Source organism: Haliotis rubra, unplaced genomic scaffold (assembly GCF_003918875.1).
Source record: "Haliotis rubra isolate DU_JTF1 unplaced genomic scaffold, ASM391887v1 Scf571, whole genome shotgun sequence".
NCBI lineage: Eukaryota > Metazoa > Mollusca > Gastropoda > Lepetellida > Haliotidae > Haliotis > Haliotis rubra.
Window position 1 is genome coordinate 245,322 of NW_025767270.1, and position 72,089 is coordinate 317,410.

The 72,089-nt window shown below is 38.9% G+C and overlaps 1 protein-coding gene and 2 long non-coding RNA genes across 4 annotated transcripts; 2 read left to right on the forward strand and 1 right to left on the reverse strand.

Moving 5' to 3' along the window:
- Positions 1–24,676: 24,676 nt before the first annotated feature.
- LOC124254358 lies at positions 24,677–53,209 on the forward strand. The gene is made up of 5 exons (XR_006892468.1): positions 24,677–24,688; positions 26,748–26,749; positions 33,833–33,840; positions 44,335–44,339; positions 53,121–53,209. It is a non-coding gene; the product is annotated as an uncharacterized LOC124254358 (long non-coding RNA).
- Positions 50,567–51,519, forward strand: LOC124254356. Of its 2 annotated transcripts, none has more exons than XR_006892467.1 (3): positions 50,567–50,622; positions 51,188–51,257; positions 51,453–51,519. It is a non-coding gene; the product is annotated as an uncharacterized LOC124254356 (long non-coding RNA). The 2 variants fall into 2 exon arrangements; XR_006892466.1 differs by lacking the exon at positions 50,567–50,622 and adding an exon at positions 50,977–50,997.
- Positions 53,210–55,649: 2,440 nt separating the features above from the next.
- LOC124254351 (putative nuclease HARBI1) lies at positions 55,650–58,319 on the reverse strand. The gene is made up of 3 exons (XM_046688273.1): positions 57,782–58,319; positions 56,110–56,268; positions 55,650–55,983 (listed from the first exon to the last, which is right to left on the reverse strand). Exons 1-3 carry the CDS (start codon positions 58,168–58,170, stop codon positions 55,818–55,820), a joined length of 714 nt encoding a protein of 237 aa, XP_046544229.1. The 5' UTR covers positions 58,171–58,319; the 3' UTR covers positions 55,650–55,817.
- Positions 58,320–72,089: the final 13,770 nt, after the last annotated feature.

Sequence of the window (72,089 nt, forward strand, 5' to 3'; positions counted from 1 at the left end):
CAATGGAACATGTCGGGAATAGAACATGGAAAATGTGTACCTACCATCGGATTGGAACAGTCTGTGAAACACACAAATCAATAAAGCATTTATTGGTGATTATTCAGGCTGCGCTGAAACTGCTTGATAATATTCAGTATGTCAAGGTGATTGAAATACTGGGGAGAAGGGCCGTCCCTAAGCATTATCATCAGAAAACCATTCCTGATCTGCAGCCATTAGTCCCTACGATCACTCAGCATGCAGCGGTGTTTCTCAATGGATAAATGATTAAGACGAAAACCTTCTATTATGACTACTAAATGTTGTCTTCATGAATAAATGAGAGAGTGTCATGCTTCATATCAATCAACGATTACTCCAAATTCTTTATGGCTTAAGGATATGATAGCACTATGGTTAGGCTGTCTGTCTTCATCAAACCTTCAACTATTCTTTTAATTTCAATGTAAACCATTAGCTGCAGGTTAGTTTTTACAGTTCTTTAATATTTGTAATATTTGTATTACATCACACGTTGCAAAGGAATTGGGAAAAATATTCTAGTAGCAAAGAATGATGCCATATCGCAAATGTTATCACAGTTTTCCAGATCGTGTTCAATTAATCGAAATGAGTGGTTTTATTCAGAACTGCCTGGGGTAATTTAATTTTCACGACGCGTAGTTTCGGTAGTTGGCATATAATTCATTCTTTTATACACAGACTTATGTTCGCGTTCTTATTCGAAAGGACGCGAGAAAGAGAGAGAGAGAGTACTTAATGTTGACGGTCTTACGACGCTTTTATAGTAATTTATTAATTTTCAGACAATATATCGTATTTATAGTGGCAATATATCGTATAGGGACACCTTCTCATCCTTAAGTCCATACTGTTTAATTAGAGGACAAAGACATTACTTACACCAAACTTATTTACGTATGATTGTATGAACATTTTTGTTCTGATGGAATTGGTAAGTTCCCACCAGCGAACTTTAGACAATGAAACCCTAGTTATATGAACACGAACATGGGAAGTCAGTGCTATCACTTCATACACGTTTCAACAAAATTATCTTAACGTCAGCCAAGGTTGACACTCAAGGGTTGAAATAAATCAGATTACAGATTGATTTTCTGAGGCAAAATGATTGAATTAGACCCGCTAATGAGAAATCATGTTATCGTACAATACCACGGGCACTTAATACTAAATCAACATGCATGTGAAGAGAGCTAAACGCGGTTATAATTTGCAGATGTTTCTCCAATGCGATGACGTTCTGGTAGGAGGGACGGGGATGGTGATGTCTAAGATTTATGATTTATTCGATGAACTACCCTCTGATGGTGGTTTGTTGCTATCTAATATGGCAGGAACTAACTGCAGTTGTTAACATTTACATTCTAACACTCTACATACGTTAAGGATTTCTTAATACAAATAACATTTGTGCATGAAGTATTATGAAGGTATACATGCAAGTAATATTAACTTGATTTCTCTTGTTAATGGAATGCAATATACATGGAAATTCCTGAATTTCATTATCAACGTGTTGAGAATGCAGTGGACGATTCACAAATTTGAGTGGTGTTTAAAAGGCAAGGGGAAATATATCTTTGGAAACAATTTATAATGTTCACTTAATTTGGCACCCAGTAAGTGTGCATTAAACGAGTAACAATCCCACATACATCCATGTCAAGGTAATATCACGATGCTGCCGTGAAAAGTGCCGCATGAGATAACAGGGCATTTTGACTGACAAATTAATATTTAATGTAATAATCATTATATGTGCAAAATATAGTTGAATATTTGCAGTGCTCGGGTTAAAAAGAAAACCGACGTACATATCCAATGAACCGGGAAAGGGGCTGTTAGTGTTGGGATGTAGTGTTAGTGTAATATCACTTTTACTTTTCATGAATTACTAAACACGATCTCACGTTACTGATTCAAAAGAATTATGTCCAGCGTATTTGTTCAATAAGACTCAAAAGACGTATGAATAAATTGTACCAGTCAGCAACCAACTCATTTAATTTAAAAAGCTATTTATGTGACACTTTCAATATAAGCCTAAAACATAAAAAGAACAATACAAGTATTTTATGTGCTCAGCGTTAACATTCGACCTTCTATGAACGCCATACTTCCAATGAATTTGAATTATGTTAATTTCACTCCTCTTGATAACATTTAAATGATAAAATCAGTGACATTTGCCAGTGACATTGTGTTTGCATATGTTATTATAACATTCGAAACCGTGCATGTCCCCATCGGGGCGGTGGGGTAACCTAGTGGTTAAAGCGGTCGCTCGTCACGCCGAAGGCCCGGGTTTCATTCCCCACATGGGTACAATTTGTGAAGCCCATTTCTGGTGTCCCCCGCCGTGATATTGCTGGAATATTGCTAAAACGGCGTAAAACCATACTCAGTCAGTCAGTCAGCATGTCCCAACCGCCAGAAGTACCGACACTACATGTGCAGGTTTGCTTTGCCCCGTCAGGATGCGATGATATTCGGTTCGAATCCCAGATTCGCTCTGATTATGATTACGTGTTCCATCATTACGCTGCCAGGCTTTTAAAATATTGCTCAAGTTAAACTCACTCACTAATGAAAGATTTAATGTAATTATTTTCACGTGTATCTTGAGCACTCCACCCAGCGCAATGCAGAGAACAATGGACTATGTCTAAGTGTCTTTATCAATTGTTCGGAATGTCAAAGGTATGCACATTTAAAAGCATTCAATCTAGTAGCAGTACCGGTGAAATATACCTAACGACGGTGCTGGTTGCCTCTTTAGTCAAATATATATGGCTACAAATCAATACTACTTGGCGATGACCAAGCTCAATGCTCTAATGATCGTTGGAATAACATTATACACCGGTTGTCTGTGTTAGTTTCAAATGTGTATGTGGTTGGAGGTGTCCAGGAAAAGATTGCTCCAGCGAGTGTATGACGCACCTGGTGATCGATGCATGGAAAAATGATCAACTATGTCTTTCAGATGACCAAGCAGTACCAAAAATAGTTTGACATGTATGATACTTCAAACATCGCTGGCTGTTTATAATATTAGTTTCCAACTACTTTCTTCTTACAAGGGATTCACTGTTGTAGAAGAGACATTTGAGTAGATTCGATCACTCTTCAGACAAAGAAGCAAGGGGAAGGGGGAAATAGTTTTATTGTTTTGCCCAATCATTTCTCATTGTAACTAAATTAAATACTACTTAGCTTGTGATTAAACCTGGCGACTTCAGCCCGCCAGCAGAAACATCGAACAAGTCCATATAAACCGTCAACGATAGAGCATACTTCATATTTCCAATCATAATCGTTGAAATATAGTTTAGCACCTAATTTGTGATAAATTTCATTTCGAACCATTATCAGATGTTGGATCATTGTGACAGCTTAAAGAAATATAAGCCCTATATCTTGGGATAGAGGATGGTCGAAATGACATGTAAGCAATGCCTTTGTTAGCAAACACATGTTCAATTTGCTTCAGGGGAGTCTATGCTTGGGTTAATTGTCCATCCCAGCAAATCTGATTGATGTCCCACACGCCTCTTTGCTTTGCTTGTGTATCCGTTCATATTTTGTTATACTGTAACAGCTGAATTTGTTTCATTTACTGGCTTAAAATTAAAACCTTTTTTGTACAACACCTATTAAATGTTAAGGGATTGTTGTCTACAATGTGCTGATGGGAGGAAAATTAACAATAAAAATATCTGCACCAGAAAGAGAATTTTCAATCACATATTAATAAATTCCTCTGAATGAGATTCACATCTTGTATGTTGTGAATTGAAATGGTTTCAGTATTAGTGTCATTATGTTTGTACATGTTTTCAAATTATTCTTCTGGGGAAGAACAGGAAACACTGGAGGTGGAATCATCCAAAAATTACACTAATCGATATCGCATTTTCATCCAAAACTCATTCCCGATCTTCAATCATTAGTCTCTACGAGTATTCAGCATTCAGTGGCGATTCCCAATGGCAAATGATCAGTATGATATCCTTCTATTACGAGAAGTAAATGTTGTCGTCATAATAAATGAGAATGTATCATGCTTCAAACCAATCAACGATTTTTCCAAAATTCATTATGGCTCAAGGACATGTTACAACATCCAATTTGGTTTAGCTATTTGTATACAATTCTGTTCTATTCATCGTTAACCATCCGATGAAGACTGGGTTTAGCACCAAATGATGTTTAATATTTGCATTACCAACCACGTTGCTACGGAATTGGAATTGTTAGCGGATGAAGCTTAGCTATTTAAGTGTGATGCCAAATCACAAATATTATCACAGAAATCAAGCTTTTCCAGAGCGTATTAAATTTTATGGACATGTGTCTTGTTACTCGGAAACCGCATGGGGTAAATTTATTGCTATGGCATATTATCTATAGGTTGATTTTCATGTATGTTTTCACTTTAATCCTCTACCCATCATGGTGCATCGAGATTTCATTTGCCGGGTATAAACAACAACTGTTTGAAATACCTTTCACTAAAATCCGTGGTGGGTCTCTTCTCATTGGTTGCATTGGTTGCATTATGTTGCCTGTTGTCCGTTCAGTTTTGATCAGTTTATTTTGTTTTATGAAACTCTTGTCACTCTTTCTTTTCCTTTTTGTCGTAATCTTTACCTTTGTCTACAAAATATCAATAATCTGAAATTTGGATTTTTATCTTTCAATGTTGTTTTCATTTGTTTCCAAATTGATAGTTGATGTTTTGTCATTTATACAGGTCATCTCCTGCCTTGTTACAGTTACTTAAGTTTGGAACCTGTTTTCTTTTTGTCTTTGGAGTTCCCTGAGTGTTCATGTAGAAGCTTACACGTACCAGTTACTGTTATACAAAGACCAGTCGACTGAGAGTAATTGTGGAAATGATCTGTTAAATTGTTTTGTGGGCCTTCGTTTCTGTATAGGTAAATTTGATTTTTTTATTTCAAATTTACATAACATGAAATAAAAAATATACAGTGAGTCATAAGAAAGGCCATTGATAGAAGTGGTGCCGGGGGATAACTCAAAATTTTCGAAGCCAGCATTATTTTGTGAACTCATGTATGCGTCATCATTGGCAGCATCACTGGGTGTGCATTTGCAATGTCGGGTCTGCTACTGTTGGAACTGAAATTTGGTACATGGAGCTGGTCACGAATATTCTACTCTCAGAACTGTACCCACTGCCATGGCTCAGTCCCACTGCTGCTTCAATAATTTGTCATTTATTCGTGGGAATTGTAGGCCATCCTATTGACTTTGCAAGATGATGTTATTCATGGCTATCAGGAACCAAGTTGCAAACCTGCTTTAGGGGATTTTAGGGGACCTTACATCACGAAGGTCCATTCGAACAACACATACCTCTTTCACTCTACGTGAACTGCGCACACTGTATGGACGTATTTAATAACATGTACTTGAATATACATTTTGTTGTACTGAAATATAGGTATTTAAGGTGTAAGCCATTTTATGGCAACCGCGCATGATATAAGCAAGTGTAAGCAACACGAAAGAATACAAACTGTACGAAAATATAATGTAATCATACGTAAACGAACATGAAAAGCAAGTGTTATCACCCCATCCCATTTCCAATAGGACTATGTCAGTGAGGATTGACACTAAACGGTTGTTGTAAATCAGATTATAGATTGATTTTCCTTTGGCAAATGATCCAGAAAGACTCGCTAATGAGAGCTCATGTTATCGTACTATACCATGGGTACTTAATGGTAAACCAACATGAATTTGATAGAAACTAAACGTGGTTGAAATTTCCAGATGTTTCTGTAATGGGATGTAATGGGTTGAAAGGATGAGGATGATGATTTTCAAGCTTCCACGCACATCATGAAGCATTCGATAAACTGTGTGCACTGAACGCTTGACGCGTACGATAGGAGGGTCTGCTGTAAGTATGATATTTCAGTTATTTACAGAACATTACATTATTAATAGTGCTGGGGTACTGAGGTGAAATGGGATTTAAAGTGGGAAGGGAGTTCGTATGCGTGCGTGCGTGCATGTGTTTTAGTACTAGGGCAGACATATCAGATGCAGGAACGTCTTCATCTCGTGATCTTTTAATGTTAACCTATCTGTGATGTCATCATTTTATGAAGCATTTATTCAGAGTATATTAACATTTTCCTTCCATTGTTGGTACGGGTTTCTCTCAGTTCATCTCAAATCTAAAATGGACAAAATTGTTAACACTGCAAGTAAAATCGCTGGAGTCAAATTTATTCATTAATATACGAGCAGCAAATCGTGAATCAAGCTGTCAAAATTATACTTGACCCAACTCGCTACTCAATACAACTTCCTCCCTACAGGCCGTCGCTACAAAGTTCTAATTGTGAAAACTAAGAGAGCCCGTACATCCTTTATTATAAGTACTATATCACTTTTAAACAAATGTGAAGATACATAAATTCGTGAAATTATGTAAATATGTTATGGATTTGTATCTCTCTGACGTGCCAGTAGCTCTGTTGATGTAACACAAATTCCTGAAAAGGCAATATAGTATTATTATGTTATGTTATACGAGTATTATACTTCTGAGTTTAACATGGATACTCCAGTAGCATACATTATACTGACTCTGATTTGGCCACTCGGACAGACTTCCTGTTATCCCCTTATCTATACTAGGCACATAAAGAAACTGTGCATACAAAAATTTAAAATTTAAATGTATCAAACCTGTGTAGACACATAAGGATTTAAACTCAGAGATTAGTGACATGTATCCAACATGCATGCACGTGCCAGGTTCCGTGACGTTAGTGGGTTCGTCCTTGAGACGTGCAATACGTTGTTGTACGTGCATTCCGGGAAAGAGAAACAGAGCAAATGAGTGCCAGACAATACTGTCACTTTGGAAAGCTCAACCCCTGTCCATGCGATCGTTCAAAAACGTAAAACGCATAGCATGCCAAGGCTCACGTCTGCACAATATTCATGAGGCCATTTGGATGGTCCGTGGGGGAATGTCTCAACGACAAGTGGCTGAACATTTCCACTGCGACCGGAACACCATTTCTGCACTGGTGAGACGCTACCAGAACACAAATGACGTCATCGATCGGCCACGTTCTGGATGTCCACGTGTAACAACGCCAAGACAGGACAGATGGATAAGGGTGACCCATCTTCGCCACAGGTTTCAGACTGCAGTGATGACTGCCCGAACCATCCCAGGACTTCGCCGTATCCACCCCAACACAGTTCGACAACGTTTACGTCATCACGGGATCAGACCACGACGTCCCGCCATATGGCCTATCCTGACACAACGTCATCGACATGCTCGCCGAATGTGGTGCCGAAATCATGTCCGCAGACCCTTGTTTTGGTGGAGAAATGTTGTTTTTACAGACGAGTCCAGGTTTAACATTTCCCATAGTGATGGACATCAACGTGCCTATAGACGCGTTGGAGAACTTTATGCACAGGCCTGTGTCTTGGAGAGGAATCGCTTTGGTGGTGGTTCCGTGATGATTTGGGGTGGAATAACAGCACGCCAAAGAACTCCTTTGGTGATTGTTCAGGGCAACTTAACTGGTGTGGGCTACAGAGATTAGATTCTTCGACCTGTGGCAATTCCTTTTCTGCAACGTCATGGCCCTGGGTTAACATTCCAACAGGACAATGCCCGCCCTCATACGGCAAGGGTTGCTATGGATTTCTTGCAACACCACAACGTTGACTTACTCCCTTGGCCTGCACATGCACCGGATCTCTCCCCGATAGAGCATGTTTGGGACGAGATGGATCGACGTCTACGCCGTCTTCCTCATCCGCCAGATAACGTCCTTGACCTTGCAACAGACCTCGAGAGAATCTGGCGTGACATCCCACAAGCCTTCCTTGCACGTTTGATAGGCTCTATGCGTCGTCGATGCACTGCTGTTCTCAATGCCGATGGTGGACATACCTGTTATTGAGCTTGTGACATGGTCGTTTGACCCCTGTCCCGCTTGTGGACTCGTGACGTCATTGTGATTGACTTTTCAATTGCAATTCTCCCGACTTGTTATGGTCTCATGATGCCTCCATTAAAGTTTATATGTACCTTTGACATTGTTATCGTACTTATCAACTGGGATAATATTTTGACAATGCACAGTTTCTTTATGTGGCTAGTATATATAAGGCCTATTAAGAATAAGTACCATATTTTAACGTCTCTTCATATGGTATACATATATGTACATCATGGTGATGATAGATAGTCAGAAATACACTCCATGCAGTACTTAAAACCCTACTCCATTGGATCATGTGGTTCTTCAAGTTTGACGAGTGTGTTCTGAACACTTTTATGTTATGGAATTTACTGGGTTCTATATGTAACTATTGAAAGAACCGTGCATACATATTTGCTAATTTCACTACATATGACGTTTTCGGAAACAAGACGATCAAACCACGCTTTTCATTTTGGCGTTTCCTCGCCCACACATCACGCTAGATACACATTCAAGTAATTGATTGGTTCTTAATGTTTCAGATTACCACAACGCAAACTGCTGACGATGATTGAATTCTGTGCTGTGCTCATATGTTTTTTGCATTGTATGAAATTACGTAATGCAATTAACGGTTGAACTGGCATTAACTCACATAAGTAATTGTCATTATGAAAAATGACAACCTTTATTGCTCGATCGATTGGAATGGTTGTTTTTTGACGAACATATAAAAAGAACTAAAATGAAACATTCAAGACATCGTATTGACACTGGTTCATTTTCTGACATAAGTGTTACATAGTTTAGAAGTGCATAATTTTACTTCACCTAAAATGGATTTTGCAGCTATCACTTATAATATATTGCATTAAATCTATACATTTTTTATGTTTCTAAGATCTGATTTAATCAAACGCATGGCTCAAGAAATAGTGTATTAATACATTTGGATTATGAAACTGAAGAGAAGACCTGCACTATTTGATTGACGTCAATATAGACATTTAGGCTTCTTCTCAGTTAGTGATAATATCACATCCTGCGTCGCCGCTCGCAGTCGGTAACTATTTATGAAACACCTCGAGGTAAAAGTGACCAATATACTCTTCACCCACCACATTGTCACTTCATGAAGGACAAAAGGTTATCATAACCAGTGCCCAGATGTCGAGTGTGTACCGCCGTGTTGGAAATGCTTTCATATCCTTCTCTTTATCTAAACCTTTATGCAAAACAACCTTGGGGAAATACATAAAACAAATTGATTAATTCCTATGGCATGTTTAATTCTTTAATTCCTATGACAAACTGAGAATGTCATTCAAGGTTTCATGTGATACATCGACTTTCTGACTGGTAAGGATGGGTACCAAACATTTAAGTACTTGGCGCACACAATATTCATGTGACCGCATGCAGCGAGGGGCAAATTCTGACCAATTGCCTGGTATGTAATGATGCACTTCATCGCTTGATGCATGATCTACATGAAAACCCGTCATTTAGATTCTGTCACGAACGGGAATGGCTATAGTTTCTTTATTTTGTTTTCGTATTTATGGTCCCTTTTCTAAAACTTCTACAAATAGTTTTGAACAATTTCATGAGTACTACACTTAAAACGGATAAAATACCACAGCATACCACCAGTGGTTTTGATTTTGTTTGCAGTTAAACATTACATAAACTTTCCCCGCAGAGTTTTAACATCATTAGGTATACGCGTACGGATCATGGATAAGTGTAAAGGTAAGAATCGCCTCCTGGCAATATTAATATAACGATACTTATAAAGATACTTACCTCTTTATAGTAAGCTAAACTTCCTTTTTTGGCAGTTATAGAAAAATGGACTCATCCTTCTTTACGACTTGTTTATGATAGTGTACATACTTTGTAAATACATAAAACTTAACAAACAGCGAAATTCACAAAAATGTCATTTGTAAAACCTTTACAAAACTGAAAAGAAATATCAGAATATTTACCCATCAAAGTAGAGAACATCGATTGAAATGGAACCTGATACCAACCTTTCTGATTTCAAATCAAACACAATCATACATTGAATAAAGATTAGCTCAACACAGTAGGTTTATGGAAAACTGCTCATTTAATTCATACAAAAGCTTTGCATGCTTACGTTCTTCACTTTTGTGTGTGAGATCTCTTGACAACATGAGATGATTTTCCCAATATATACTAGTATATGGCATTTATTTACTAGTCGCAGCCAATCATGCGTCTGTTTGTGGTGAGTATGGCTCAAAATCCCATGTATATTTAATGAAAAGTCACCTCCAGACTCACCTGCCATGATTCTTCGATCTTTAACATAATAGAGAATGATTGCCCTGCTTCAGACTGGGAATTATTTAAATGTGATTTGAACGTTCAGTTGTTTTCAACAGTGTCAAACATCATAGCAATATTCCAACAAATGAAGCGATCGTTATGTTCTTTTGTATGTCAACATGGTTGAAAACAATGAAGTCAAAGAACTCTGCCCAATTAACCGACTTGTCACAGCGAAACAATATGCTCAAGGACGCCATGTAACGTTCACACAACAAAAGTTATCATTTTCTTCTTTTATGCGAGGCTTAGATATGATGAATCGACCCCCGTAAACGTATGTCCCAGTGGTATTATTCCAATCAGCAAACAACACAACGAATCTACAATAAACGTGATCGATTCTACAAGCTGTGTTACAGTTTTTTGTTTGTTTTGTTTTGTTTATTGTTTAACGCCGCACTCAACAATATTCATCCATATGATGGCTGTCTGTAAATAATCTAATCTGGACCAGGCAACCCAGTGATTGACATCATGAACATCGATGTACGCAGATGATATACGATGGCATGCATCAGGTACTCAGTAAACAGTTGCCATAGCCCATAGAAAACGCGATATTCAGTGGAACCCATGTTGACTTGTTACAAACGAAGCATAAAAAGGCTCACGTATTGTCCTCTGTTTACTGACAGGAGCACGTCAGTCAATTTGTTCATAAGAATGATTACAGCAGACGATCTGAATGCAATCAGTCAAAAACAAACTATATCGGCGTCGCAAAGAGGAAATGAAAATTTGATTTGTATCGATTTGGAATTCGTAGGGAATAAATTATTGATTTCATCCATGTTTTCATAATGAGGTAATGGTGTCTCATCATGTATTGTGGATGTAGTAAATGACAAAGCAGTCATTTACCACAATGACAACCGTCCTTTTTATAAGGCAATGCAATATATTTACAGTCTTTGACAATGAACATTGTGCATGTCCCTCCACACCATTAGTGTGTTTGATGAAGTTCTTCGAGAAGTAGTAACTTCGCTGATTACATATTCTGGTCCATTGTCAAGAGAAGACATATTCGTTGTGATCTGTTTACCCCAAAACTCAACTCATTCCCTCGGGAAAGACCAACTTGTTCATCACAGTCGTGTCATGTGAGAATATTGAGAAAAAAGTCTTTCGTTTGGAAAATTCTGATTGGAATACATAGATGACGTCTGGAAATATCGATAGTTAATATCATTATAATGCTTAGTTATCAAGAGATCAGATAAACACTGAAAAGAAAACATAAATACATTTACAGCCTATAGCTTTTATTTGAATTACTCATGTTCAGTCAGATTTGCTATAAAGCTCATCCACTGATTTATATTCAATATTTCCTGATTGCACAAAACCTTTTTATGTCTCCTTTGGAGTTGTACCGGAAATTGTTAAATGAATGGGATACTGTTCATACGCCTGATTAGTTGGTCAATATTTAAATAACAGTAAATTCCACAATATCTTCTGATTTCGAACTGCCAGTTGGCATAATTATTCTTTTAAGACAGAGCGTGCCAATCAGCTTTGAGCAATGTTTACAATATATATTATCTTAAAAGAATAATTTGCCAACTGGCAGTTCGAAATCAGAAGATATTGTGGAACAAGTGATTTCTACAGGTGTATAAGCAATAAATATACTCAGCAGCAAAGAATACGTCAGTACGAATTCAAAATTAGATAGGCACTGTAATAAAATCATTACAGAAATGGACATAATAAGCGGATGAAAAACATTCTTTGTGTACAATATCTTGACACATCAATGAATAACTCAGCACAAGACATTTCGTGAACGTTTGCAGTCCATTCAGACTCTTGACTTATCGAGTGTGACCACCACGCGCGGCAATAACTGCAGCACAGCGTCTATGCATGGAGTGCACCAATCGATTGATGAAGGCCATTGGCACCTGGAACAACACTCTGAGAAAGGTCTGGCGCAATAAATCGACTGTGTTCGGCCTTGGTATGACATTATTCAGTCTCCTCTGAATTTCATCTCAAAGATGTTCAATTGGGTTTAATCAAGACTAAGGGATGGTCACTGCATAATGTTGAAACCGTTCTCCTGTAGGAAGTCCTGTGTAGCTCTGGCAGTATGGGCCCGGGCGTTATCATGCTGGAAAACGTTGTTCCGGTGACGTGCGAATTGTGGTATGACGTGGGGTCTGAGAGCTTGGTCGATGTAGGGCACCGCTGTGATGCTGCCTCCTCTCACTGGACCAAGGTTCTGGAACACCACAGGACCCACTCTCTGGTTCAGGCCTATTCCACCCCATACCATGATGCTTGCACCTCCCCATGAGTCTCTTTCAGTAACACATTGGTCTGAGTAGCGCAGGCCACGTCGTCGCCATATTCTTATTCTGCCATCTGCAGTTGATACGCAGTACCGACTCTCATCTGTGAACAGAACAGTTCTCCATTGCCTGTATCGCCAGTTTTGGTGTTGTAGGGGAATCTGTAGCGTTCACGCCGATGACGAGGGGTGAGGATAGGTCCACGGTAAGGTCTACGGCAATGGAGGTTCCCGCTGTTAAGACGTCGGCGTACTGTATCAGTACTGATTGGTCTTCCGTGTGTTCCCACTGCCTGGCGTGCTGTTTCGGATGCCTGCATGAAGGGATTCTATACATGCTGTCGCACAACATGGCGGTCTTGTCGTCTTGTGGTCACCCTTGGTCTGCCAGTACGGGGGCAATCATTTGTGGTGTTGGTGGCCCGGAAACGTTGCTGCAACCTGTAGATGGTCCGAACGTTGACCTGGAAGTGATTGGCAACGGCTTGTGCAGTGTGGCTAGCTTCAAGTCTTCCTAGCGCCTGGTTCCTCTGAGCTGTCGTGAGTCGCGGCATCCTGCTGACGTTGTAATGTGAATGTTTCAACCATGTTTGGGGGTGCATTTTATAGGGCTGGTCCTTGAGAACAGCACATGCAGCATGAGTTGCATGAAAAAAATGGAGAACACCGTACCATCACCAAGATCAGGTTGCGTTTCGAGACCATTTCCTGAGTTCCATTCTGAGTTTGGGAAGGAATGTCTTTGCTCAGGTAAGGTTGGAGATGTTGTCAAAAATATACAATCAAAACATTAAATGAGTTTACAATTATCCGTTTCTGCGAAGGAAAATTCCAAGCTGACGTTTCTTTTGCGTCTTAGTATATATAAAATATGATTCTTGCTAAATCTCCTTAATATATATTATAAGTTGTTCACTGATCCCGAGGGGGACATGGCTGATGGACCCTCGATGTTTGTTTATGTTCCCTGAGCCCGAAGGGATATACATATATAATTTCAGATTCTGCTTAACGTACATGTAACAACTCAAATTTCAGATTCTGTCTAACGACCTTAGCACGCTTAAAATAGCTGTGGAATTCCTTGCTTTTCATCATGCATTGACATGCATCATCAAAGGATTGTTCAATATATACCAGCCACATAAAGAAACTATGCACACCGAAAATATAAATGTAGGCACACAGCGTCTTTACACACATATATACAGGTGTGAACACAGCACGTATTGGAGACAATCAAACGCTCATGCAGGTGTCAGGCGACGTGACGTCATTGATGGTGGCCTATGGACTTGCCGTGTGTTACTGCACGTGCAGCCCGTGCAGCTGCACATAATACGTGAAACTCAGAAACTGCTGTCACCGTCGAAAGTTTGATCTTTGGTCATTCAAACGTTCACAAATTTAAATGAGATGTCAGATGCACATCATACCAAGATTAACATCTGCTCAACGTCATGAAGCCATTGGAATGGTTTGAGCAGGCATGAGCCAACAACAGGTGGCAGCACATTTCCAATGCCATCGTAACACAATATCTGCATTGGTCAGGCGTTATCGAAACACTAATGACGTTGCCGACCACCCACGTTCTGGGCGTCCCCGAGTAACGACACCAAGACAGGACAGATGGATTCGGGAGACACATCTCGACACAGGTTCCAGACGGTAGAAACCACGTTCCAGACTGCGCCGTATCCACTCCAACACCGTCAGGAATCGTTTACGTCAGTATGGGATTCGACCACAACGCCCTGCCATACGACCCAATCTGACACAACGTCATCGAGACAACCGTCAAAGATGGTGTCGAAATCATGTTCGCCAACTTCGAATATTGTGGAGGAATGTTGTGTTTACAGATGAATCGAGGTTCAACATTTCCCACAGTGACGGGCGTCAACGTCTCCACGGGCGTTTAGGGGAACGTTATGCACGCAACTGTATCGTGGAGAGGAATCGTTTTGAGGTGGCTCTGTCATGATTTGGGGTGGGACGCCACAGAACCCCTCTAGCGATTGTTCAGGGCAATCTCACCGGTGTTGGCTACAGGGATTAGAGTCTGAGCCCTGTGGCAGTTCCTTTTCTGGAACGTCATGGACCAGGATTGACATTTCAACAAGATAACGCTCGTCCTCTCACGGCTAGGGTTGCAATGGATTTTCTCCACCAGAACAATGTCATGTTACTGCCATGGCCTGCAAATTCACCGCATCTCTTCCCAATAGAGCACGTGTGGGATGAAATGCAGCGCCGTCTACACCGTCTTCCGCATCCTCCAGATACCGTTCATGACTTGGCACGAGATTTGGAGAGGATATGGCAGGCCATTCCCCAGGCCTTCCATGCTCATTTGGTAGCCTCTATGCGTCGTCGATGCACTGCTGTGCTTCACGCACACGGTGGTCATACCCGTTATTGACTTTGTGACTTCGTCGTGTGACCTCTACTCGATTTTGAACTTCTGACGTCATCGTTATGGATATTGTTAATGTTCTGTTGGCATGTTGTTGTGGTCTGATACTTCAACTTATAAAGTGTCTACATAATTTCGTCTTTGCTTTGTTGTATTCGAATTCTTTATGTGGCTAGTATATAAACATGTGCAAAAGTACACAATAAAATTCTATCATGAAGAGCCTCCACATTTATCAAACCCCGACCTCCCGAACTGACTGTAAACTGTAACCGATTAAGAGAGGAACGAGGGTGGTGGGCACTGTTATCAGACATGATCCTTCTGGTCAGGCGGTCAAGACTCTGGATGTCTTTGTTTTGCGCAATCAACTACTCTAAAGGAAGCGGAAAGGACTGGCACAGCAAATGTATTGGTAGTTTTATCCTTGTTTCGAGCATATAGCTCTGAACTCAAGATTTTCTTCTTCTTCTTCTTATTATTATTTATCACATCGGAAAGGGTAAATAAGAAATGAAGCATTGACTGAAATATGCCATCAGGTTACCATGACAAAAAAACCCACGTCTTTCAAGATTACTGTTATTTGTTTATCATGGGACATTATTTCAGACTATAGCTTTTTTGCTGCAGTTACAAATGATTAGATATTAGCACAAATTAATTAAATAATTTCAGCTTTCTATTTACAGTAAAATGTGCCATGATATACGCTGAAACATCGTTAACCAGGATCCTGTCAGTACGGTAACCAGTGTCCCAGGTGTTACCCTTTGTAGGTATCAAGGTATATGATTTACACGTATAGATTGTTACGCAGAACGAATGCCACAGGAACAGTACAGTCGGGGTGAACGCGTTTCCTCTCCGAGAAAAGAACATTAGTTTTTTCGTCCTCCTTTGGTTCACTCATACCTCCAGAGACATGAAAATACTTATTTTGAATTCCCATTTACAATTATCAAATTCTACAGGAGAACCCCGAAAGCGAGCAATCATGGGTAATTCAGATATGCCTTTCCAAATTAGTCGCTTTCTGTGGAAAAGCTATAGGGGTACAGAGGATACAGCGCTGCGGGCAAACACGCAGTGACGATTATATGCCAGTCAAGATGTGCATGAAAAACTTCTGACCCCAAAGCAAACAAATGGAACAAATATTGGCAGTTTTTATTGAAGTGGCACAGGTGGGTGTGATTTTTCAAATTATTCGCATGAAGGCATCTTGTGTGTATATGTGTAAGAGGGGTTAGCTGTGAAGACCCACTTGGTGAAAACGGATCCCAATCAGAATATCTGTCTTTTAGAATAGGATATTGTATGCATCAATTATTTCGTGCGCTATTGGTTTGAATATCCGTATGGTAATTTGTCATTTTCGAAAGACATGTGTAAAAGGATATTATAATGTGGTTCTTTGTCATAATCTGTGTTTCTAGAACCATAATCAACCCACCAAAATGCTTCAAATTAGTTCCTAGCATGTAGTTGATAGAACAACACTCATCAGCTTTGACAGTTAGACTATAAATATGTCAGCTTTGATTAATGGGTACCTTGTTGTTATATGTGTGTGACATTTCTGTCAGACTCCCTGTAAGTACTCATGTCATATGCAATGACCAAGGCCTTTACTGACGGAGTGCCCATTGGTGCTTCACAATCCAGAGACGCAAATAGTCACACTCAGCAGCGACAATCAATTCTTATCGTTAGTTTACGGCTTGTTTGGGCTTTCCGTATAAGTAATGCGACATGACAAACGTGGAGGAAATATGAAGAAGATTACCGAATATATAATATAATCATATGTCGTTATTCACCGGTATTGAGCTGAAAAGAAATGCAAGTTAATTTGTTTGTGTTTGTGAAATGATGTTAAGCATACATTGTAAATTGAACTATGTACAAACGTAATGAAACACGTATAAAAAAACAGTCCACTGTTAAAACATTCTTTTTGAGCACGTTGCAGGACCGCATTCGTTTCGTCTCCTTCGATGAGTTTTGCACATGCATCACAAGTCACATGCAAAACACCCTTAATACATCATTTATATTAAAACAAAATAACAGCGATTTAAAACTCAGCGTTAAAGACGGATGTTAAAGCTGCAAACATCCAAGGTCCACGTCATTACAGTGCTCGCAGTTCATAGTCTGGGACGACGGGAGGCCGATACTGACTCAACATTATTGAACGTTGTACAGTACCTGGGCTGGTGACGCCAACAATTGCAAGTTTTCTTCAGAAGCGAATTAAGGCGAGATCCTAATCACACCGATGATGATGAAGTGGTGAACATCACGCCAACTGCTGTGCCTTCCTGGTGTGGAGGAGTAAACAGTATTATGTTCGGAGGCTTCATTTACCGTCACAGGACCAATCTACATGTGTTTTATCCGTAGCAACTGTTATGTACAGGGATGATGTTCTTTGTAATCACGTCGGTCCTCTTTTCCTTGGTCAACCTCGCTTCCAGGTCATTCAGCAGGACAACGCTCTTCCCCAAACAGCATGGGTCTCTACGGACTTCATTATACTGAACGGCATTCCTGGCCGTCTTTGGCGCCGACTGAGGATGTCAGGGACGAGGTTGGGAGACGTGTTCCAGCTGCAAGACAGCCACTCACACGCCAGACACTGGAATCCTGTTTGGTGCAAATAGAAAAAGAGGTTGTTTCAAAGACTAGTCGACTCAATGAAATGGTTATGAGTGGATTGTGTTGCTGATGTCAGTCACTGTTTGTTGCTCTCTACTAGTGCAGAGCGCCGTCATATAGCTGGAATATTACTTTTGTTAATCACAAAACTAAGAAAACAGTATGTCTTTGGTTTATCATGAAAGTTGATACCTGTGGAAAGGTGTCACCAAATAATTGTTTTTGTTACATTGTAGTGTTGTTGCATAGTGGCTGACACCACCATGCTGACACCTGATGTGAGGGGAAAGCCCAAAGTGATACCCGATTGATATACTTAGACCTTTGGGACTTGATCCTAGAAAGCTGGTACTACAGAATAAATATCTTTCTCGAACATAGAATTCTCGAATTAATATGCCGCATACTACGGTTATAACGAAATCAAAGTCACCATTGATTTTAGTTCGTTATAGCTGAAGAGGTAATGAGTATTTTTCCAACAATATGATGCAAGAAGCCGTGACAGATATATGACAGTTCGTTATATCCGTCAGTTCGTCATAGGCATGTTCGTTATAGACGTAATTTACTGTATAACGTATAATCTGAACTCACTCACTCACTACTGTATACCGTTTACCCCTTAGTTAAAATTGTATATCCGGATATTGTTTAATATTGTTTTCCTTTCAAATGAGCTGTGTCGTTATACACTAATATTAGAATGACTGAATAATGTTAAGATGATATTTGGAAAAGATACCTTACAATTACGACCTAACAAAACCCACGTGATAGTTTCAATCTGCGTTCCTGTATCAGAATGTCAGTATTGTCAGATGATATTTTACAGTTGTGTCACAAATCTGAAACTGAGACATTGATTGAAATACAAAACCCCTTTTTGTTTCTGCGTCGTATCTTTGAAACTGTGGAAGCGATATGATATCATCAGAAACTAGGTTTTATGAAGTAGCCGTTTATGAAGCCGTTGTCTATTATGATCTACAAAACATCCCCTTAAAGCAGCACATGAAGATTAGTGAAAGGATATTTCTATGTTTTTTGTATCATGGACGATTCTGTTCTTTTGAAGAATATCAATGTGCCTATCGTTTTTTGTGTCAGTGTAATAAAAAATACGCTATCACGATACTTCGTTTTCTAAGCCAACACTTCCTTGTCTGATCAATCATTTGATCGTCTGGTCAAGACGATTTTTACAGGCCGAAGTTTGAAAAGGAGAGCTTCAGTGCGACGTGCGGATACAAACAAACACGTACCTGTTTGTGCACGTTGTTTGAGTGATCTTACACTCTTCGGGAACACCCGATGCCATCACTTATCAGTGATCATTACATATTTCTACGTCTCTTTACCTTTCACGCCATATGAAATGGGTTTCGGAAGCTCATCGTCACAGATTATTTTCTGGCGTTGACCCAGTCACGTTGGCATTTCTGGGAATACAATGGCCGATCCTGCTGCCAGGGCAGCACTCAACAAATCTGTGACACCACTTCTTATTCCATACTCTGATTATAAGGCTGTCATTGGATCTTATGTCCGTGATCTGATGCAGAAGAAGTGGGACACCCAAGTTGGTATCAACACATTAAATGCAATAAAACCTTATATTGGTTACACTCACTTGGGTTGTCAGTCGAGATTCGAAGAGGTCATCATGCGACGATGTCGTATTGGCCACACAAGCTATACTCATGAATACCTATTGAAAGGTGAGGATCCTCCGTTTTGCATCCCTTGTGATGAAAGAATCACGGCCAAACATGTCTTGCTTGACTGTATTAAATATTCCATCACAAGGGATACCTATTTTAAATCACGAAGAATGAGGATCTTTTTAAAAGTATCAGTTCTCATTTAATTATTGCATTTTTAAAAGAATTAGATTTGTTAAATGATTTGTAAATACATAAATATTTTATGATTGGGAGTTTGAATTAGTAACTAAGATTGTTAGTGGCTGTATCCTCGAGGGGGGTTAAAGTACTGTAAAATTATTGTCCTCCTGAGAGGGTACGTAAATTCCAAAACATTCCAGGTAAATTTAAACTTTCCACTTATTTTTAATCGTAGAATGTGTGTAATTTTAATATATGGATAGATGTATCTAAATTACTGACAGCTGAAGGTATGATGTAAATCCAGCTAGGGCCCATGCAGGAAGCAAATGTTCTGTAAGTACCCATGGTCCCTAGTATGGTGATCTACCTTCAATTGTTGGCAATCTATAGCCGGTTTTTATATTGTATTGTCATTTCTAGGTAAAATATTTTAGATTTAATTACTAGTCATACATTTTTTCCTGTGATAATCTAGTTGTTTTACTGTCCTTCGTCGACAGGTGTTTTATAATGTAATTGTGTTTATTGTTAATTTATAACTTTTTAAGTCACAATATGGCTGAAATACTGCCGATGTGACTATACATTTTAACTCACTCACTCACTCTGGCGTTGACATTGTTTCATCTGGAGTTCCTACAGAGGTTCAGTCATCCAGGTATCCTCCAAGAACTGCGTAAACCTTGATAATAATGACTAATCTTGAACTCTTGAAGGGACATGGAACTACTGATAGTACATTTTCTGTGTATTTACCCTTTACCTATCCAAATTCCTTACAACTGAGGTTCTGGTCTCTATTGGTATTAGTCAAAGTATAAAACGTACTCCTCCCCGAAACGAAATCAATATGAAAAGCTAAATACACAACGATAATCAGTGGGAGACCGCTATGGGATTATCTACACGATGTCTGTAGGCAGGAAATATGCCCGTGCGTCTCTAGAACGTTCGTAGATTAAGTGTATGAGATTGTGTGAGAGAAGTGGGAAGGAGTACACAGGAGATCAGCAGTGTTTTATGTGAAAAAAAAAGAACAATGGAATTGTCCAATTTGTACCGAGACGCCCATCAGGAACAGCAAATGATAATCACCGCATCATTTACTATGTTACCAAATGGCTTGATGGGATGCTTCTATTGCATTGCATTTCGTCAGTCAAATCATATTCTGGAGAAAATGATTACGTGAAGATCCGGGTTAGAGTTGGTCTTCAGCAACCCATGCTTTCTGCAACTGACGACTAATGGGACTGCGTGGTCACGCTCGCTGACTTGGTTGACACATGTGTCATCTTATCCAAGTTGCGCAGTCGATGCTCACTGGATTGTCTGGTCTAGATTCGAAGATTTACAGACCACCGCCACATAGCAGGGATATTGTTGAGTGTGGCGTTAAACAACAAACAAGCAACGAACATCCATGCCTGCTCTGCGGACAATGTAGGGGTCACGGGTATCACAGTTGTCTGTCACAGAATTGCGTCCCTAGGAATGCCAGGATTTTATGATCGTGGTGTATAATCCCGGTGTATGTTTTCATGTTCATCAGCACCACACCCGCGCCCGTGTGTTTCACCGAAGTGCTAAACGTCTCAGGCCGGCACCACTACGGGCTTTGTCTCCCACATCAAAACTGTCGATAATTGCCATGCTGTGCTACGCAATTTTCCCGAAGTCTGCACCATCACAAGCGAGTGGTTGTTACTCAATATTCTTTTGAAGAAGGAAGTAACACGAGTTTATGCATTGGCTGGAAGGATTACAGTGGAAACATGACTCGTTTTAAAATGTCAGCTGAAGTCAGCGACCCACGGCTCTTCATCGAAGCTAAAACTAATGCTAATACGACGACTTTAATGTCACGTATCTTTCATCTTCAAAACATGTTTTTGAAATATAAGACAGGGATTAAACCCTAAACTTGCTTTCATTACTGTCTCTCCAACCTAATTTTCAATTAAGGATCAAGTCAAGTCTTATTACATTCCGCCAGTTTGGTAAGGAATATGTCTAAAGTACTACAAGTCGCCCGTTCTTAAGCCAATTACGAAGCCATCCAGTATTAAGACCGTCAAGAAGTATGTACATATGTTTGTCTGATAATGACGTCAATATTTTCCTGGGAGAAAATGAAGCCAAACTCAAATTTTGTTATGGCATTGGAAGTCTTACCATCAGTGACTACAGTGGTCATTCTATACATCATGACCGTGGATTACTCTTTATAGTGGGCGTTGTGGAGGCACTCAACTTGATTCATTTATGTCATATTACGTAGGTAGCTACAGTTATATACATGTTCTGATATATCTTATGTGACAGTTAATTAAGAATTGTGACAATGCGGTCAGCGATATGTGCGTCTGTAATATCTGAACACGTCCTCAACACTGTTCAAGAGATCTTAAGTATCATTTGCAACAGTGTTCTGTCATTACCGTCAATCAAGATGGCGGAGACACATCAATTATCCGCCAGTGAAATAGTTTCTTCGAACTTGTCAAGTAATTGAATATCATTCCCAGGGAAGAAGTATGTCCGAATGATAACAACCATCTCTTATACCGCGGGTCTCAAACATATTCAGACCAATTTGTCTGCATCACAGCACCTACAAAGTCGTCTGAAGGTGAATTTGGTACCCCGGACCAGCAGTTGTGCGAAGATCAAATTTCAGCCAAGATTCCAAGTCTTGGCCTATTTAGGAAACTTGATTACTGTAGAAGCTCAGTGATTGTTATCAACACTTCACTGCTGTAATCATTGCTTTTATTAAATATTGCCAGAGCATTTGTACTGACGTGGAATATGTAATGCAACTCTATTTTGTGCTGGGAGAATTCCTTTGTAGTGATTTGTAAACTTACAGACTGTGAGAATACAACTGTTATGTGTTCAGCATTTCGTTCACGTATGTTTGTCGTATTAACGTTTTCTTGTCTTCTGCCGTTAGCGGTGGACACGAAATTGTGATTTTTATAACAAAACACCAAAGACACACCATTTTCAGCGACACAGAACTTCTGCTATATTCACATGAATAAACTCAACCCTTAATGTAAATCCTAAGTATTGTGTATTATGGGATTATGGAATCACCTCCAGTGGACATAAGCACAGTTTTGCTTAGAACAATTTAACGTCAAAGTACAGGTAATGACAAAGCTGCTGTATTTAATTACAGAAGACGCCTGGGAAGAACAATCTTTACTTCTTAAGTCAGGTTGGTCGAAGGCTAGAAATGACGCACTTAACAGAAATATACGACACATGCAAAAAACCTGTTGAAAATGAATGGTCACAATTAGGAACCCGAAACACCATTCAGATGATACGGAAGGGTTTCGGAGACGCAAATCGGCTTACCACTTTCATCAACTGACTTTCGTGGTCCTATCATTAGAAAACGTCAAGTGTGTCTAACAAGGAGGTAAATGACACCTACTTAGAATGAAGATGGTACACCTGTCAAACCGATTCTTTGCACATCCATTATATGTGCCAATTGAACTGACGGATGGACGATTGCAATAATGCATTATAAACCATGTGTTCCCAATTGCACCCGCATGATTCATAATTTCTCACAGAACAGATATGCAAAATGATGCAAAGAACATTGTTGTATTCTTGCAACCTTGCTGTTTTGAATGTAACTAAATATGGAACTCCCTAAATTAAATATTTCCATAACCCAAGGGTGAATAATTATTCACATATTAACGTTTCATCATAGTAAACACAGGATTTCAAGTTTTCATTGAAATCAAATGCTTCTAATTGTACGTTCCTCTTAGTCTGCGCTTTTCTTGAGGGGTGGGGATGTGATTTTAATTTTCCCCGAGTTACACAATACATCCGTCCCTTGGGAAATTAGAAATACGAAAATAAAATTCGATGTCTTTTTAGGGCTCGACATATTAGAGTTATTGAAATCCTGTCCTGGGGTCCGCTTAGCAGTCACACAACGATATGCCGTCTTGCGAATACCTGTTTGATGTTTGAGGCCAACCAAAGCCTTCCTTATCAATATCAAGTACAAATAATCCACGTACCGCTGGAAAAGAAGTATTTTCTTTCTGAATTCGACCCTCTTAATGTATACTCCATGAGAAAGATCTCTTTGACTGATTAAGCTCCATGGAATGTGAACCTTTAATTCTCAGACAGCTAAAAACATCATTCTATTTAAGAAACAGTATTTGTGTGCATAAAAGCGTTATGTAAGATCTGTGATTGTGTGCTGAAACAGGGTCAGGATTTCATATGTGAGCCTCCTCTTATAAATGACGTACATGTATGTTGTTTGATTAAGATATGATACATCATTTGGAATTTCCCGAACACCTGAACCCAGTGACTTCAAAATATTGTGATCCCCTAACAGAAAGAAATATGTCTGAACCAGAATGACAATGTCTCTTTTGATGTTAAAATAAGACATATGACAATTTTGACAATTTAGTTCACAGAAGAAACCTAAAAAAATTATACACTCGAAACTGTGAAAATATCATCCGCCTAATAAATGTATCATACATCAGTTTCGAATGGATCTCAGAACAGGTCTCAACTTACGTTTCTGGCAGTGTATGAATGAATCCGTTATGGCAATATGTGACCTTGTTAAAGTCATCAAAGAAAAACGTTTCTGGAACTACGTCCAATAATTCTGTTTACTCACGAACCACATCTGCATCCTCCTTCCGGAGGAAGAAATCATCTCGTTAACATGATCATGATTTAGAACCTCAAAGCAGCAGTATGCTTCGCCACAAATGTACATACTCAATGCTTACGATGAAGCACAAGGGAGGGAAATATTTGAAAAGTTATTTATTCACAATATAATTTGGATTGAGGAATTCAAGATCACGTCTGGTTCTTCAATTTCGATTCATAATACCATAACTATTTTTGTTTGGAAATTTCCCGAGGTTTTGCATTTATTGTATTATTTTGTATGCACTCATGTGGCCATGATAAGAAATAAATTCCAGGTTTGTTCAAACTGACACTTATTGTAACAAATGTTATATTCGGGGTTACACTTCAGATTCTTGTTGTAGTTCTTTTGTTGGGTTGAGTCCCATCCGAGATTAAAACCCACATCCTCAGAGTCAGGTACCACGTATTGTGATGATTACCAATTTGATGAAAACACATGCGCAAGATTATGGTGTTCACATAACGAGGTTCATAATGAGTCATAATCTTCGCTTGAATCACATCACTGAATCTTTGCACACATTAAGCACACAGCACGCAGCGACACGATCGTCTTAAATCACTGTACAACGATGAATGATGCTCATACTTCAACCTGGCGCAAATCACGTATGTGTTTATGTAAATCTAATTCCCAATCAACAGAAGTAAAAGACATACCAACGATCATTTTGGAATTACTACATGTGTGTTTTTCCTGCTATATAAAAAAGCCGAGGTATGGCTTATATTGGTGTAATTTCTTTACAAAATCCATAAAATGTGTATTTCGAAAGAAAAGTTTTCTTTATCATGAAGGTTGTACCCATAAATTCAAATGATGAAACAGCAACGTTTTTGATATTTTCATTCAAATAGATCTGTTATATTTCCATGATTATTTGTAGCAGGCATACTGGTACACCCATGTTGTATGTTCATAGGGATGTAAACTCCCTATAATGCTGTGTTTGAATATGTCTCCCAAAGGATCAGTAAATGAGGGACAATAGTGTGTGACTTCGTTCACACTAGGTCACCGTAACCGTATGGGATGCAGCATTGATAATGCAATATTTTGTCTGGTTCAAGATATTTACCGACAGTCCTGATAAATCTGTATTATTGCTGATGGTTATAAAGATAATTTCATTGACTCAAAACGATAATGTTTTCCATATCAGCGGGATACGTTGCTCGGAGGTCACAGTCTCAATCATCTTGTAATGTGCCATAGAATTGTCGACACCCAGACAAGTATTAGAAATATGTCAATGTAGAGTGTAGAGCTGGTGAACGAATTTCACCCTAACAGCAGTAGGTAACAAAGGGGAGTTCCAAAGTCATGGGTAATGACGTTTGTAGAAACCCTAGGGATATAATCACGAGGGCTTCTGAAGATGCACCATATTTGCCTATAAAAAGAGTTAGACGATGAGCAGGCAAAGCGAAAAAGGCTGAGAGAGAAAAGTCTTCCTTTGGCTTTGAGAATTGTCCGCGAAATAGTTGCAATATTGCCCACAGCAACAACCTTCGAACTGCTGCTAAACATTGAAACCGCGTTTAAAGGTCAGTGTTTTGTATGACAGTTGATATCCTACGTTACGAGTGTTTACAAACGACTGTTCTGAATCCCTTAACCTTCGGACTAGACGCTGTCATACTTGTCGAAATACGTTTGTGGATAACTTAAGAAGATGTGGCATATAAAGGCCAAAACATGAGGCACAGATTTGTTGGATTGAGGAAGTAAGGTTAATAACAGCACCTATGTTTAAAATGATTACCACAACTATTCTGTGACAAAAAATGAAAATGCTAGAAGGTAATGCCAAGCAATGAGATATTCTTTAACTTACAGTCCAGCGTGTACGAAGGTTTATAAAGAACAAAGCTTTTTATACACTGTTTTAAATCATGCACAGACCTGAGGCCTGAACACGCCTGTGTGTCCAATGACAACATGCCAATATGGTGTGATGCTGTTGGTGTACATCAACATCTATAAGGTGTATTCTGGATGTATGAAATTAAATGTGTAAAACGTTATATAGAACTATTCTTCAATCATCTTAAATTTTCTTTTTATACTTGTTTTATAGTTATTGTAAATGTTTACCCTCTTCAATTCACAGATCGTCTGTCATGTTGTTTGTCGCAGTCATTAATTGATTCCAGCTTTATGGCTTCGGTCGGTAAATAATCGAATCTGGACCAGACAATCCAGTTATCCACGACATGAGCATCGATCTACACAGTTGGGATACGGTGACATGTGTCAACCAAGTCAGCGAGCCTGATCACCTGATCCCATTAGTCACCCCTAACAACAAGCTAAAGACCAATTGTAACCCGGACCTTCACCGGTCAAAACATTAGAAAATTGTCCACAAAGAGACTATTTATGACTCATTCAGTGGTTTGGATACAGTTTTAACGTAGAATATAATATTTCAGTTGGATTATATTATAATATCATCTTGATATGTATCCCAAAGTGATGTTGGTCCCGAAGTGATGTTGTTCAACACTTAAGTGAAAAGCAGGAGGACAGTATATTGCAGAGAAATCCAGACATGACGGCAAACGAGGAACACAATATAAAATATTTCTATTTTGCGAAATGAAAGCAACTCTGCGCGACGATTTGCAGTCACTGAACTAACCGCACTCCCGCCTGCAATAGAAGGTTTGGGTATACTATAAACGTTTTGAACGTAAACAGGTGTGTTCTCAATAAAAGTATTAAATGATGAGTTTAGGTTCAGTATATAACTTATCTCGTTGAAGAGGGAACATCATATACAGTCATCAAAACCCTTGTGGCTCAAAAAGCCTCGTCTTAGAAGAATCGAGATAAATAAGCTCATTTTAACTGATTGTCAGTGACAGGAAGTTCCTTGGAAGAATATGGAGTGCCATAGCAGCCACATTGTAGCAGGAATTGTGATCAGGGTCACCTCGGGTGGTTCTTGACAAACAAGCTTGATCGCTCGAGACGTTTCGGCATGTTACAGTTTCTAAAATGCTGACTGTACCTACATTAGAGGGCAACTCGAAATTCTTTACGACCTCACATGTGTCTTGTCTACTAGTGGTTGGGTAAACTGGTGACTGTGTCACGCTGAAGACACGGGTTCGATTCCCAACATGCATGCAGTATCTTAAGCCCATTTCTGGTGACCTGGCCTGATATTGCTGAAATATACTAAAAGCAGTGAAAACCCATACTTACTCTTACATATATTTCTACATTACCTAGAGTTGATATTATTATGGTTATTTTACTCAAGCTGTGAACATTTTAAGAAACACGTAGCAATTAACCCATTTCTAAAGTCGCAGTCGCAAGATGTATATCAGAAAGACAGACACTGCCCAGCGAACAGTTCAACAGCTGGATCTATGCCACCTATAATTCATAGTCCTGACAGACATTGGTATAAAAAAGGCCTCCAAACAAGAATGTTACAAACTGCATATAGTTGGCGATTTCCACAAAGATTAAAATGTATGTGTAACGGCATTATAGCAAATACCACAGTATCGAGAAATTTGAAAAGTAAAACTGCAGGCAATCTTTTGCAAAAGGTATGTTTGGTGGTTTACTTATCCTCCGAACAGATACGAAAACACATTACAAATGGTAATAGAAATGTCAAAAAAGAAGGAGTGTATGAGCATTTCACAATATAAATTATGTCACATATTTGATCGGTATATTTGGTTTGGAAAAGTTCACCTCAAACGAGAGAAACTTCATGATGTATCACCTGCGTGCCTCATACAGGACCACGTGACACATACAGAATATAATAATGCTTGTGACATCGAGCTGTGCATCAAACTCAAAATGACAATTAGACATGATTGTGATAATGTAATGTCAACCCAGACCCCTTACTAAACGTGTTTATTCAAAACAGGAGCGACAAACTCGCCATGGTAAAGAAGCACATATTAATGGATCTATTAGATAAAAGGTGTATGGAATTAAAACGCCATGCAACAGAGGAACATAACGTATTGTTTTCATTTAGCCAATTTAATACGAGTTTCTGATTGATGGATAGCCACATTTCTGGTCTGTACTCGAGGCAGTCAGACATAGAAATAGCGAAAACATTCCTCATTGCGGTTACTTAAAACTGAGTTAATGATATAAGATGGAAGTAATGTCTCCGGTAATGAACAGACGAAGCAGATTAAGATACTGGAATTGGTGGATCTTCTTTACGCAGCCAATTCACCATGTGATGGCTCAATTACATACTCAGCAAATATTGGTCACACAAATAGAATGATGAATGAGGAGATATTTGAAAATGTCATTTCAATACCGACGTATATCTGTACGCAAGTATTGGAAACCTCCAGTTATGACATAGTGATAAAGCAGATTTGAAATGATTAATTTGCAGTTGATGACCAATGTGCGGTTATCACCTGCCGTGATTCAGGTTTAAAATATCTCAAGTTCTAAGGTAATCTGAAATAAAGCAGGACTTCTAACATTGGTTGTTTTTGCATATCAACCTTGTCTACTTCCCAGACTCGAGATTGTTCATGATATCACTCACTGGATTGGATAATAATAAATTCGATTACCTCATAATACTAATAGAATTTTGTATTGTTCCATATCCATCCTCCAGGACAATCTCCCAACGCCACATAAAACATGAAGCCATATCTCAAAGTAAGAATAAATCGGAATTTGATGGACATATTCACGTCTGAACAGATGGGGACATGAAGCTGGAATACTGCAGACAGTTTGTTGAACAATATCATATTTTGTTGACGCTGAGGCCAGTTGAAACGCATCCGGGTTTGTAGGTTTTTTTACAAAAAAAAGTCAATGTAGTCAATGTCCTGGGCAGCAGTCAAAGAGGTATTTGTTGTCCAGTTGTACTTCACCTTTACTGGCTTTGTGTGCTGTCTTATTAACGTCTTACAATATCTATTATTGTCAGTCTTACATGCTACAGGATGACTATGTCTTTCTGGGCAATAAATGGCACTGAAGCAATGGCAGTGTAGGAATGTAATTATTGGTGCAACATGAGACGTACGTCCCTCAAGCAGCCTAACATATGTCTCTCTCAGGAGAGACTGACATTTTATAGCAGAAGACTGACAGTTATATATTAGCCCATGTTATGTAACATCTTCAGTTTGTACTTGTTTATGCTTGCCGTGTCAAGTAAACTAGATTTCAAATGTTTCATATAGAACGGAAGACGATGTCGTTTGTCAATTTCAAACCTTTCATGTATTTGCACGAAGTGTATAGGTCCTTTGGGAACATTATCTGTATTATCTTGTTTCAGATTAGGTGACACAGTGGTCTTATTATCGATATTTAACGAAGTTAAACTCAAATATCGTATGGTGAGTATGTCAAATAAATGTCAGAAACACGGCCAATTGTCATTGCAATAATTGCATTTCATAATTTGACCAGTCGCCAATGTCGAGTATTTTAATCCTCACAAACGTACTACCTTCAATCATGGATGAAGAAAGAGTTGTTCTGATATGACGGTGATAATGACGGAATAATACACACAACATTGTATGGATTGTATATTATCAACACGTGCTTCTTTGGGTTTGGAAACGTTAGGCAATGGTAACCCATCACATAGAATCTAATGCATTAAGATATTGATACACGACTGACACCATTTAAAGCAACAACATCAAAATTAACACAGAATCAATGAACGGTTGAGACGCGTTTCGTGTTCGTAGTGTTAACCAGACAATCCACCCTGTTTACTGACTTTGATGAGACGCAAACCGAGATGTCAGCTTTGAATTACTTTTGTTGCGTACAAGTGCATTGACTCTGCTGCTGCGGCCGAAACACTTCTTTGTAACCGACTCTGCAACGGACAAATCAAGAGAAGTTGGCGATCAATGCAAATGCCTAAAGGGAATGTTTCGGGCATTACACCGTTACCGTGTCGAACAATTGAGAAGGTGAAATTTCGCCACAGCAAAAATACGTTGAAATGAAATGTTTCCAAGGTTGAAGTGGCATATGACGTGACACAACATAATTTTCACAGATCTGTTAAAGCAGTCGACTGTTCCACACAGAAAAATCAGCTTCTGTAATCCCATAGACTTGATTAAACTTTCTTGCTGTCGCAGTGTGATGTTTGTTGAATTTAGCATAATAATTAATGGGATATGGAATATATTGCTTTTCACACGAATTGGGAAGTAGGAAATAGTTATTTTTAAGTAGGTTAACCCTTTGACAAACTTTTGTTGTCATGTCATTTTGTGTAATATTTCTTAAGTTCTTAAACACTGTAGATAATGAGTGAGTGAGTGAGTTTACTTTTAAACCGCACTCAGCAATATTCCAGCTATATGGTCTGTGAATAATCTATTCTTGACAATCAACTAATCAACAGCATGCGCATCGATCTACGCAATAAGGGTACGATTACATGTGTCAACCAAGTCAGTGAGACTGACCCCCCGATCCAGTTAGTCGCCTCTTACGACGACGCTTGTTAAAAATAATAATTTAAGCTGATATTTTTAGGTAAACGAATATCTGGTTCTGCTGTTGAATCTGAAAGGAATATTTAGCTTCAACTGAAAATCACAGTACATGCCCTCCCCAAGAATATCAAATCGTTCGTCGCTAAGATTGTAAGGTCAGGAGGGAAGACAAGCAAGATTAAACCTCTACATGGAACTTACAGTTATATTGCTCCAGCGCGTGCTTTCGTAAGCCTAGGAGAGTTCGGTTTGTGAATTTGTGTCGATGTCTTGCTTATGAACTAATTCTATACGGCGAGAAGTACTTTAGAAAATGTCACAAGCCCCTGGCGGTTTTAATGCGGTCGCTCAGACCTTTATGTTACAGGTCATATAACTCAGCTGTATGATCTAAATTGATTTCAGTCAAACCTAACTCATTCAGTTAATGAGGTGTACTGGGCCTAATCGTAAAGCCCGGACCTAGTTTGGAAACACAATAAATGACTGAAGGCTCATGTTTAAGAGTAACACCGGTGTTCTGTGTCAATAATCACACTTAACTCTGCTCTGAGCAATTACGTAGTACAATTACAGGTGTCTGCTCTCAGGTTGAACTGGAATTTCTCCCGGTACTTGGTTTAATTTGAAACCACGAGGTTTAAAATGTGACAACGTTTAATAAAAGAAGTGTATTTTACAGTGCAAAGAAATGTATTGATATAATTTTTTCTAGATCTGATAACTGACAGGGCCTAGGTATTGAGATGATTCTGATGGGCGATGGGGCAGGTTTGACAGCGGTATGTTGGCTTAGGTTGATGTCGGTTTATACCACGAGCAAGCTCATCTCAGAGGTTTCATAATGATTTACATCTGCTAACCGGCTAACTTCGTATGAAACCCGCCGTGATATTGCTTGTATATTGCTAAAAGCGCCGTAAAACTAACTAACATGTATGAAGCCAATTGACTTTAAATATTAACCTTGAGTATCGATAAAATGCATATGTCTTTGAAAGTTAGTGTATGTACACTTCCATCACATTGTACAACATAAAGTCCAATTACGGATATCAAATGGTTTTGGATGAACATAATTTCATCTAATTGATATCAGAGATGATAGAATCCGCGGACTATGTCATCGTTATTATTTATTATCCAGACATTTCTATTTTTACCGAAGTTACAAACGTTAAATATTTTTACAAAACTTCCAACTGTAACTTCATTCCCATCACTCTGTACTTTTGATATTTTGAAATTATGACATTTTTAACAGGTTATTTTAGGTAAGCGAGGTGCCTATTGTAGAAACGGTGCAATAAACGCAGTCGATCTCTCATATGAGTCATGTAATAAAAGCATACAATAGATATAGTGTTTATTACTTTGTAGATTCAGTCAGTCCACAGGTCTCTATCAACTACAACGTTAAAGATAACCGTGAAGATCCGGGTTAGAATTGGTCTTCAACAACCCATGCTTGTCGAAAGAGGCGACTGACGGGATCGGGTGGTCAGGCTGGCTACTTTGGTTGACATGTCACCGTACACCAATAGTGTTGATCACTGGACTGTCTGGTGCAGACTCGATTATTTACAGACTGCCATATGGCTGGAATATTGCTGAGTGCGGCGTTAAACAGCAACAACAACCACTCATACCGAAAAACGTTAAAATATTTTGCTGTTTGATTCCTTTCAACTGTCAATCAATGACTTTCGACAAGTCGCGGGCAAGACGATCTGTAAATAGAATAAGGCGAATCTTAATAGTAACGATATAGCAAGTATAATATGCAAGTTTAGCATCAAAGAAGCCAACAAACAACGTCAAAATGCCTCGTAAGAGCAGTGAACTTTAATCCCATACATGTTAAGTTCACTCAGTAGACATCCGGTAAGGGTGTTCACTGATAATTCATTGGTGAGAACAAAACTCATTTCACTGTGCAATGTTGCGGCGGTTATGGGTTCATGTTCTTACTAATAGGTTTTGTCAAAGAGGTAATGCCCAAAAATGCCTGCGACCTTGCAAATCTTCCTTTCACAGAAAGCTGTGATAATACAAAGTGAAATTGAAAAGTGAGTAGAATTCTCCTTACTCACTAACATTATCCAAACAATCATCATATCCGATTATGTAGTATGTATAAATGACAATATATTCATGAAGCACATAAGTAATACTATAATCTAAGGGGTTAATATTTTTGGTCATGTGGTATATTTCTAGGCAAGACATGATTTAACATATTTTACTAATTTCAAACACAAAATATAGGTTTAGTCGAAATGATGTCCAGTTTCTACCATTTTAAGATCAAGATTATGTACTTTTGTACATGTTCCTCTGGGAATATGTACTTTAGTAAGTGTTCCTCTGGGAATATAATATGTCTTCTAATAACTAATAACATCACAAGAAAGGTATAATTCACGGGTTAGGTTTTGTCTGTAATATTCAAGGATAATGATACTCTGTGTCATTAAGGACAGGAAGAAGGTGTTAAGGCTGTTTAAAGTTTCTTGATCGTTGCACGGCGGACTAGGGAATTTGATTATAAGGACGTTTTACACTCCATCTGGTATCTTTTACCTGATAAAAACTCTAGCAAATACATCCCGCGACATAAAAATGCCCTTTATAGTTCTTACAGGAAAATACTGTTAAATGTCAATTTATGTGTTTCTGTCCCAGTACGCATGTCCGAATGCTGTATGTAACTTTTAGTAATAGACGGTTAGGTGTTGCAGTACAAACAGCCCAGAGACAAAAGATGACCGATTCGTGGTGCTCAAGGAAAGGGGTTGCGGAATTAATCTTAATTTCCATTAGCTCTAGCCTTGATGTACAAAATATATTAATTGTATTTGGGATTTGTTGTTCTGATATGAAGATACGCCTGCACCATTCATCTGAACTTAAGGGCAAAATCGGAATCAGTCAGTGAGACATGCTCAAGGACGACAGCAACCGGATGCCTGGAAAGCAACACATGTGCATATGTACTGGTTAACATCTAAAGGATCAAAACAACAAGCTTATAGTTACAGAGATTAGAGAATAAATATATCAAGCTGAATCTAAGTTTAGATAAAACATCAGCACCCAAGGACAACACCCACTGCATACAGTCTGGGGCAAACAGTTAATCTTACCGAGTCATTATAATCTTTGTGATTTGGAATGGGAAAGTGATTGAATAACAATGGTTCTACCAGTGATTTCAGGGTTATCTGTCTCAAAGGAATGAAAAGTGCTGGCAGCCTGATACAACCTGCAGTGGAATCACTCTCTTTTTTTACAGCAATATGGCGTCATATGTCTTCATTTGACTATTCAGTTTTGCAGTCGGAGTTTTTGTAACTAGAGATGTATTCATTGTAACAACATGATCACGATCCAGTCATTTTCTGCTTAATGACTAATAATGTGTAATGAATCTGCAAAAAAAGATAGGCATCTCCTGTAAACATGTTTTAATCTCACGTAGTGGCATACTTATAGTGACAAGTGAACATTTATTGATGTCAACTTCTGTAATATGGGCGGCACGACATTTTGTAGTATATTCTTTTCCTTCATCGGGTGAAAAACTACGAATCAGATAGCAATATAAGTACATGTGAAAGAACAATTGTGTTTAGATGACTATGGTGGGCACTTAAGGTATGTCAGTAGTTAATTGATGCTGAATGTTAATGGCAATAAGCTACTAGAAGTCAGGAGTTTATCCAGGCGTAATTAGTCCTGATGGGTTCTCAAACACTGATAGGTAATGGACAAAAGGGGGTAACAAAACTGATAGGCGATAGTGAAGTCATGGAAGCCAGTAGAGATAATCAAATTAAAAGTCACAAACGCTCGGGGTGTATGCTCCCTGGTCACGGTTTTTAGCTGGTTTGGATCTCCTAATGTCTGTTGCATCTTGCAGCTTCCTTTGGTGCAAGTTGTTGTTAGCAGACAGGAGTAGTAGCATCCCATATCATGGTGTGATCCTAGTTTTTGAAGATGTGTTTGGAAATGACTGATTTCAAGTCGAATTTGTTGACATATGTCTGGCGTTGTTTGAGTCTGGCGTTCAGGGGTCTAAGGGTTTCACCAATGCATGTGCGGCTACAACGTCAGGGGACCTGTGTATGCATTCTCTGTTCGGGCTTGAGCTGTTGGTGTCTCTACCATTGGCGGGCAGGAGAGCCTTGGTAGGCTTGTCGCTGGAAAAGGTGACATCTGTGCTGGTGTTGTTTTTCATGAGGCGGAAAATCTGACGGCTGACAGGGCCTAGATATGGGGAATGGTGCTACTAATGGGCAATGGGGCAGGTTTGGGTCTTGGCTTGGAAGTCTTGTTGATTGGTTTAGAGACGAGGTGGGCTTTGTAACAAATGAGTGAAGAGAAGGTGTTTTTCAGATGGCCCAGTTCGCTACTGAAAGAAGGCAAATCGCTTTGACATGTGTTGTGAGGATGGTGATGGTGCTTGTTTTATCTTGGGGTATAGTTGTAATGGATATATGTGTATAGGGTTGCAGTAAACAAATGTTCTCAGTCCATTTTCTGTAGTTTTGATGGACATGTCAAGGAAGGGAATGCGTTTAAAGGGAAGATGTTAACTACTGGCTTCCCTTGTTAAATGCCCACCATCTAATCACTATTGTTTCACATGTACTTATGCAGCGATCTCCTTCGTAGTTTTTATCACCCACTGAAGGAGGCCGATGAGGTAGCCTTGTGGTTGAGGCGTTCACTCGTCATGCTGAAGAACCAGGTAAAACTAAACTCACTCACCCACTCGCCCGATCAAGATGTAAGAAATATACTTCGAAAAGTCGTGTCCCTCTCATTACAGAAGATGACATCCATACATTTTTACTCTTTATCTGTATCACTTCAAAGTACCATTCAAAGACCCCATACTCAAAGTAAACTTTAGAATCAAATTATTTCATGACACTGTGATCGAAAGTGGCATTAAACATTTAACATAACACCCATTTAAATTACAAATGACACCGATAAGAAAATGTTGAATACAACTAATGTTATTATCAAAGTTCCACTTTCAAACCTACTGACTGCATTATCTGAGAGACATTGTGAAAATGCTAACAGTCAAGGCAACGATTAACAAATGGGTAACTTATAATAGTGACCTCTTATTATAAGCATTATGTTCTTAGGTAACATGATAACGTTCAATTTTCAGTGCTGTAAAATGACATCTAACGTTCCAGAAATGCATGCTTAATAGATTACTAGTTTGATATACATTACATTGACGTTGATCACCAATTTGCCCGAGGTATATGGCTATTGTTTATGTCAAGCAAGGTGTATTGCCACGAACTATTGCAACGTAGTAAAAAGAACAACCATCAGCAGATTTTTCTCAAGCAAATAACGCTCAAGCTTTTAATAAAATGATACATTTTACCAGATAACCCATTTTCTTGGTAATGGTGGAATTCACTGACGCAAAGACCAAGAAAAATATTTTATTTGCTGCAAATGTAAACCACAGTAATTTTCATAAAAAACTACACTATCTCCGACCGTAAAGTTAGACATTTTTCTCAAGTAAACGTATCGTCATTGGAACTTAGTGAATATCTTTCTATTAAACAAATTAACATAATTTCCAAATTGACCACCTTTTTTTATAATTTGGCTTGTCGCACGTGAAGGTATGGCATTTGTTTCCCGTTGGCTTCCTGAGGGTTATTGGTGGTCGGCCTTGTGAGAAAATTTAATATACTCTGAATGTATATGCCGTACCGCCAGTGTCTATATTTGTCATTCCTTATTGTTCACCGTTGAATCTGGTTGAAACATTGCCACTGAATAGAAAATACAATTAGTTACACACATCCTGTTATTGCGCCCGTTTGATCTCCTTGAATTAGAAATCTTACAAAATGGTATAATTTTCTCATACGATGTTTGTAGTAAAATGATATTCCATAGTGATATTTCACTTGGTCAAGCTTGATGAGTGGCCCAACTGTTGCAGCGTTCTATTATCTTAAGCACGCACTGCCTAAGAATCAGATGCATTGAATGTAAGTTGCTCTAATGTGAACATTATTGATTTCAGATTCTTATTTACAGTGCTAAGTTGAAGAACTTTAGGTGACCTCCTTTCATGGAACAGTTGACACAAGGCGAGACATTGATCTGAAATATTGATACCATTATGTCCCGCGTATGTGAATCCTGTGGCTCTACTATGGCATTACATTTGGGAGAATATTTCATTGGTTTTACAGTTAGGTTGCTGGTTTTACTGGTAGGTTGGTGATACAAAGCGTTCGAGGTACATTCTTCAAAATCAAATTTACCAAATCCGCGACTATTTCACTTCCCTTTCTAATACGCATTTATGTCCTTGTCACCAGTTCTAAATATATTAGGCACCCGTGAAGAGCCACCTCCTCGTGGTGGGTGCTGGGTAACGCTAAGCGCTCTTCAACCCCCGTTGTGGACCCGGGGGTATATTTGGTCCACCAACCCGTTTGCCGTGGGTTGCGCCCCTGTGTCGGTGGAGGACGGGAGTCTGGTGGTTGAGGGCACTGGGAGCCTGGAACCGTGTTCCTTTTGCCCAACTATCACTACGCCCCTTACTTCACCTAGACGGGTGGTAGAACTGGCCCGGTTCTATCAATCGGCTGGTCACGCCATGCCCTGTGCATAGAAAGTATTTTTGCACATTTGAAGTATTGGGTATTGGTAATTTTGATTGTCTAGTATACAAATTATTGTTAAATTTATTGCCTAGAGTCCTATGCCAGAAGGCGGTGGCTCATGGGCCAATCTGGTGATGTCGACCTCTAAATTCTGTTTGTCTCCAAGTTTTTGTTAGAGCCGAACCAGCCTGACATTATATTTGGTAGACAGATATAGCTATTTATGTCGTATTTACTGGAGTATATCACCCTTGTATCCCTGGTGTTTGCATGCTGGATATCCGGTGCTATTAGACAATGTCCGTGTTGACACTCCGTGGTGGGTGCTGCATTTAATTTTATTATTTCTTTTCTCCAAATGTTGTACAGGCTGGCAAATAATAAGCACATTCCCGATATCACTTGATTGATGTTGTTTTGAAATGTGAAGGATAAATCAGAGTCATATCGTTTCGGTTTTCTACTTCAAAATGGATTTCTATCTGATTTCTCATTACCTTTTGGATGTGTTTGCATATCTGTCTGGGGAATTGTGGTCTTGAATGAGAACTTTACGGGGCAATGACACTGTCGATAAGTTTGACTCCAAAATTATTTGTCCTATCTATCCTTTGTTGATCTCTCATGAGGTAGGTTCAGTTCGTGGCTTAAGTTCAATATTCAGCTCCATTTAAGTCTAGTCCAAATTCATCTATAATGTGTTCATCAAATGCACTAAAAATCAATTCTCAAATTTCTAGTCCTTGCGTGGGAGCAGGGGTGCCGAATCACATTCCTTTCATCATGTCACAACAACAAGCTGGTTCATCTCGCCATGAAAAGAAACGGCGTATTGACGACATAGATCAATCAAGTGACCAAACAAATATAACTGATGATTCTTGGACTCGGTTTTTGGTAATAGAAGCTGCAGATTTTCTTCCTATCAAACTAAATCCTTTCGCCATTTCAAAGGCTATTTCTGGAATTTGTGGGGAGGTCAAGAATGTTACTCGTCTCCGTAGTGGTTCACTTTTAGTTGAATGTTTACGGAGACAACAGTCTCTCAATCTGCTGTCAATCAAGACCTTTGCAAACATAGAAGTTACCGTCTCAGCACACAGAACATTAAACTCTTGTCGTGGCATCGTGCGTGACAGGGCACGGTGTCTCTCTGATACGTCCGGACCGCCTCCGTGGTGTAGTGGTTAGAGCGTCCGCCCGGAGAGCGGAAGGTCGCGGGTTCGATCCCCGACCGCGTCATACCAAAAGACGTTAAAATATGGTACTTGTTGGTCCCTGCCTGGCGCTCGGCATTAATGGGTATAACAAGGACTGGTCGGCTCGGAGTCAGTATAATGTGTCTGAGTGGGGTATTCATGCTTCACTGCGGCATGGTATCTCAGTGGGCTAGCACTATAAAACCAGCTTCAGTCTGGGCTAGTACAAGCAGCCGCACATACACATACACACGCATGCACGTCGTCATATGAGCGAAATATTCTCAAGCGCGACGTTAAACCTCACCTCACCTCACCTCACCTCACCTCTGAGGAAGACATTGCCGCAGAGCTGCAGAATCAGGTAGTTTCAGCAGTAAAACGTTTTACCGTTAAAAAAGAGGGTAACATTACTAAAACTAATACCTATCTGTTGACCTATTCTCGTTCCTCACTTGCAACATCTATCAAAGCAGGCTATTTCAATATCGTGGTGGATGTGTATGTCCCCAATCCACTCCGATGTTACAAATGTCAGCATTTCGGACACGTCTCACAATCTTGCCGAAACTCTGTAGTCTGTCATCGTTGTGGCGATCGTCATGACGGTTCTGACTGCGACAGAGAGTACAAATGTGCTAACTGTAATGGTGCTCATCCTGCGTCATCGAAAGCTTGCCCTGTGTTCCAGCGTGAATCGCAGATTATGAAACTTAAATGTGAAAAAAACGTTTCATACCTGGATGCAAAAAAACTGCTCAATCAAACCTCTACTCCATCAAACAGTACCTACGCTGCGGCAGTTACTCGCTCTGTGGCAGTGTCCTCTACTGCGTGTCAGACTGAATTGACTTGGGTCAAGTCAGAGAAACCTCTTTCGTCAGCTTCAACTATTAAACCTACTGTCACAGTTACTCAATCTACGTCTGGTTCTCAGACTGATGAAACTCAATCCGAGACATCACGGCAAACGTCTGTTTTGCAACCAGCCGTGAATAAAATTAAAAAGAAGAAAGGAAAAGGGATTACTAGGGATAAACTACCCGTTGTTCCTTCACCTCCAGAGGTACCTCTTGAAAACTCATTTGGACCTTTAGATATAGAGGTTACTCCGTCCTCACAGGTCAGGCGGAGGAGCTTATCCCCCTCGCATTCACGAGAGAGATCACCAATTGAGGCGCCATGACTCAATTGTCTACTTTAATGCAATGGAATTGCAGAGGACTAAGAAATAACTTCAATGAGATACAATTACTGATACAAGATATTCAGCCGTCAGCACTCTGTCTCCAAGAGACATATTTAAAACCTACAGATAACTTTACTTTGAGACAATACAGCGATTATACATTCCTTTTCTCCTCCGGGAGATAAAGCAACTGGAGGTGCTTCTATCTTAGTACGGCAGGGTATAATACATAGCGACTGTTCGACTGACCCTGCACGTTGCTTTGACTCTGTGCAGCTTATATATCCCTCCATCTTCTGATGTCCGTCTGTCGGATCTTCAGAATCTGTATGATCAGCTTCCAAAGCCATGTATCATCATGGGCGATCTGAATGGACACAATCCGCTTTGGGGAAGTGTCCATACCAACAATAAAGGTAAAATCCTCGAGGAATTTATATCAGATAATAATCTCTGTATTTTCAGTGATGATTCAGCCACTTATTTACATCCAGCTACGGGAACATATTTTTCCCTGGATCTGTCACTCACCGATTCAACCTTATATAATGAATTTGAATGGATGGTTCATGATGACCTGTGTGGGAGTGATCCCTACCCTACCATTCTTAAAACAATCAACCCTGGTGATGATCCACCTTTATCGAGAAGGAACTTTGCCAGGGCTGATTGGTCATTATATAAGACACTATGTGATGATCACTTAAAACATGATGTTTTTGCGAACAGCGAAGATCCTATACAGCTGTTTTCCGATATACTCAATGACATTGCTGACCACACTATCCCCAAGTCCTCTGCAATTCCACATATTCGTAAACCATGGTTTACTAATGAGTGTAAACAGGCCAGAAAAAGAAGGAAGAAAGCTGAAAAGTTTTTTCGCAAACATCCTACAGTCAATAATTTAGACAAAGTTAAAATTTTAAATGCCAAGGCTCGACGCGCATTTAAACAGAATAAGCGTCAGTCTTGGAGGAACTATCTTTCCAAAATAAATTCACGTACACCTATGTCCAAGGTGTGGAACATGGTCCAAAGAATAAAGGGCAAAGGTTCTAAATCTACTGTACACCATCTGAAGGATGGTGATAATCTCTTAACTCATATATAAAACTGATATAGCAAATAAACTTGGCGAAACGCTTGCCAAACATTCTTCATCATCAAATTATGTCCCTGAGTTTCAAAAACACCAGAAACAACAGGAGACGAAAAGAATAAATTTTAACTCAGACAATGGTGAAGATTATAATGAATTATTTTCACGCCATGAGCTACATACCGCTCTTGAGCAAGCTCATGCTACAGCAACAGGGGCTGATGATATCCACTATCAGCTCCTAAAGCATTTGCCCGAATCGTGTTTGGAAACACTGCTAAATATATTTGATATGATATGGACTACAGGGAATTTCCCAACTTCCTGGCCAAATGCCATTGTAGTCCCCATTCCAAAACCTGGCCGGGATCATACTGATCCGTCTAATTACAGACCAATCTCTTTAACGAGTTGTGTCTGTAAAACCATGGAACGAATGGTAAACAATCGATTAACATGGTATCTTGAAACCAATAACCTTATCACCAATATCCAATGTGGTTTCAAGAAAAATCGTAGTACCATTGATCATTTGGTACGTTTAGAGTCCTTTGTCAAAAATGCTATAGTAAATAAACAACATGCAGTATCGATATTCTTTGATCTCGAGAAAGCATACGATACCACCTGGAAGCATGGCATTTTGAAGGATTGACATGATTTTGGTTTGAGGGGCCATTTGCCTCTTTTTATATCACAGTTTTTAAAAGACAGGCAATTTCAAGTCCGAATGGGTTCAACCCTGACTGATCATTACAATCAGGATCAAGGTGTCTCTCAAGGCAGTATTTTGTCCGTCACTTTATTTAGTATCAAGATTAACAGTTTATCCAAGGTTTTAAACGATTCAATCGACGGATCACTTTTTGTGGATGATTTTAATATTTCTTGTTGTGGTAAAAATACGCATACTATTGAACGGCAATTGCAGTTGTGTTTAAATAAAATAAATAAATGGTGTCTTGAAAACGGCTTTAAATTTTCCAATTCCAAAACTAATTGTCTACACTTTTGTAGAAAAAATAAGCCGCATAAAGACCCAGAACTATCTTTAAATGGCATTCCCATCAAAGTTGTAAAGGAGGCCAAGTTCTTTGGTCTAATTTTCGACTCCCATTTAACTTTTTGCCGCATATCAAATCCCTTAAAGCTAAATGCATGAAGGCCCTTGATGTGTTGAAAGTTGTTTCCAACTCAAAGTGGGGAGGGGATCAAGCTACCCTCCTCCACCTATACCGATCATTGGTCCGCTCGAAACTTGATTATGGCTCCATCGTATATGGTGGAGCCTGCAAAAGCAACTTAAAACTTTTAGATTCTGTCCACCACCAAGGTCTGAGACTTTGTCTTGGGTCATTCAGAACATCTCCCGTTGACTGTCTCTATGTTGAGGCAGATGAGCCTTCTCTTACCCAAAGCCGTATAAAATTATCATTACAATATATTACCAAACTATCTTCTAACGAGTCTAATCCTGCTTTTAATTGTGTCTTTAATCCTCTCTATGAGGATTTGTACAACAACAAGTCTTCTCTTGTTCCGCCTCTTGGGCTAAGAATTCAACCCTTCTTTTCTGCTGCCGGCATTGAGCTGGACAATATAGCTCCTTCCCGTCTTCTTTCTTCTCCTCCAGGCAATTAGTGAGACCACAAGTTGACCTCACCCTGACAAAGTTTAAGAAAGCAGAAACTAATGAATTAGAATATAAACAAGAATATAATCAATTAAAAATTAAATATAATACATAAAAATCCTTATTTACAGATGGGTCCAAGGATGGTGGCGCGGTGGCATGTGCCACTGTCATTGGATCCCGAACCATATCTTCTCGACTACCAAATAACAGCTCTATTTTCACAGCAGAAGCTAACGCCATATTAACAGTTCTTCAATATATTAATAAACACCGTAAATATAAACAATACATAATATTTTCCGATTCTCTTTCGTGTCTTCAGGCTAATAAAAATCTGTCTTGTAAACATCCACTTTTATTAGAAATTATTGAATTGTATAATGAGCTTGCTACTGGCCAATGCGACATCGTCTTTTGTTGGTTACCCAGCCACGTTGGCATTTCTGGGAACACAATGGCCGATCTTGCTGCTAAGGCAGCACTCAACAAATCTGTTACACCACTTCTTATCCCATACTCTGATTACAAAGCTGCTATTAGATCTTATATCCGTGATCTGATGCAACAGAAGTGGGACAGCCAAGTAGGTATCAATAAATTACATCCAATAAAACCAACTATCAGTTACACCTCCTTAGGTTGTCAGTCCAGATTTGAAGAGGTCATCATACGACGATGTCGTATTGGCCACACAAGATATACTCATGCATGCCTATTGAAAGGTGAGGATCCTCCGTTTTGTATCCCTTGTGATGAGAGAACCACGGTCAAGCATGTCCTGCTTGACTGTGTTGAATTCTCCCTCATAAGGGATAGATATTTTAATGTCAAAAAAGTAAAGGACCTTTTTAGTAATGTTAATTATCATTTAATCATTGATTTTTTTAAAGAGATAGACCTGTTAAATGAATTTTGATATATGTTTTGTAAATAGATAAGGTTTTAATATAGTTTAGATTATCAACTTCGATTGTTAGTGGCTGTACCCTCAAAGGGGGTTGAAGTATTGTAAAATTATTGTCCTCCTGAGAGGGTACGTAAGTCCCAACATATTTAGAGTAAATTTAGGCTTGCCACGTTTTTAATCGTAGATAATGTGTGCTTTTAATTTATGGTTAGATTTCTCTTCTGTCGCCAATGGCTGAAGGGATGGTGTAAATCCATCTAGGGTCCATGCAGGTAGCAAAAGTAATGTAAGTCCCCATGGTCCCTGGTATGGTGATCTACCTTCAGTTATTGGCGATTTATAGTCCATTTTTATACTGTATTGTTTTTCCCCTATAGTTAAAACGTTTTAGATTTAATTACTAGTTTTACATACATATCTGTGATATTCTAGTTGTTTTACTGTCCTTCGTCGGCAGGTTTTTTATAATATACATATATTTTATTTCAATATCAAATGTTCTCGTCACGATATGGCTGAAATATTGCCGATGTGACGTTAAATATTAACTCACTCACTCACTCTAAATATATTAGAATGTGGATGAGGTGGTCGCAGTTGATCCAAGATTTGCCGTGCTATTACCCTTGATCATCAGTTTGGGCCTTCTTCCAACACTGTGATATAAATACTGTTCAAAGCGGCATTAAACCCCACCTACGAGAACATAGGCGATATGATTTCTGAATTCTGTGAAGTTCCCCATTTCCAATATTCCCCACATCGGTATAATGCACAGTTTTGGTGTCCCCCCGTCATAACATCGCTGATATACAACAAATAGAGACGTGTCACCATTCTAGCGCCCTCATGTTATCGAGAGTGTCCCCTGGATACATACCGGAATACATTACCGTTTTCCTTTCCTTTTCTGTTTGCATATAATAGCAATTATAGTAATGAACAACTGATTAAAAGCATGTATTTCTCGCATAGAAGCCGTTTCGTTTTGTCGCTGTGGTGATTGATTTTCACAGCCGCCCTCCTTCAACCACACACGGAGACACAAAAATAACGAATGTGCCTACACTAGCCAGGGGAAATCACATCTACACCCCCAGGCTCTCTTGTTATATCAGGCGTACGGTTCTGTCTGAAGGTGTCTTCAAAATAGAAACATGAGAGTTAACAACTGAACAGTGCTGTTTGATTCGATAAGACGTAGAGACATTGATGAAACAGATCTTTGGAAATTGAGGTTGCAATTGACATTTCAATCCACTCAACACACAATCAGAAATACCCACTGGTCTTAAGTTCAAAACCATAATTGCTGGAAGCTGATTTGTGTTTGAAACATACGAATAATAATAACCAATTTATAATGCACATTTCAATAACTCAATATTATGTTCTAACATAACATTATTACCTCGGTCAACCCAAGCTGCCTGTGTGGTTTTAGAAGGTGAACAGTCATATGACATCTTATCCCATCTGGTACCCATTCACTGCTGGATGAAGAGAGGCAATTTTGAACAGACGCGTTTGCCTAAGGGGAGACCACATGTGTCACATATGCTTCGTCTGTTTGGCACTACTGAAGTCCTCTCACAAGTCAAACTCATACAAAGACCCTCCGTGACCAGCTTTGCGTAACTTTAACTGATTTGTGACGTGGGCCCTATGCATAGGACCACACACAACCACATAATATGCTCCAGTTAGTGGTTTATACATCAGTGATACATTTAAAGATTGTTCATAATTGATGATATTCCTATGAAAACGTTTTGATATTTGCAATAGTCTTGTCCATCTTTGACTCAGTGACACCAGTTCAACGCTGCTCTGTATGGTATTTAAATCACGGCATGCCAGCTACATGTTCTTTAAACGGAAAATTCAAACTTAGTGACCAAGGATCATTATAGGGATCGAACCAGGACCCATCCATATTCTCATGCAATGAAGACTGGTAATACGTGCACAATAAATGCTCTATCCTTCCAAAATGTGATGAAAACTGACTTGAAGAATGCAGCTTCATACTTCTCCAAGCCATATGGTCAACAACTGCAGTGTCTTTATACGTGAACTTCCAATGCAATCTCCTGAAATAAGACTTCGTTCTAGGAAGAAGTAATATTGATCGTACCAAGCGACTAAATGGATCGGTTTGTCACGCACGATGCATGAGCAACAATCCCATCATCTGATCACTCGATCATCTGGTCTTGATTAAACTCTCCCCCCTCCGTACCAACACACCATTTAGATTTGTTCAGGTTTGATTTGACAAACTCAAAGGTGCCGTTGGAATACCATAAAGGAGGTTTTATCCAAGCTGTCCTTCAAAATCCATATTTTAGAAAGGCACGCACTGACGTCATAATACATAACTGTTCGCTCCAGCGTATGTGCATCCGTTATTTGTGTCGCCACACATCCGTTGGCAAAGGTAATGAGACAGTTGCCTAGAGGCTACATCAAAACATCACCAGTGTACTTCCACTGCATTTAGACGCAATTCATACAGGCCGGAAACGAAGCACAGAGACACACAATAATTGTCAAATTATTGAGTTCAATTATTAACTCAAATATTAACAAATGCTGTTTTCCTTCTGTTCAGTACAGCATATCGACCATTTTATAGGAAGGCAGCTTCGACATATGAGGAAACGGTGCTGGCGATATTTGGTTACCCACTGTGTTTCAGAGTGGGGACAATACCACTTTAAATACATACATGGAGAGGAATTGTCAGGCGAATGCCAGCACAATCACCTACCTGTATGAATGATACATAGGGCATACCGCTGAACTACAAATATTTTATTAGTTGATATGCATCATGCGTTATCTTACATGTTATGATATTCCCGAGAAGAAATTCCCATCAAGGTAACAATAGCAAAGATCTAACCAAATACTAAGACTTAGCATTGGTCCCAAAATAGAAAAAGGCAGATATTTAAATATCCATAAAGCTAAACAGCATAAACAGCAGTGCACTCTTTACTTGAAGGTTATGTGGAACATGAATAACACCTTGATGGTTTGTGACCAGTATAGATTACTGCGTGAGATGTACGTACCCTCTAAATTTATTTGGTTGTATGCGAAGCATCCAAATAGAATTGTAACACAGGAAAATGCTGACAACAGAGACCGAGACTCCTCCCCCTTCAAAAGATAATGGAATGCTATCAGGTTATTAATGCAACCTGCGACTTTCAAGATCACTGTTATTTGTTGATCAAGGGACATTATTTAAAGACATAGCTCTTTTGCTGCAGTTACATATGATTGGATATTTGCATTTTAGCACAAATGAATTCAAATAATTTCAGCTTCCTATTTACAGTATTATGTGCCATGATATACGGCAAAGGCTCGTTAACCAGGATCCCGTCAGTACCAATCTCCCCGGTGTTACCCTTTGTAGGTATCAATGTACATGTATACAGGTATAGTTTGTTACGCAGAACTTATGTCACAGGAACAATACAGTAGGCGTGAACGTGATTCCTCTTCGAGAAAAGAAAATTAGTTTCTTCTTCTTTTGGTTCACTCATGCCTCAGAGACAGAACATGAAAATACTTATTTTGAATTCCTATTTACAAGCTATCATATTCTGTAGAAGAACCCCTAAAGCGAGCAATTATGGGTAATTCAGATATGCCTTTCCAAAGTAGTCGTTTTCTCTGATATAGGTATAGGGATACAGAGGAATACAGCGCTTCGGGCCAACACGCAGTAATGATTATATGCCAATCAAGATGTGCATGAAGAACTTCTGACCCTAACGTGGACAGACTAAACAAATGCTGGCAGGTTTTTTTATTGGAGTCCAACACAATGGAAGCACAGAGGGTGAGTGGGGGTTAGGGGGTGGGTGTGTGTGTGATAGAAAACATGAGATTTTTCAAATTATTCATGAAGGCATCTTGTGTGTATATGTGGAAGGGAGGTTATCTTTGAAGACACTCGCTCAGGTGCTTTAGTGTATTGGTGAAAACGGATCCCAGTGAGAATATCTGTCTTTTAAAATAGGATATTGTCTGCATCAATTAGTTCATGCTCTATGGGTTTCGTTGGAATTTCCGTATGGTAATTTGTAATTTTCGAAAGACGCGAGTAAAAGGATATTATGGTGTGGTTCTTTGAACCATATTCTGTGTTACTGGAGTCATAATCAATCCACCAAAATGCTTCAAATTAGTTCCTAGCATGTAGTTGATAGAACAACACTCATCAGCTTTGACAGTTAGACTATAAATATGTCAGCTTTGATTAATAGGTGCCTTGTTGTTTTATGTGTGTGACATTTCTGTCAAACTCCCTCTAAGTACCCTGACAAAAGCCTTTACTGACGGAGTGTCCATTGTCAGCAGCGACAATCAATTCTTATCAATAGTTTACGACTTGTTTCGGCTTTTCGTATAAGTAATGCGACATGACAAACGTTGAGGAAATATGAAGAACATTACCGAATGTATAATATAATCATATGTCGTTATTCACCGTTTTGACCTGAAAAGAAATGCAAGTTAATTTGTTTATGTTTGTGAAATGATCTTAAGCATACTTTGTGAATTAAAACAAAACAACAGCCATTTAAAATTCGACATTAAAAACGGATATTAAAGCTTCAATTATTCAAGCTCCACGTCTTTGCAGTGCTTCCAGTTCATCAGTGCTTGCAGTCTTAGAGCGACGGGAGGCCGATACTGCATCTTGTACAGTACCTGGGCTGGCGACGCCAACAATTGTTTTCTGCACAAGCGAATCAAGGTTGGATCCTTTTTAATGACGATGACGTGATGAACATCACGTCAACTGCTGTGCCTTCCTGGTGCAGAGGAGTATGCAGTATTATGTTCAGAGGCTTCTTTTATCGTCAGAGGACCGATCTACAGGTGTTCTATCCGTAGCAACTGTCATGTTCAGGGATGATGTTCTTTGTAATCACGTCGGTCCTCTTTTCCTGGGTGAACCTCGCTTCCAGGTCATTCAGCAGGACAACGCTCTTCCCCACACATCATCGGTCTCTGCGGACTTCATTATACTGAATGGCATTCCTGGCCGTCTATGGCGCCGACTGAGCATGTCAGGGACGAGATTAGGAGACGTGTTCCAGCTCAAGACAGCCTCTCACACTTCAGGCACTCGAATCCTGTTTGGCGCAAATGGAAAAAAAGTTCGTTTCAAAGACAAGTCGACTCAATGAAATGGTTATGAGTGGCTTTTGTCGCTGATGTCAAGAATAAATGTAATGGATAAGTGGTAATTTTTTAATACCTATGCATCTTACCTTCATCTTCACTTGTGCCTCCAGGCTCTATGGGATGGGAGTGTGGTGAAGGTGTCCTGGTCACTGATTGTCATGTTATCAAAACATTACTCAATGATCAAAGGGTCTTGAAATAACATCTAAATGTATTAATTAAGAAAACATTGCGAGAGTAATTTAACAGCTCAAAGTATTACATAAGAAAATATCTCAAAGTACAGGATAAAAAACATTTCAAAATATTAGATAAGTAACAATCTCAAAGAATCAATTAAGAAAGCATTTCAAAAACAATACTCATTGATATGAAAAAATAATGTATGTTCATTTTGACTTTTTCTATGGGTTTCAATGTAATCAAAAATACGCTATCGCGATCTTTCCTTACCTAAGCCAACACTTCATTGTCTGATCAATCATTTGATCGTCTAGTCAAGACGACTTTTACAGGCCGAAATTTGAAAGGGGAGAGCTTCAGTGTGATGTACGGATACCAACAAAGACGTACCTGTTTGTGCGCATTGTGTGAGTCAGCTTACTGACTGACTGACTGACTGAGTTTAGTTTTACGCCGCTTTTTAGCAATATTCCTGCAATATCACGGCGGGGAACACCAGAAATGGGCTTAACACATTGTGCCCATGTGGGGAATCGAACCCGGGTCTTCGGCGTGACGAGCCAACGCTTTAACCACTAGGCTACCCCACCGCCCCGAGTCAGCTTACACTCTTCGGGAACACCCGATGCCATCACTTATCAGTGATCATTACATATTTCTACGTCTCTTTACCGTTCACGCCATATGGAATGAGTTTCGGAAGCTCATCGTCACAGATTATTTTCTGGCGTTGACGTTGTTTCATCTGGAGTTTCTACAGAGGTTCAGTCATCCAGGTATCCTCAAAGAACTGCGAAACCTTGATAACAATGACTAATCTTGAACTCTTGAAGGGACATGAAACTATTCATAGTACATTTTCTGTGTATTTAACCTTTACCTATCCACATTCCTTACCACTGAGGCTCTGGGTCCCGTTGTACAAAACAACCTTTACTAAGGTTGAACTTAGTCACTAAGGTAAACCTTAAGGTAACCTTAACATAAAGTTACGCCCGTTGCACAAAGCTACCTTTGGTCAACCTTAACTCTGGAAGGATACTTAGCGGTAACCTTAGCTAAGGTTGAAATCTTTAGTGCCGGCGATACAAATATATCCGTAGTTACGGTTGTGAGTTATCTCCCCTGCTCGCATCAGCAGACGACTAGTGTTATCAATACTTCGACATGGCAGAGGCGTCTACTAGCAGTGCACGAAAACGGAACAGGTTGTCAAACTATACAATGCTGGCCGATGAGGTGAAGTGTCAAAGCCACATCTTGTTTGGATCATTTTCTTCATCTATTACCAACCAAACTAAACTGAAGGAGTGGGATGCAATAGCTGCAAAGTAAGTGTCTTCATTTTTTTATCTTAGCAGATAGCATTGAATGTTTTGTAAACGCACGCTTGTCTATGTATCATTTATGTTATGATACTAAGTCCACAATCCCCCCTGAGCATTCTATTTGTATTTCTGCTGAAAAGATTTAATTTTGATATTTTTTTATACACTGCAGGTTTGCTGAGACATACTTCTTGGAAATTAAAAGTGATAGACAAATTAAATGTAATGTTCATTGGATATATGAAATATATCATATTATTGTCACTCTGTTCCAGGATAAGGGCATGCTCTTCAGTGGAAAGAACAGGGGCACAACTAAGAAAAAAATGGAATGATTATAAGTAAGTGTCAGAAAGTGTGTGTGTGTGTGTGTGTGTGTGTGTGTGTGTGTGTGTGTGTGTGTGTGTGTGTGTGTGTGTGTGTGTGTGTGTGTGCTTACATGTGCATGCCATTGTAGGTTGTGGTCAATTAAGTTCTGTTGTTTTGATGTATAATAACATTATTTAAGCAAAGAGGACAAACAATTACTAGTATTTGAAAACATAACAATAAGCTTTTTATTTACAATGTGATTTGGATATGTCAGGAAATAACTAATTTTCACATGATTAACTTACAGATCTCAGGTGAAAAGAAAAGCCATGAATGTCAGAAAAGAATCATCCAAAACCGGAGGTGGTCCAGCTCTCGTACTTCTGACTGATCTGGAATTTAAAGTAATAATTAAGTTTTAATTTCATTTTGACAATGTTAATTCAGGGAAACCAGGATGTAAAGGTTATGATAAAAGTGTTCTCTCATAACAACCACCACCCCTCCCTGCAGGGTTACAACATCATATCCACATCTGTTGATTTATTTCTTCCAAGTACACACATATTGAAATATAAATATTTCTGTTTTTAGGTTGTATCACTGATTCCACAGTGCCAAATTGAAGGGATAACTGGTGGATTGGAGTCTGAGGTTGATGAAAGTGAGTTTTTTCTCAATCAATGTCAGAATATGTTCCAAATCGTTAAAACAATCTTTAAGCTGATTGAATATTTTTAAATCATTTCCTCTGTTGCATTGTGTGTATTTTCAATAATTATTACTGATAGTCATATGATTATTAGCTTGGTCTGGAATTACATAGATGATTGGGTAATAAATAACATAAATCTCTCAGTTTTTCAAACACTGAACATGGTCAGTGAGAGTGGCCTTCCCACAGAAGAGTACTTTGATTCTGCCTTCACCCGCGATGAGAGGAAAAGCAACGAAACACCTGGTATGCTTAATTAATATTTTTAAAAGCATGTTTAAATGTTAAATTTGTCATCAAGTCAGTTAGTCACAGCTTAACAATCTCATATATATGTACTTACAATGTGTATTGACAGAACTTTAAGTCCTTTAATTCCTTGCAGGTCTTATATCAATGTATGGAACCATCAATGGTGATGAGGCTACCTCTATGGCTGAACCTGTGGAAACAGCAGATCAGCCAAGTCATAATTCAGCCTCAAATGGTAAAAAATGATACATAACCAATTAGAGTGTTGTTTAAATTCTACTGTTTCTGTAGGATATTAATGTGCTGTTACATTAGTCGTTTAATAGTTATATTAGGCATTTAACATTTATTTAAAACAGATGTATTTTCTGGCCTGTTACAGATAAGGACCTAAAGTTGAACAGGTGCAGGCAAAGAAAATCTGGTATGAAATTGTTAAATATGTTGCATGAAATGTTATTTAATCATGCCAAAAACTATTTTTTGCTATCCATATCATCATGGAATATGAATTCTCAATAATATCAAAAATAAATACAATGTGTTTACAAATACGTTATAAGGCTTCTACAATTGATTTCTTTTTCATATTTTTTTACCGGAATGAAATGTAGCATGTTGATCAATGAGCAAATAACATGGAAGTGCTGGTAATGTAATATAAATTGAATTTTATAACATTTATTGCAGAAAACCCAACGCACCAGCCTGAATATGTTGCCTCCATCATGGAAATGGGGACAACAAAAGCGGATGCCCTCAAAGAGCTGATTGAGGTGCAAAAGAAGATGTTAAAAATATCGAAAAGACCATCTCACTTTAGAGCGAGAAAGACTTGATCTAGAGAAATCAAAATTTCAACTGCTACAACATATGCTGATTAATCCAGGCAACAAATCTCCCAATACTCTTTCCCCAGTTATCCAATTTATGTATTCTTCCTAACCATGATAACATCCCAGTATCTCACCTGTGTTTAAAAGTAAAATATTCATAAATTTTGTTGTTATCTATTTTGATATCTGCAAATACATATTCATCTATGTCACTGTAATAAACATAAATACATGTATTTAATCAACTTATGACTACTGTATTGTTTGCTTACAGTCTATGTAAATCTCTCTGCAATCAGCTTCCTCCTTGTTGAACATCCATCCTGGCTAGAGGCAGGACAGTTTTCCCCAGTAGCATGATCAACTTCCATGTCAGAGTCCTCTGGCGGTGGTGCAATATTTTTGTCTATGCAGAAGTTGTGCAGCTTGAAAGCAGCCATGATTACAGCCATACATCTTTGTGGACTGAACCATAAACATCCAGTAGACTTATGGAGACATCTGAAAAAGTCAGATAAACATTACTGTAGTTACAGTAAGAAATTAAAGTTGCGAGCAACATTGAGGGCTCCTTGGCTTGGATAATTTCTTGCCATTTGGTACCTGTCATGCAGATGTCGAAAACAGTAAAGGCTATAGCTGATATGGATCATATCACTGACAGTAATGAGACATACTTCAGTAGTAAACTTTGAATTCTTATGTTTGAGGGTTAGAAACAAAGGATTGTGTTGTATGGTATGGGTAATTGCACTTATGGCTTTGGAAACAGCTGTTGGCTTGATTAGAGATTCGAAGAAAAAAGAATAATGCACGTTCAGATGCTAAAAAATTATTTCTTTTTACTGAAAATGTGGTTGTTTACATACAGCTTGAATATTGCTGAGTGTGGCGTAAAACAAAACTCACTCACTCACTAACACGCTCACGCAAGAGAACTTGTGATTTCACAGCAATTAAGGTACTTCAGTAGTTTGTATTAGTATCCATTACACTGTTACACTCGGGCCGCTGCAAATGAATAGTGAATCGAGGGCAGGTATATATACTGGAAATACACCTAACAGCTCGATAAAGGTCACATATATGAAGTTTTAAAATCCATGCAAACTCCACAAGACAGAATTGATTGGCAAAAGCGCATTACTCCTCAGGAATTGCAAAGCCGGCGAGTAATGGGTGTGGAAATATTTTACTAGCGCTTCCTTCAGCTAGACCAGAGTTAGCCCCCTTAGACCACAGCTACAACTTTTACCATGACCCGGAACGCTCATTCATTGACAATCTTTAAAAGCTGCCTAAAGACATACCCCTTACAAAAGACTGAATTTCAATGAAGATTTAACACATCTACTGCACTGTATTTTAATTTTGTGTAACGCTCTGGGTTTTTGGCACATAACACCTGTGCCATTCGACGGAAAGAATCACATGTTTATGCTCTGATCATGAACAGAAAATGATCAGCAAACGTTTGAGATACATACTGCAAATTTTCATTGTGCTCTCTAGAGAACCAATAAAGATAGCAACTATACAGAGAGGAAAATAGAATTTCACTTGTCCCTCTGTTGTCTTTGAAAATACACTTAGACAAATTATTTGTTACTTCAGTATCGTTTAGCTTGTGTTTAACCCGCTCACGCTGGACAGCTCTCGTCATTGTCAATTAAAATTGACATCGTCTCCCATATCAGCACGTGGACCACGCTTTGCAGTGGTAGTCTCTTTATAGGGGATATCGTCCTTGCGCTTTCCTTCAGTCTGTCGCATGTTTTGCACGGGTAATCTGCCGTGTCGTAAATGTCGATGAACCTTATGACACATTCGGCAATGTATCCCTGGGCTATCGGTGATATAGAGAAGTCCCTATTTCATTAAGCTGTCCAAACTTTAGGGTTTTGAGTGTAAGTATCATTTATGATGACTGGTACGATGTTAATAGTCTGTTTTAGTGATTTCTGGTGTGGTGTGCCTCGAGTTTTCGGTCAGTTTGCTTGGCACTCTTTTTCTTTCATTTGGGGCTCGTCTCAAACAGTATTTTTTTTCTTTTACCTCCCATACGTTGTATTCACACGGATAATGTTGAACGCCGTAGCGCTTGCAGTGACTTTTGACATAGGACCAAGAACAGAAAATGTTCAGCACATGAAGTTACTGCATGCTGCCAGATTCTAGCTGCATAGCTGAAATAGTAATGACGCTGTGATTGTTTTTGTAAATCCATGTGTGTAAGATTCAATCCAATATGGCCGCCAAACGACGCAATTTTTGATAAGCACCTAAGAACACAAAATGTTAAACATTGTACGCTTATGCATTGTACCAATTTTCATGTCTTTTTGTGCAGAATCGGAGCAGCTAAGCTGTTTCTAGAGTAGTGTCACCAGAATGGGCCGAAATCCAATATGGCCGCCAAACGATTCACATTTTAACATGCACCAAAGAACAAAAACTGTTCAGCGCATCAAGTTTTTGCATGCTGCCAGATTCTAGCTGCGTAGTTGAAATAGTAATGACGCTGCGATTCTTTAAAGATACAGTTTAGTAAAAAATAAACAACAAAACCAAAAATCTAGATATCCGTAACTAATCAAGATATCGCAACGTAGCTCGAGGATGTTCATATTTGAGGTATATACTCTATATGTGCAAATGTGCAAAGTTCTTGACATCATACATTCAGAGTTATGGATTGCGGAAATGCCTACCCGTCAAAAACGTGAAATTTCCTTAAATCCAATATGGCGGCCAAACGGTGCCTCGGAGCCCCATGGATCCTGCAGTTGAAATTGAAGGTAATCGGATTCCAGACCTGCTCCAGAAATTTGGTAGTCATCGGACTTGTAGTTTCGGAGATTATTGCTTTGGAAATTGAAAATTTTGAATTAATTTTGAATTATCCCCCCTTTGCTGTTGGGCCTAGAGCCTTGAGATTTTTGCAGAAACAACTTCAGTACTGTTGGCACCATGGTGATGTTTTTCAAGCGATTCTGTCCAGCGATGCTATTTGTAGGACTGGTACAAAATACGGCGGAATAATAAATAATAAAAACATTAACGATTCCAATAGGTCTCCTGCCTTGTGGCAAGGAGCCCTAATTATGCCTTAAATATTATGTTTGTACAATTTAAGTTATGTTCAATTTCAACTGAATTTTCCATAAACAATTAAATGATATTCTTTATCAGGTGAAACATTAATGTTCTTCACTGGTTGTATTATTCTATAAATTAACACACAAATATAAATGTAATATTCACATGTACATTATGAATATTACAGCTCAAAAGATAAGAGAACTATCCTGGTGCACTAATATAATGGAATATATAACAAAAAGGAGGAAATCAAGAAGTCTTTAGGTTATTCTTAATCCAAAGAGTAATACTATATATCTATATTTTGTCATATCACCATTCATACACAAATGGAACCATGAATATAGTACCTGAATTTTGACTTTAACACTCCAAATGCCCTTTCAACTGTGTTCCTTGTCCTGATATGGGCTGCATTGTACCTCTGTTCTGGCTTTGTCTGAGGATCTGCTAAGGGGGTCAGCATCCAAGGTCTGCATGCATATCTGTACAATGAGTATGAGGTACATAACATTAATTTTGTATATATGTTTGGTATATATGTTTACTGCACTTCAAACGTATAACTACCACAACATATACTGTTAAATAACTATGGCTAAATGGTTTACCCTGAATCACCAAGTAGCCAGCCATCAGGTGCAGTTTCTTCCATCTTCATGCCAACTTGACTGTTAGTCCATATCAGGGAGTCATGAGTTGAACCAGGCCACTTGGCCACCACGTTGGTAAAACTGAAATGGTGAACATTTTCCACGTTAATCTGATGACAGTGTATTTATTTCCAAGTTATTACTTTCACGCCGATATTCCTGCAACTTCTTCGTAACTTGCTGACCTGTCAAATCAGTAAAATCAACACCGTGCACAGAATAATTAGGAGCAAAATGTTTGTTTTTTTACTTAAAGGTCACATGCAACCAAAAAATCAAACATAATTAAAACACAATTATCACTTATTCATGACATATAATATACATTGCTGGTTATGAAAAAACATATAAACAAAATTATAAGCGTACAATCGCAAATCAAAAGTGCAATATTGTGTACTTGGGTTTACTTCCCAAGAAACGAAGCAGCTGGGATACCGAACCAAGTCAGAGCGGGTGGGTGTGCACTCAAATGTAACGGCTGGTTCATTAGCAGATGCCCTCACGGTTCATTGTGTGTGTATATATAGAGATGTTGGGTTTTGTAAATACATGCTCATTTTTTGTGTATAACATTTTGCAATCAACAGACATCATAACATGTCATGTGTTCAAGTATCACACCTGCCATTACATAATGTGACAGAGACCGAGCTCGGGCCATAAATCAATGCATTTTGTTTATGGTGTATAGCCTGATTGGTGTTAAGTTCAAATTGCATGTGGTCAGTGATCGCAGTTGTGTATTGAATATTGTCATTAGCAGACAGGCAGGCAGACACACAGGTGTCAATAAAACAAGACATTGAGTTTTGTCTGTGACAACGACATATCTATATCACAGTTAGAAATTCTGTCAACGCTAAATGATGACATTGCTTTAAGTAACGAACTGAGAAAGTGACTCGGTAAGAAGAACGTGTGGTGAAATAGACAAATGAAATTATATAAACAGTTTATTTACTGTCATAACATATAAAAAGCTCGCGCCTGTGAGATATCAACAAAACATTAGAAAAATAGCTCACACCAAAGACTTCACCGAGTATTTACCGGACAGCCCGCTTCCAAGTTGCGCGAACCTATTTCACTGCGCACGTGCTATGAGCGCAGCCCAGCTATTGAAACCAGTTTTCCCCTAAAAGTCGGGGGAAAATTAGTGAATCGTTTGAACTCCGATTTCGCGCGGTTTTTTTCATCGCGTTATTTTCAACTTTATAAGTTGAATTTGCATTTGTGATGATTTGTTTCTGTAAGTCAATACCGAAAGGTATCAGAATCTGCAAAGTTGTGTTTTACGTTGCATGTGACCTTTAAACTAAATGAATTCTGGCACTATTCAGAAAATAATCCTGAAACGATTGCTGTATAAATGGGTACAATAAATTACAAATTTAAAACAGACTGAAAATGCCGCTCGTTTCATTTGACAAGAAAGTAGTTTCGGCTCGTTTGTGGGTCAAGGCCGTTGCTAATGTAAACAGAGATGCGTAGTTTGCGGACCACTAACCAGTTCATCATTTTTCTTTCAGCATTAAGAGATAGTAATCGGTAGATATCGAAAACAAGTGTAACTAAAGTATCTTTATGGTAAATTTAGACGTAAATGTATATCTAGTTTATATCTTACCGGAGAGAACTGTCGCATATCGCTGGCACATTAATTGCATGGTATCCCTTGCGGCATACGAAGGCGGCTTCCTCGTTTGGTGAAGGTCGTTTGATCGGAATAAGTGTTCCGTCCACAGCACCGAGAACTTTAGGGAAATGACCGACTCGGTAGAAATCTTGTTTAACTTTAGTTTGCTGTTCTAGACTCCAGGGAAAAGTAATATTGTCTAACACCGTACATATTGCATTCACCATGCAATGAAAGCTTCGAGAAACACTGGATTTGTCCAGACCATGCAAATCTCCAATTTCAGAAAGAAATCCTCCTTTTCCCAGATATCTCAAAGTTAAGAGGACTTGTGATTCGACTGACATAGCGTGGGAACGCTGTGTCGGTCTTTCGACCATTGGGCGAACTTTGTCCACAAGGCAGAAAATAGCTTCGCGTGGGAGTCTATACCGGGATATGAGTTCCAAGTCAGTCAGAGTTTCTAGTTGGATGCTTCTGTCTCGGAAAACACGCTGTTTTCTCAAACTTTTTCCAGTTTCATCATGCATCAACAAGAATATAGCCATATTGAATTTATTCGAAATAATGTCAGCATTAGCCACACTAAGGTTGGGTCGGACTAACCTTAAATTTTCACCTTAACTAAGGCTACCTTAGCGTAAGGTAGATTCGTACAACGGGACGTCAACCTTAACAAAGGCCTAAGGTTAAAACTTAAGGAGATAAGGTGACCTTAGAGCTAAGGTTGTTTTGTACAACGGGACCCTGGTCTCTGTTGGAATTGGTCAAAGTATTAAACGTACTCAGTCTGAGAAGCTAAAATTACACGTCGATAATCAGTGGGAGACCGCTATGGGATTACCTTTACGATGTCTGTGGCAAGTATATATGTCCGTGCGTCTGTAGAACGTTCGTAGATTAAGTGTATGGAATTGTGTGAGAGAAGTGGGAAGGAGTACACAGGAGATCAGCAGTGTTTATGTGAAAAAAACCCCAAAACAATGGAATTGCCCATTTTGTACCGAGACGCCCATCAGGAACAGCAAATGATAATCACAAGGTCATTTACTTATTACTAGGTGGGCTGACAGGATGCTACTATTGCACTGCATTCCGTCAATCAAATCATATTCTGTAGGAAATGATTACGTGAAGATCCGGGTTAGGATTGGTCTTCAGCAACCCATGCTTTTTCTTTAACTGACGACTAATGGGAGTGCGTGGTCCCGCTGGTCCAGACTCGATGATTTACAGACCGCCGCCATATAGCTGGGATATTGTTGAGCACACAATGAACACCCATGCCTGCTCTGCGGACAATGTAGGGGTCACGGGTATCACAGTTGTCTGTCACAGAATTGCGTCCCTAGGAATGCCAGGAATTTATCATCGTGTTGTATAATCCAGGGGCATGTTTTCATGTTCGTCAGCACCACACCCGCGCTCGTGTGTTTCACCGAAGTGCTAAACGTCTCAGACCGGCACCACTACGGGCTTTGTCTCCCACATCAAAACTGTCGATAATTGCCATGCTGTGCTACGCAATTTTCCCGAAGTCTGGACCATCACAAGCGAGTGGTTGTTACTCAATATTCTTTTGAAGAAGGAAGTAACACGAGTTTGTGTATTAGCTAGAAGGATTACAGTGGAAACATGACTCGTATTAAAATGTCAGCGACCCACGGCGCTTCATCGAAGCTAAAACTAATGCTAATACGACAACTTTAATGTCACTTATCTGTCATCTTCAAAACATGTTGTTGAAATATAAGACAGGGATTACACCCGAACCTGCTTTCATTACTGTCTCTCCTACCTAATTTTCAATTAAGGATCAAGTCAAGTCTTATTACAGTCCGCCAGTTTGGTAAGGAATATGTCTAAAGTACTATAAGTCGCCCGCTCTTAAGCCAATTACGAAGCCAGCCAGTATTAAGACCGTCAATAAGTAAGTACATATGTTTGTCTGATAATGACGTCAGTATTTTCCTGGGAGAAAATGAAGCCAAACTCAAATTTTGTTATGGCATTGAAAGTCTTACCATCAGTGACTACAGTGGTCATTCTATACATCATGACCATGGATTACTCTTTATAGTGGGCGTTGTGGAGGCACTCAACTTGATTCATTTATGTCATATTACGTAGGTAGCTACAGTTATATACATGTTCTGATATATCTTATGTGACAGTTAATTAAGAATTGTGACAAGGTGGTCAGTAATATGTGCGTCTTTAATATCTGAACACGTCATCAACACTGTTCAAGAGATCTAAAATAATTTGCAACAGTGTTCTGTCATTACCGTCAATCAAGATGGCAGAGACACATCAAATATCCGCCAGTGAAATAGTTTCTGCAAACTCGTCAAGAAATTGAATATTATTCCCTGGGACGTAATATGTCCGGATGAGGACAACCATCTCTCATACCGCGGGTCTCAAACATATTCAGACCAATTTGTCTGCATCACAACACCTACAAAGTTGTCTGAAGGTGAATTTTGTACCCCGGACCAGCACTTGTGTGAAGTTCAAATTTCTGCAAAGATTTCCAGCCTTGGCCTATTTAGGAAACTTGATTACTGTAGAAGCTCAGTGATTGTTTACAGCACTTTACAGCTTTAATCACTGCTTTTATTAAATATTGTCAGAGCATTTGTACTGACGTGGAATATGTACTGCAACTCTATTTTGTGCTAGGAGAATTCCTTTGTAGTGATTTGTAAACTTACAGACTGTGAGAATGCAACTGTTATGTGTTCAGCATTTTGTTCACGTATGTTTGTCGGATTAACGTTTTGTTGTCTTCTGCCGTTAGCGGTGGACACGAAATTGTGATTTTTATAACAGAAAACACCAAAGACACACAATTTTCCACAACACAGAACTTCTGCTATGTTCACATGAATAAGATCAACCCTTAATGTAAATCCTAAGTATTGTCACATCATGGGATTATGGAATCACCCCCATATGACATAAGCACAGTTTTGCTTAGAACAATTCAACGTCAAAGTACAGGTAATGACAAAGCTGTACTTTATTACAGATGACGCCTGGGAAGAACAATCTTTACTTCTTAAGTCAGGTTTGTCGAAGGCCAAAAATGACGCACTTAACAGAAAATTACGACTCATGTAAAACTTGGTCACAATTCGGAACCCGAACTACCATTCAGCTGATGCGAGAGGGTTTCGGGGACACAAATCTTGTCAGTTAGAAAACTCCTCCACCCGCTTACCACTTTCATCAATAGACCTTGGTGGTCCTTTCATTTGAAAACGTCAAGTGTGTCTAACAAGGAGGTACATGACACCTACTTAGAATGAAGATGTTGCACCTGTGAAACCGATTCTTTGCACATCCATTATATGTGCCAGTTGAACATACAGATAGAAGATTACATTAATGCATTATATGCCACGTATTCCCAATCGCACCCGCATAATTCATAATTTCTCATAGAACAGATATGCAAAATGATGCAAAGAGCATTATTGTATTCTTGCAACCTTGCTGTTTAGAATGTAACTTAATATGGAACTCCCTAAATTAAATAGTTCCATAATCCAAGGGTGAATAATTATTCACATATTAACGTTTCATCATGGTAAACACAGGATTTAAAATTTTCATTGAACTCCAATGCTTCTAATTGTACGTTCCTCTTAGTCTGCACTTTTCTTGAGGTTGGAGATGTCTTTTTAATTTTCCCCGAGTTACACAATACATCCGTCCCTTGGGAAATTAGAAATACGAAAATAAAATACGATGTCTTTTAGGGCTCAACATATTAGAGTTATTGAAATCCTGTCCTGGGGTCCGCTTAGCAGTCACACAACGATATGCCGTTTTGGCCGTTAAAGCCTTCCTGATCAATATCAAATACAAATAATCCACCTACCGCTGAAAAGAAGTATTTTCTTTCTGAATTCGACCCCCTTAATGTGTACTCCATGAGAAAGATCTCTTTTACTGACTAAACTAAATACGGCATGTGAACGTTTAATTCACAGGCAGCTAAAAACATCATCCTATTTCAGAAACATTATTTATGTACATAAAAGCGTTATGTAAGATCTGTGATTGTGTGTTAAAACAGGGTCAGAAATTCATATGTGAGCCTCCTCTTGTAAATGACGCATTTTGTTTGATTATGAGGGGCGGTGGGGTAGCCTGGTGGTTAAAGCGTTGGCTCGTCACGCCGAAGACCCGGGTTCGAATCCCCACATGGGTACAATGTGTGAAGCCCATTTCTGGTGTCCCCCACCGTGATGTTGCTGGAATATTGCTAAAAGCGGCGTAAAACCAAAACTGAGTCAGTCAGTCAGTCAGTCAGTCAGTCAGTTTGATTATGTCATTATATATCATTTGGAATTTCCCGAACACCTGAACCCAGTGACTTCAAAATATTCTGATCCCCTAACAGAAAGAAATATCGCTGAAACAATCCCCTGTGATCTCAAAATAAGAAAAAATGTTCTGGTTTCCGATCATATGACATTTCTCCTTCAGAACAGAATAGTTTACATAAGAAACCTTAAAAACATTTACTGTCAAAACTGTGAAACCATTGTAGGTCTGATAAATGTCTCATACATTATTTTCGAATGAATCCCAGAACAGGACTTAACTGTACGTTTCTAGAAGAGTATGAATGAATTCTTCATGGCAATATGTGACCTTGTTAAAGTCATCAAAGAAAAATGTCCCTGGAACTACTTCCAATAATTCTGTTTACTCACTAGTCACACCTGCATCCTCCTTCCTGAGGAAGAAATCATGTCGTTAACATGATCATGATTTAGAATCTCAAATCAGGAGTATGTTTCGACGCAGATATGCATCTCAATGCTTACGATGAAATACGAGGGAAAATATTTGAAAAGTAATTTGTTCACAAATGTAATTTAGATTGAGGAATTCAAGATCACGTCTGGTTCTTCAATTTCGATTCATGATACCATAACTAAATTGGTTGGAAATTTCCCGAGGTTTTGCATTTATTGCATAATTATGTAAGCACTCGTGTGACCGTGATAAGAAACAAATTCCAGGTTTGTTCAATCTGACACTTTTTGTAACAAATGTTATATTTGGGATTACACTTTCTTAGCAAACTACAGATTCTAGTACTTTTGTTGGTTTGAGTCCCATCCGGGATTCGAACCCACACTCTCAGAGTCAGGTACCTAATCGCCAGCACACTTATTGTGGTGATTACCAATTTGATGAAAACACATGCGCACGATTATTGTGTTCACAGAACGAGGTTCATAATGAGCCTAATCTTCGTTTGAATCACGTCACTGAATCCTTGCAGACATTAAGCACACAGCATGCAGCGACACGATCTTCTTAAATCACTGTACAACGATGATGCTCATACTTCAACCTGGAGCAAATCACGTATGTGTTATTGTAAATCGAATTCCCAATCAACAGAAATAAAAGACATACCAACGATCATTTTGGAATTACTATATGTGTGTAATTCCTGTTCTGTAATAAAGCCGTGTTATGGCTTATATTGATTTAATAACTTTACAAAATCCATAAAATGTGTATTTCGGAAGAAAAGTTTTCTTCAACATGAAGGTTGTACTTCTACATTTATGAAAACATGTAATTATTTCAAATGATAAAAAAGTAACGTTTTGCTATTTTCATTGAAATAGATCTGTTATATTTCCATGATTATTTGTGGCATACTGGCATACTGGTACACCCATGTGGAATCTTCATGGGTAATGTAAACTCCCTATAAAGATGTGTTAGTATATGTCAGTAAATGAGGGATCAGGGACAATAATGTGTGACCTCGTTCACACTAGGTCACCATAACCGTATGGGATGCAGCATTGATAATGCAATATTTTGTCTGGTTCAACATATTATTTACCGACAGTCTTGATAAATCTGTATTATTGCTGGTGGTTATAAAGATAATTTCATTGACACAAAACGATAATGTTTTCCATATCAGCGGGATACGTTGCTCGGAGGTCACAGTCTCAATCATCTTGTAATGTGCCATAGAATTGTCGACACCCAGACAAGTATTAGAAATATGTCAATGCAGAGTGTAGAGCTGGTGAACGAATTTCACCCTAACAGCAGTAGGTAACAAAGGGGAGTTCCGAAGTCTTGGGTAATGACGTTTGTAGAAACCCTAGGGATATAATCACGAGGGCTTCTGAAGATGCACCATATTTGCCTATAAAAAGAGTTAGACGATGAGCAGGCAAAGCGAATGAGACTGAGAGAGAACGTCTTCCTTTGGCTTTGAGAATTGTCCGCGAAATAGTTGCAATATTGCCCACAGCAACAACCTTCGAACTGCTCCTAAACACTGAAACCGCGTTTAAAGGTCAGTGTTTTAATTTGTATGACAGCTGATATATTACATTACAAGTGTTTACAAACGCTTGTTCTGAATCTCCTAACCTTCGGACTAGACGCTGTCATATTTGTCCAAATACTTTTGTGGATAACTTAAAAAGATGTGGCATATAAAGGCCAAAACATGAAGCACAGATTTATTGGATCGAGGAAATAAGGTTAATAACAGCACTTATTACCAAAACTATTCCGTGATAAAAAATGCAAACGCTAGAAGGATAAAGACGGTAATGCCAAGCAATGAGATATTCTTTAACTTACATTCCAGCGTGTAGGAAGGTTTAAAAAGTGCAATGCTTTTTGTACACTGTTTAAATCATGCACAGCCCTGAGGCCTGAACACGCCTGTGTGTCCAATGACAACATGCCAATATGGTGTGATGCTTTGGGTGTACATCAACATCTATAAGATGTATGAAATTAAATTTGTGAAACGTTATATACAACTATTCCTTAATCATTTTAAACTTTCACTTTTTGGACTTGTTTAATAGTTACTATAGAGATTTACCTTCATTCACAGATCATCTTTCATGTGGCTTCTCGCAGTCATTAATTGATAGATTCCAGCTTAACAACAGAATAGCATATGTTATATTTGGGATTACACTTTCTTAGTAGAGTACAGCTTCTAGTACTTTGGGGGTTGAGACCCACTTTTTAAAATGGTATTGTGTATTTCATAGCTTTTGGCCGAGGGAGCCGTGCCAATTTACACTTATCAGAGGGGTACACAAAGTCCACAGTCTAGACTACCAGTTGTCCGACTTCCATTTTGTGTGGAAGCCGCGGTGGCTGAGGCGTCGTACTAGAATCTGTACTTCACTAAGAAAGTGTAATCCCAAATATAACATGTCACATTTCACCACTTTCTAAAATGACATTCCAGCGTGTAGGAAGGTTTGAAAAGAGCAATGCTTTTTGTACACTGTTTTAAATCATGCACAGACCTGAGGCCTGAACATGCCTGTGTATCCAATGCTAGTGTGGTGTGATGCTTTTGGTGTACATCAACATCTATAAGATGTATTCTGGATGTAGGAAATTAAATTTGTGAAACGTTATATACAACTGTTCTTTAATCATTCCTTTTTATACTTGTTTTATAGTTGCTATAAAGATTTACCTTCTTCCATTCACAGATCGTCTTACATGTGGCTTGTCGCAGTCATTAATTGATTGATTTCTGCTTTATCGCGGCAGTCTGTAAAAAATCGAATCTGGACCAGACAATCCAGTTATCCACCGCATGAGCATCGATTTACGCAGTTGGGATACGGTGACATGTGTCAACCAAGTCAGCGAGCATAATCACCTGATCCCATTAGTCACCTCTAACGACAAGCTGAAGACCAACTGTAACCCGGACCTTCACCGGTCAAAACATTAGAAAATTGTCCACAAAGAGACTATTTATGACTCATTCAGTGGTTTGCATACAGTTTCCACCTCGAATATGATATTTCAGTTGGATCAAATAATGTCATCTTGATATATAGCCCAAAGTGATGTTGGTCCAGAAGTGATGTTGTTTAACACTTAAGTGAAAAGCAGGAGGGCAGTATATTGCTTAGAAATCAAGATATGAGGGCACCCAATGGAACCTGGAACCCAATATCAAATATTTCTAGTTTGCGAAATGAATGCAACCCTGCGCGATGATTTGCATTCACTGAACTAAACGTACTCATGCCTGCAATAGAAGGTTTGGGTATACTATAAATACGTTCTGAACGTAAACAGGTGTGTTCTCAATAAAAGTATTAAATGGTCACTTTAGGTTCAATACATAACTTATCTCGTTAAAGAGGGTACATCATATACGGTCATCAAAAGCCTTCCTGTGGCTCAAAAAGTCTTGTCTTGGACGAATCGAGATTAATAAGCCGATTCGAACTGATTGTCAGTGACAGGAAGTTCCTTGGAATAATATTGAGTGTCATAGCAGCCACATTGTAGCAGGAATTGTGATCAGAGTAACCTCGCGTGGTTCTTGACAAACAAGCTTGGTCGCTCGAGACATTTAGGCATGTTACAGTTTCTAAAATGCTGACTGTACCTACATTAGAGGGCAATTCGAAATTCTTTACGACCTCACATGTGTCTTGTCTGCTAGTGGTTGGGTAGACTAGTTATTATGGGTTAACTCGTCACGCTGAAGACACGGGTTCGATTCCCAACATGCGTGCAATATCTTAAGCCCATTTCTGGTGACCCCGCAGTGATATTCCTGAAATATACTAAAAGTGGTGAAAAAACATACTTACTCGCATATATATTTCTACATTACCTAGAGTTGATATTTTTATGGTTATTTTACTCAAGCTGTGAACATTGTTCATTTTAAGAAACACCAATAAGATACGTAGCAATTAACCCATTTCTAAAGTCGCAGTCGAAAGATGTATATCAGAAAGACAGACACTTCCCAACAAACGGTTCATCAGCTGGATTTATACCATGTATAATTCATAGTCCTGACGGACACTGGTATAAAAAAGGCGGCCTTTTAAGAATGTAACAAACTGCATATAGTTGGCGATTTCCACAAAGATTAAAATGTATGTGTATTGACATTACAGCAAATACCAGTATCGAGAAATTTGGAAAGTAAAACTACAGGCAATCTTTTGCAAAAGGGAAGTTTGGTGGATTACTTATCCTCCGAACAGATGCGAAAACACATTACAAATGGTAATAGAAATGTCAAAAAAGAAGGAGTGTATGAGCATGTTACAATATAAAATATGTCACATCTTTGATCGATATATTTGGTTTGGAAAAGTTCACCTCAAACGAGAGAAACTTCATGATGTATCAGCTGTGTGCCTCATACAGGACCACGTGACACACACAGAATATAGTAATGCTTGTGACATCGAGCTGTGCATTGAGCTCAAAATGACAATTAGACATGATGGTGATAAATTAATGTCAACCCAGATCCTTATTAAACGTATTTATTCAAAACAAGAGCGATAAACTCACCATGGTAAAGAAGCACATATTATTGGATCTATAAGAGAAAAGGTGTATGGAATTAAAACGCCATGCATATCACACTGAAAGGCCTAACAGACACTTCATCAGGAACATAATGTACATTTTGCATTTGGCCAATTTAATGCGAGTTTCTGATTGAATGGATAGCCACATCTCTGGTCTGTAATCGAGGCAGTCAGACATAGAAATTACGAAAACATTCCTCATTGCGGCTACTTACAACTGAGTTAATATAAGATGGACGTAATGTCTCCAGTAATGAACTGACGAAGCAGATTCAGATACTGGAATTGGTGGATCTTCCATACGCAGCCAATTCATCATGTGATGGCTCAATTACATACTCAGCAAATATCGGTCACACAAATAGAATGATGAATGAGGAGATATTTAAAAATGCCCTTTCAATATACCGATGTATATCTGTACACAAGTATTGGAAACCTCCAGTTATGACATAGTGATAAAGCAGATTTGAAATGATTAATTTGCAGTTTATGACCAATGTGCATTTATCTGAGTCACCCTCCGTGATTCAGGGTTAGAATATCTCAATTTCTAAGGTAATTTGAAAAAAAGCAGGACTCCTAACATTGGTTGTTTTTGCGTATCAACCGTGTCTACGGTCCAGACAGTGTCTGAAACTGATCATGACATCAACCACTCACTTGGATAGTCAAAGATTCGATTACCTCATAATAATAATAAACATTTCTATTGTTCCATATCCACTTATGGAGACAAACGCCTAACGCCACATGAAACATGAAGCCATATCTAAGCTTAACAACAGATCTGAATTTGATGAAGTGACGTCTGAACAGATGGGGTCATGAAGTTTGAATAATGCAGACAATTTCCTTGTTGTACAAAAATAGTAAATGTAGTCAATGTCCTGGACAGCAGTCAAAGAGGTATTTGTTGTCCAGTTGTTCTTCACCTTTACTGGCTATGTGTGCTGTCTTATTAACGTCTTACAATATCTATAATTGTCAGTCTTACATGCTACAGGATGACAATGTCTTTCTGGGCAATAAATGGCACTGTACCAATGGCAGTGTAGGAATGTAATTATCGGTGCAACATGAGACGTACGTCCCTCAATTTGCCATCCCAGGAGAGACTGACATTTTATAGCATAAGACCGACAGTTATATATTAGCCCATGTTATGTAACATCTTCAGTTTGTACTTGTTTATACTTGCACTGTCAAGGAAACTAGATTTAAAATGTTTCACAGAGAACGGAAGATGATTTCGTTTGTTAATTTCAAACCTTGCATGTATTTGCATGAAGTGTACAGGCTGTTTGGAAACATTATCTGTATTATATTGTTTGTTGTCAGATTAGGTGACACGCTGGCCTTATTATAAATATCTAACGAAGTTACATTCAAATATCATATGTTGAGTATGTCAAATACATGGTACGTTGGTCTTTACTTCAGGAACACGGCCAAATGTGATTGGAAGTAATTGCATTTCATAACTTGACCAGTCTCCAAGCTCGAGTATTTAATCATCACAAATACACTGCCTTAAGTCATGGATGAATAAAGACTTGTTCTGATATGGTGATACTGACGGAATAATACATACTACATTGTATGGATTGTATATTATCAAAACAGGCTTTTGGGGTTTGGAAACGTAAGGCAAGGATTACCCATCTCATAGAATCTAATGTATTCAGATATTGACACACAGGCAGACAACATTAAAAGCAACAACATCAAAGTGAATACAAAATCAAAGAACGTTTGAAACAACCAGACAATCCAGTGACAGAGTATGGACGAGACATGTATCAAGTCCGCCGATGCAAATGCCTGAAGGGAATGTTTCGGGGGTAACACCACAAGCGTTGAATAATTGAAAAGGTGAAATTTCGTCACAACCAAAACACGTTGAAATGAAATGTTTCAAAGGTTGAAGTGGCATATGACGTGACACAACATAATTTTCACAGATCTGTTGAATCAGTCGACTGTCCACACTGAGAAATCAACTTTTTGTAAGTTCCGTAATCCCATAGACTTGATTGGACTTTCCTACCGTCTCAGTGTGATGTTTGTTGAATTCAGCATTATAATTAATGGGACATAAAATGTATTGCTTTGCACACGAATTGGGATGTAGAAAATAGGTCTTTTTGTATAATATTTAAAGTTCTAAAACACTGTAGATAGTGAGTGAGTGAGTTTAGTTTTAATCTGCACTCAGCAATTTTCCAGCTATATGGCGGCGGTCTGTGAATAATCTAGTCTGGACCAGACAATCCACTAATCAACAGCATGAGCATCGATCTACGCAATTAGGATACGATGACTTGTGTCAACCAAGTCAGCGAGACTGACCCCCGATCCCGTTAGTCGCCGCTTACGACAAGCATGGCTTACTGAAGGTCTTCACGGGTCCTATAGATCATAAATGACGTGTAAATAGTTAGTTTCAAGTTATGTCATGGCATCATAAAAGTTTGTATGCCTTTGGGAATTCAAGCTTTGATTTCTGATTGAAAACTAAATTCATTCAGGTTTCAAAACAGATTGTCCTCAAACAGTGAGAGCCACAAGGCAGTTGCGGGCCCAGAAATTCTATCGAAAAACATAAATTGTCCCAAAAATATGAATACAGCGTAGACTGATGAAAAAATCGAAATTGCCTACTAAAAGAATTCGTTGTTGCGGAATGCAGGCTTGTTAAAAAATATAATTTAGGCTGATATTTTTAAGTAAACGAATGTTTTGATTTCGCTGTTGAATCTGAATGGAATATTTAGCTTCAACTGAAAATTACAGTACATGCCCTCCCCAAGAATATCAAATTGTTCGTCGCTAAGATCGTAAGGTCAGGAGGGAAGACAAGCCAGATTAAACCTCTCCAAGGAACTTACAATAATATTGCTCCAGCGTGAATTTGTATCGATGTATCGATTCTATTTGACACGGCGAGAAGTACTTAAGAAAATGTCACAAGCCCCTGGCGGCTTTAATGCGGTCGCTCACACCTATATGTTACATGCTATATGTAATTATATAAACAGTTAAATCAGTAATCTCCTGTCATAACATATAAAAAGCTCGCGACTGTGAAATATCAACAAAACATTAAAAAAAATAGCTCACATCAAAGCCTACTCCGAGTACTCACCGCCAGCGAAGGTTTTTCCGTCTTGAAATGTCGAACGCCTCACTGGCTGAGTACATCTAGATCCTTTACAAGGTTCTTTTATGTAGCTGCTCACGACCTTATAATCCAGACATCCCGCTTCTAAGCTGCGCTAACCTATTGACGGCGCATGCGCCATGAGCGCAGCACAGCTGTTGAAACCACTTTTCACCCCCGCTTGGGTGAATTAAGTGAATCGTTTGAACTCCAATTTCGCGCGGTTTTTTTTCATTGTGTGATTTTTCAACTTTATAAGTTGAATTTGCATTCTTAATCATTTGTTATTGTAAGTCCATACCGAAAAGTATCAGAATCTGCAAAGTTGTGTTTTACCTTGCATGTGACCTCGCATGTGACCCGATTTTGCCAATCGGAATCAGTCAGTGAGACATGCTAAAGGACGACGGCAACCGGATTCCTGGAAAGCCACACATGTGCATATGTACTAGTTAACATCTTAAAGATCAAAACAAGCTTATAGTTACAGAGATTAGAGAATGAATATATCAAGCTGAATCTAAGTTTAGATAAAACATCAGCATCCAAGGACAACACCCACTGCATAGGGTCTGGGGAAAACAGCCAATATTACTAAGTAATTATAATCTTTGTGATTTAGAATGGGAATGCGAAATTAACATGGTTTCCAAATTGACCACTTTTTTGTAATTTAGTCAAATGCAAATGCAAACAGAAAAGCAAAGGAAATCGGTAATGTATTCCGGTATGTATCCAGGGGACACTCTCGATAATATGAGGGCGCTAGAATGGTGACACGTCTCTGTTTGTTGTAAATCAGCGATGTCATGACGGGGGACACCAAAACTGTGCATTATACCGATGTGGGGAATATTGGAAATGGGCGACTTCACAGAATTCAGAAATCATATCGCCTGTGTTCTCGCAGGAGAGGCGTGAATGCCGCTTATATGACGGCATGTCAGCCTATGTGGAAGAAGGCCCAAATTGATGATCAAGGTTAATAACACGGCAAGTCTTGGATCAACTGCTGACTTCTAGTAGCTTATTGCCATTAACATTCAGCATCAATTAACTACTGGCATAACTTAAGTGCCCACCATAGTCATCTTAACACAATTGTTCTTTCACATGTACTTATATTGCTATCTGCTTCGTAGTTTTTCACCCGATGAAGGAAAAGAATATACTCCAAAATGTCGTGTCGCTCATATTACAGAAGTTGGCATCAATAAATGTTCACTTGTCACTATAAGTATGCCACTATGTGAGATCAGAACATGTTTACAGGAGATGCCTATCTTTTTTGCAGATTCATTACACATTATTAGTCATTAAGCAGAAATTGACTGGATCGGGATCATGTTGTTACAATGAATCCATCTCTAGTTACAAAAACTCCGTTTCTTGCACATGGGGATTTCAGTGGACTGCAAAACTGAATAGTCAAATGAAGACATATGATGCCATATTGCTGTAAAAAAATAGAGTGATTCCACTGCAGGTTATATCAGGCTGCCAGCACTTTTCATTCCTTTGAGACAGATAACCCTGAAATCACTGGTAGAACCATTGTTATTCAATCACTTTCCCATTCCAAATCACAAAGATTATAATGACTCGGTAATATTAGCTTTTTCCCCAGACTGTATGCAGTGGGTGTTGTCCTTGGGTGCTGATGTTTTGTCTAAACTTAGATTCAGCTTGATATATTTATTCTCTAATCTCTGTAACTATAAGCTTGTATATTTGCTAGAGT

Bases quoted from the DNA above. Each gene is read 5' to 3' on its own strand.
- LOC124254351 (XM_046688273.1), bottom strand. From the start codon at position 58,170: ATGGTCGAAAGACCGACACAGCGTTCCCACGCTATGTCAGTCGAATCA. The intron at 56,269-57,781 runs GTAAGATATAAA...ATAAATACACTG, and splicing joins ATATGCGACAGTTCTCTCCG to TCATCAGATTAACGTGGAAA. The intron at 55,984-56,109 runs GTAAACCATTTA...CTCATTGTACAG, and splicing joins TGGCTACTTGGTGATTCAGG to ATATGCATGCAGACCTTGGA.